This window comes from Xyrauchen texanus, chromosome 18 (assembly GCF_025860055.1).
Source record: "Xyrauchen texanus isolate HMW12.3.18 chromosome 18, RBS_HiC_50CHRs, whole genome shotgun sequence".
Lineage (NCBI taxonomy): Eukaryota > Metazoa > Chordata > Actinopteri > Cypriniformes > Catostomidae > Xyrauchen > Xyrauchen texanus.
The window spans coordinates 38,082,652-38,154,740 of record NC_068293.1 but is presented as its reverse complement, the minus strand read 5'-3'; the positions used below and the strand labels follow the sequence as shown (position 1 = coordinate 38,154,740).

General features: G+C 37.7%; 1 protein-coding gene across 2 annotated transcripts; it reads right to left on the bottom strand.

The window, feature by feature from the left end:
• Nucleotides 1–24,813: 24,813 nt before the first annotated feature.
• LOC127658884 (ubiquitin-conjugating enzyme E2 E3) lies at nucleotides 24,814–64,239 on the bottom strand. Of its 2 annotated transcripts, none has more exons than XM_052148424.1 (6): nucleotides 64,096–64,239; nucleotides 62,857–63,067; nucleotides 61,178–61,228; nucleotides 34,470–34,602; nucleotides 28,786–28,933; nucleotides 24,814–25,595 (listed from the first exon to the last, which is right to left on the bottom strand). In XM_052148424.1, exons 2-6 carry the CDS (start codon nucleotides 63,054–63,056, stop codon nucleotides 25,498–25,500), a joined length of 630 nt encoding a protein of 209 aa, XP_052004384.1. In that variant the 5' UTR covers nucleotides 63,057–63,067; nucleotides 64,096–64,239; the 3' UTR covers nucleotides 24,814–25,497. The 2 variants fall into 2 exon arrangements, with proteins under 2 accessions (XP_052004384.1, XP_052004386.1); XM_052148426.1 differs by having other exon boundaries at nucleotides 62,857–63,063; nucleotides 64,096–64,218.
• Nucleotides 64,240–72,089: the final 7,850 nt, after the last annotated feature.

The following is a 72,089-nucleotide window of genomic DNA, read 5'->3' as shown; positions in this document are numbered from 1 at the left end:
CTGAAAATGGCTGTCCACCGATGGTCCCCATCCAACCTGAACTTCTGAGTTGATCTGCAGAGAAGATTGGCAGAAAATCCCCAAATCAGTTCTGCAATGCTTGTTTCATCATCCTCAAAATGGTGCTTTACTAAGTACCGAGTTAAAGGTCTGAATACTTGTCAATGTGATTTTTCAGTTTTTTTTTTTAAATTTGTAAATTATTCCACCAGAGTCTGGCAGCCAAAAGTTTGGAATAATGTACAGATTTTGCTCTTATGGAAAGACATTTGTATGTTTATTCACCAAAGTGGCATTCAACTGATCACAATGTATAGTCTGGACATTAATAGTGTGACAAATTACTATTACAATTTGAAAAAAAAGAAACAAAATGACTTCAACTACTTAAAACTACTTAAAACTAAAATGTTTCTCATAAAAAAATCCTCCATGTGCAGCAATGACAGCTTTTGCATTTGATACTCAGGAGACATTTCACCCCATGCTAGCACTTGCCATAGATGTGGCTGTCTTGTCGGGCACTTCTCACGCACCTTACAGTCTAGCTGATCCCACAAAAGCTCAATGGGTTTAAGATCCATAACACTCTTTTCCAGTTATCTGTTGTCCAATGTCTGTGTATCTTTGCTCACTTATCAAAAAACTTGATTTCTGTTTCAAAAGTGGCTTTTTCTTATCAATTCTTCCCATAAGGCTGCATCCCTGAGTCTTCTCTTTACTGTTGTACATGAAACTGGTGTTGAGTGGGTACAATTCACTGAAGCTGTCAGCTGAGGACATGTGAAGCATAGTTGTACATGTGGCCTTCCACATCTGTCCTTTCTGTCCTTGTTAGAGCCAGTTGTGCTTTATCTTTGAAGACTGTATGCACACCTTTGTATGAAATCTTCAGTTTTTTGGCAATTTCAAGCATTGTATAGCCTTCATTCCTAAAAACAATGATTGACTGATTAGTTTATAGAGAAAGCTGTTTTTTTTTTTTTTTTTGCCATTTCTGACCCAATATTGAGCTTAAGACATGCTAGTCTATTGAATACTATCAAAAACAAACACAAAGACAATGTTAAGCTTCATTTAACAAAACAAATAGCTTTCAGTTGTGTTTTATATAAATTAGCAAAATCTGTAAATTATTCCTAACTATTGGACAATAGTGTGTATATATACACTGTATACAGTTTTGTGCAAAAGTTTTAGGCACATTGTGAGGATGTCTTCCTAAAATAATGTCATAAATAGTTGTCTTTGATCAATTTACATCATACAAAGTCCAGTAAATATAAAACAAGCTAATTAAATTAATATTTGGTGTGACCACCTTTGCCTATAAAACAGCACCAATTCTCAAATGTACACTGTAATGCTCTCCCTGGAGAAATTAGTATTTTAATGCATTGGTTAACTTAATGAAGCACAGTGTAGAACCGCAAATGCTGATAATCCACACATTTAATGGCTAATTTACGACTGCACACACACCTAAAACTGTACATGAGAGAGAGAGAGAAGAGCAAAACAATTCACTCTGAGCGTTCTAAAATAAAGTAAAGAAATAAAGAAAGGGTGGATACATATTGTTGGCAGATAGGATGTCACAAGCTTCTTGGAGTTCTTCTAACTATTTAAGCCTGATTTATGGAAGAAGCCAAACCCTAGGTAAATCCTAAGCAAGCCAGTACAAACCATTAAAAGGACCTTAAAATAAATCCTGTATTTAACAGGTAACCAATGCAAATCAGCTAAAACTGGTGTAATGTGGTCTCTCCTCCTGGATCTTGTAAGCACTCTGGCTGCATCATTCTGTGCCAGTTGCAGTCCATCTATGCAACTCTTAGGTAAGCCAGTATACTGTAGAGTGCATTACAATAGTCAATGCGAGAAAAAATAAAAGCATGAATAAATCTTTTCACATCATCAAGTGAAACAAAGGGTTGAATGTGTGTGACATTCCTTAAATGATAAAAACGGGTCTTAGTAACAATTTATGAGACTTAAAATTCAGATCACAATATAGAATGACACAAATGTTCTTCACCACTGTCTTTGACTGCAAAGCCAGAGTACCCGGTGCAGTTTAAAAAAAAATATATCGGTCATGTTTTGAGGGAACAATAAGTATCTCGGTTTTATGTTCATTTAAATGCAAAAAGTCTGTGTTCATCCATAATAGGATGTTAGACAAACATTCAGACAATCTCTTTAATGCTTGTTTGTTATTTTGCTCTACAGAGATATATAATTAAGTGGCATTAACATAAAATTGGTAGTTTACCTCATGTTCATGAATTATATTACCCAATGACTGCATTTACAATGAAAATAAAAGTGGTCCAAGAACTGACCCTTCTGGAACACCATATAGTATGTCATGTTTCGTAGAGGTACAGTCACCTAATTTTACAAATAATTTTTCTGACACATTGTTTTAAACCTGTGAAATTTTGTTTGTTGTTTGGCAGAATGTGAAGCTAAGTCACCATTCACTTTCATTTTATGTAGAAAAAGAAAAAAGATGTAATAAAAAGTGATTGATGGCAGAGGCTGTCAGTCTCTATCATTCTGCCTAATACTCAAAATGAGGGTGTGAAAAATGGGAATAATGACAGAATCTTTTTTTTTTTGGTGAACTATCCCTTTTAATGATGTAACCTTCACTTCCAGGGTATTATGAAAACTCCACGCCCCTTTCTCTCATGTCCCCTAGACACATTACTCCATTTGTATTTGTACTTTATTTAAAAGCCTACTTTTATCTACTCTGTTTAAAAGCCTTTCTGAGGGGTGTCAGCCCGATCCCATGGAGTCTGTTTTCCCTTCTGTTCATGCTATTGTGTGTAAAATGCCTGTGGAAACAGGGCCACCCGGGCATTATTTATGTGGCTGTTGAAATATTCAATACCTCAGAGGATGCGGTCTGTACAAACATAAAGAAATCAAATAATGTCTTTACATCTGTGGAACAGCAAAACCAAATCAATCATATTGTTTGTAACTACATTCATACGGTACAAAGAAATCAATAGGTATAATGATCATGTCATATTTTATTTTTTACTTGGCCAATGGTTCCTCTCAACTCATTGGCCTGAATTTGCATACACAGACCAAAAAAGGAATATGGACACCATGCAAGCCAAACATCTTTCCCACTGCAAACAATCATTATCTTAATAATTTTGTTTTTTGTCTTGTTGTCAAGTAAAAAAATGTAAAGATCCTGCAGTATGTAAAATATGCCATCTGTTGCAACATGATTGATTGTATTCTTCAATCACCATATATTTGCTTACATGATTCAGTTCAGCATGAAAGTGAATAGAAGTGAAAATAAAAGATTAAAACTTAATAAAAGTCCAAACTATAATGAACACATCCTTATAACTGATCAAAGTTAATTTCAGTTCCTACTATTTTAGAAAAGCATGCACTATCGTTACATAGTCAGAGGAATATTTGACTGGCAACTTAACTGCTAATCAGATGACAGATGTTAGAATGATTGTTGAGACAGGTGTCACCGTGCAGCAGGACTGATCGGAAGAGGGGGCACATGGATCGAGGACAAGTGGAATAATGACAGATTCATGACAACATGTCTAGCCCCTCAATTCCACCCACCCACACCCAAAAAGGTGCCAAGGTTTGCACCTCATCTCTTCTCTTCAAAGTACATTGGCACTTCTTCGCCACAGCCTCTGATAGCAGATAGCTTGCTGTTATCATCACTTTATTCTCACGGGAAGGTGTCAAGGTTTCCACCCACACTTTGACAGGCTGTGCCATTAGACGGGAGTGTGATTGGGGCGAGATCCAGTCGGAGGTGGTAATTAATGTACCAGTGCAGTTATTTATACCGTAATGTGCGGAGCAGCCCCATCAGTCATTTGCTGGCTCCAGACGAATACAATAGGGAAGAAACAGCACGCTTCATCTCTGGAAATGGATTCTGATGGCTGAGAGAGTGTTTTCTTGTTAATTACTCAAGTAATGTATTAAGCTAGCTGGTATACATAAACTTTGACAGCAGTGAGCTTTCTTTCACTCAATGTGAAGTTTCTTCCTCATTAAGAAAAGTTCTAAGAGACTAACTCTGAACAACAAAAGCAATGAGATCTCATACCAGGAGAAATGTATTGGTTAGCATTCCTTTACATCTCAATGGTTGTTGAATTAGCATGCAATGGTGTGCGCGGCGTCCCTGCCAGGCTTCTTAACAAGATTACCCATAGTACATTTTGTGGTTAAGGTACTTGTAGTAAAACTATTACCACAAAATGTACCATGGTTTTACAACAGTCACCATATTTTAACCATGATATTCATGAGAAAACCTTAACAATAACACAGGAAAACTAAAACAAACTATGTCATATGGGTTACTGTGGTAAATCCATGATAAAATTTGTGGTTATGGTTTTACAACAAATGCCATAGTTCAGCTATGTTTACTGTAGAAAAATCATGGTAAATTTATATAAGGCATGCATAATGATTTTGAGAGGGAAACCAAAATAAATGCAAAGGAATGCAAAACTGTCGCAAAGGAATATTAAACTTATTGTGAGGGAACGCAAAACTATTGCAAGGAATGCAACACTATTTCAGGGGGCCCCATACCAATTCATATGTTGCTTGCAACAACAACAAAAACGGTATACTCGGCTACTTTTGAATGGCCATGGAGATTGCTGCTATCTGCCCCCAGAATGGTCTAGTTCAAGTATCTACAAGCAGGGGCTAACTGACCGATGCTAACAATTCACACCATGATTGATTGAACAAAACAGACAGTAAGTTGTCAGGCCCTTCGCCAAGGCCTCACCATTGAAATTCATCCAAACTAAGCACTGAAGATTGACGAGAGAGCAGTCTCTTGGAATGTGAATGCGTAGATTAAAACTTCTTTGGAATCTCACCTCGTTGGGTCTGTTGAGTGTCTACATGACTTATCTGATATCTCAGTGCATGCTTTGGGGCTGGACAATACACAGCAATTGTTCCTTGTCACATTGAATTACAGGGCCCAAAAAAAAAGCTGTTGTAGAGCAGACTTATGGGGCCTTGCCCTTTTAAGCATGCCAAGATTAAACTGTGTCATATTACCCCAACACTAACCTTTGGTTTAACCTTAAACAACATCAATAATCCACAGAGTAAATTAAGACAACATCAAACAGAACATCGGTGGAACGGCTTTAATTTATTTATAATGCACCCAACCAAAGCATTCCACCATTTTAGTGATTTTCTTAGGCCAGAGACATAATCTACGCAAGTATATAAAACCCAGATACAAATGCCCGGCCAACTCATTGTGTTTTGTTCTGTTACTTAACGTACACTTTACATACCTGATGTGCATTCTTAAGTTAGTGGTAACAAACTGCAATACTCAAGGGTGTGATAGATTTTCCTTCAAATGTCTGTGCCAGTTAACCAGATCTGATACTATTTAAAAAAATTTAAATTCTGTCATCATTTACTCACCCTTATGATATCCCAGGTGTGTATGACTTCTGTATAATCCTGTACCTGAACACATTTGAAGAAAAATAGATAAAAATATCTGAGCTCCTTACAAAGTCCTTACAATACAAGTTAATGGTGAAGTGGAAAGGACAGACAGTCAGCATAAACGTCATCCATTAATGTCTTCTAAAGCAACATGATCACTTTTGGTGCAAAAAAGATACATTAAGTACTTTTTAACTCTTAATCATCGCTTCAGGTCAGCAGCAGTATGAGTGTTACGTAAGTACTGATGCACGTGAGTCACACCCGAAGAGCAATGATGTTTACAACCGAGTAGGAGGAATGCTGTACAGAAGCTTCTTTGGTTTTGGTTTAGAGCAGTATTTATTTGTTTCTTTATTCACAATGATGTGTTTGTGTGCTTATCCTGGATGCCTCAGTGCAGAGGAAAATGTGAGATTATGTCCGTAACATACCAACACGAACGTCACATGAAAGACCGTGTGAACTCCACCCTCTCATGACACTTACCGAAAGTGATGGTTTATAGTTAAAAAGTAATTAAATATTGATCTTTTTCACACCAAAAGTGATGGTATTGCTTTAGAAGACATTAATTTAACAGCTGGAGTAGTAAGGATGAGGTTTATGCTGACCTTCTGTTCTTTTTGGAGCTTCAAAAGTCTGATCACCATCCACTTGCATTTTAATGACCCACTGAGCTGAGATATTTTTCTATTTTTCTTCAAATGTGTTCTGGTGAAGAAAGAAAGCCATAAACATCTGGAACATCATGATCATGAGGGTGAGTAAATGATGAGATCATTTTCAGTTTTGGGTAAACTATCCCTTTAAGTTAGCTACAGTAGCTATAAACATGATGAGAGCTTATCTAACTTTAACTGACTTGGTCAGCATGATTTTTTTTCAAACTGTTGCCCCGCCATGACAGTTGTTAATCTGAAAGAGAAAGCTCACCGTAGAAGACTTCATTCAAATGGCTCGGCACAATGATGAGAATGCTGTATATGAATTGCATCCTCACACATTTTGGAATGCAACAACCACCATTGTATCTTGAGAATTTGTTACAATACAACAAGGTGGCGAATTCATACCAAAAACATACAGCTTATACTTCAACCACGTACATACGCCTCACGGAACCCGGAAGAACTTTCTTCTCTAGTTCACATTAGGCCTTTAAAATCATGGTTTTGTGTATGCTCTGGGTAGGGTAAGGTGTTACACTTTATAGTTAGGATTAGGGAAGGGGTTACATTTACATAAACACAGTTTTGGATTAACATGGAATAAACGCCACATCGGGAACTACGAGAACACATAAGGAAGCATTTCTCATTGGTGGGTGTATAACTTGTACAATTTTGTACAAATTAACTCGAATTTGCCACCTCATACTATTGTTGCAACAACACATCAAGTCAAGCTTGCATTGTTACAAGCGTTTGCACTCACATACTGATGCAAAGTTACAAAAATTATCTTAAATAATCTTGACACCAGTCTAGGTGGAAATCAGGTCTTGAGAGGTCTTGAGAATGTTTTTATCTCTTTGCAGGGAACTACCAGTAACCAATAGCACAAAACTAAAATCCATGGAGTAGTCATTAATCATTACTATCACCCTGCAATAAAAGCAAAAAGCATCCTCCCTAACATGCCCACCACAGCCTTAAGTGTGATGTCATGTTATAACAGTAAACTTAGGCAAGTCTGAAGTGAGTTTGTGACAGAGGGCCATACATTCACCTTAGAACAGGTTCAAAAATTGGGCAAAAAATGCCCAAGATATTTCAAATTTAAAATACACTCATAAAAGGCAAAATGCTCATGAGAATCAATTCTAGGGGGCAAATACCACCTAATAAAAAGTTCAATTCTGACACCGCTTCAGAAAGTTTATACTGTTTGTGCATTAATTCTATTACAACATAAAGTTCTTAGGAAATACATTCTTCTTTCCATCGTAATATGCTGTTGTTTAATAAACAGGCTCTGCTTTGCTTTATCTCCCCAGTGAGTTGCATTTGCTTTAAGTTTCATACCCTCTGCTGCCTGCCTGCCTGCCTGCCATTGATGCCGTTTATCGCAAGAGTGGCTAGCATAGAAAGACTGGCAATCTGCGAGGAAGAAACTCCAGGCTCCACACCTCCTGACAAGCGTCCTCCTCTTTCAAAGTCATCAGCGCTGTTGGATTCAAAGAGCTGCTGAGATACAAAGTGAATAGTTTCTGCTAGAGATCAGACTGTATTTTCCCAGAGAGTTTTAATGCGTTCTCTCTGAAAATGAGCTTAATTTTTAATTGCTTCTAAAATAATTTGGGGCCTGGCAGTTAGGCTAAATCAATCTATCAATCTAGTGTGTAGAAGTGTATATACACTTAGAAGTGTAAGTGTATATGATTAATCTATTGTGTTGACTGCGTTGCCTACAAGCTCCAAGCTGTTCTGTGAAATGTAACTTTTGTCAACTTTACGGACTACAATATTAGGCAAAATGGACTCAGATTTAACAGAATTTGACTAGAAGTCACGAAACTCCAATTTTGCTTTCATTGTGTTTTAAAAATGTGGTCATAAATGAACTGAGACTGATTGCAACTGTACAGCTGGTTTTGCTGATGGATTCTTTTTAAGACTGAGTTAGTCCCTTAAATCCTGTTCTCTGTAATTAACAGTATAGTAAGCTTCTATCAAAGCTGAGTTGTGGGTTTATTTATCTCCATGTGATTATTTATATTATCCTATGCTATTCTGGGAAGAGTAGCTCATCCTATGTTAAGCACAGTGTGAGTCACCCGAGAGAGGGGGGCATTAATTTAAAACATATAATTTATGTATATATTTGTGAATAACATTTTTGGATGTACCGATCCTGTGCAGGTGTTGTTGCACATCTGCCACTGCGAGGATGATCAGCTGTCCTCCCTGTCTCCCGGTAATCTCCCTGATTTTTACCAAATTAACTATAAAATACTATGTCCTGAAAAAGGGACATTTCTTTTTTGGTGAGTTTATACACACACACACTTACAATAGACATGCAACTCTAAACTATACCTTTCTCTCCACAGACCCACTCCGAGAGCCCCCCAAAACATCAAATATATATACCCCATTTCCCATTAAAAGAATTCCATATCCCCAGCCTTCTACATGTTACCTCTTTGAAGGCTGCCGCCCTTCCCATCTCTTCGCACCACTTCCGAATTGAAGGTGCTCCACCGACTTCCAACCCCTTAAAACAATCTCCCTGCCTATCATCGTACTGGTGAGGACCCAATCTTTTATGTATTTGTCGCCTACATTGATGACCGCCCCATCACCCAAGACACAGCGTCTGGGGCAAAACGAAATCCGAATGCCCAACACGTCACACACGAAACCAAACTACCTGAATCTCAGCACACCACCAAAAAACATGTGCCATGTCTCCATCCTCTGATTGGCAATGCCAGCAGGTGGCTGTGTCTTTAAGATCAAGCCTATACAGCCTAGAGGGGGTCCAATAGAATTTATGTAGAATCTTGAATTTTCACCCTTGCATCTCTAGATACAGACTTGATGTTTTTTAGAATCCAGCCCACACTCAATCCACCAATACCAAATTAATATCTTTCTCCCATAATCTCTTGATAGAGGTTAAAGCTCTGTCCCCAAGACACTGAACTAGCAGGATGTAATACACTGATGCCTCATGACCTTTTCCAAAAGCAGTAAAACTCTCCCAAAGTATCTGACGCTTAAGGGGGGGTGTATGCTACTCCCAAAAAATAGTACGCACAGCTGTAAATACCTAAAGAACTGAGATCTGGGAATCACAAAATGTTGAGACAAATTACCAAAGGATCTCAACTAGGGCTGCACGATTTGGGGAAAATGTCATATTGCGATTATTGAGGCTAATATTGCGATATGCGATTGCGATATAATAAACAAATGGTTTATGAGTCAACTTGCTTGGTTATCATGGAAAATGCACAAATAGATTACTGATCATGCTGAAATGTGTATTTCTCAACTCAAACATACAAACTAGCAACAACAACAACTATAAATGCACAGTGTTTTCAAATTAAAATAATATTTTTACTAAATTAATTAATAACATCTTTGCATTACTGCAAACTTGTTATTTTCTCAATATTACACCTAAATAAAATAGAACAATAAATAAGAACATACAAATTTTCATGAAAATAAGATTGTCCATACAAATAGGGACATTTAATCAGGATGTAACATGTACTTTCTTTAAACTCTTTTGACAAGGAAACTGGATATAAAAGTGTGGTTCACTCAAACCACTAAAACTGTTGTTGCTGTTGTGTCCTTTTTAAATGACCAACTGGTATTTCCAAAACCTCTTTCTAAAAAGTTCTACTTATCGCTGGTACCTCTTGTCCAGTGTGTGGATCATTTTCTGAAATCCAACTTTGCTGACGGTGCATCATGTCTCTTTATATCTCTGTGAAGACTTGTCATATGGCGTGACACTCGCAAACACATCTGTAATTGTGCTTTGTTTGGCTTGGCTTACTGGGCTTTTTAATGTAGTTTTAGTCAATGAAAACTGTTGACATTTTAGTCATATTTTAGTAACATTTAGTCATATTGATAATTTAGCCACTGAACACTGTAAACATTTTAGCCATAAGAGTATTATTGATAAGTATTTGTCAATCTTGTCTATCCAAAACCTAATATATATATATATATATATATATATATATATTATATCACACACACATATACACACACACACACACACACACACATTTTATTGTTGTTGTCATTTTAGTTTTATTTTTCACATAAGATTGATCTTATCTTATGATGATCTCATCAATGATGCTACACGTTGCAAGCTGCAGACAAAGGGGTTGAGAGACAAGCGTCTCCGTGTTAGAGTGCGCATCACCTGGCAGAACTTTATTTCTCTCCCGGTCTCGATTCCCGCTCAGATTGTGTCTCTTTCGCAACTGGTTGAAGCAGCTCTGACTGCACTGAGAATGACAGTGTTGGAGTTTGTGTTTATTTACATGGCACGCTCCCGTATTATATGAACTTTAATTAAGGATGAAATAAAGATATATCGCCAAGCTGTGATCTGTGTTATTTTTTCTGGCCACCAGTTCAGTGTCGGTCTGCTCAGCATCATTTTCACCTGATTTCCACGCTGCACACCAGAAACTCACATGACATGACCACACGTGCCACTCCCTAAACTAAGACTGACTGGTCATCTTTTTATTAGTTTTATTTTGTAGAAAATGGGCAAACAGCTCTCAGAGAGAATGGGCTGTCACGTCCACACATGCACTTATTTATTTAATATAATCACAGCATTTTGCCGTCATATAATCGCACAGGCTGACATCTCGATTGCGATATGATTAATCGTGCAGCACTAATGTCAACACTATGTAGTCTGGGATGTTTACTATTCCAAATGAAGGACTTAGATATGTTATCAAATTGCATGAAATAAGAGAGGGGAACATCTATAGGGAGTGATTGTAGCAGGTAGATGAATTTTTTGAATACAATTCATTTTAATCAAATTAACCTTCCCAATCATCGATAAATGTAATGAAGCCCACCTGTCCACATCACTCTAAAATCTTTTTATTAAAGGGTCAAAATTAACTAACTAAATCAGACATATTTGCTGGGAATAAAATACCCAAATACTTAATGCCCTGTTTGGGCCACTGGAAGGCATCCAGTTGGAATTCCGCTACTGGACAGTATGCTGTCAGAACCAAAGCTTCGGATTTAGCCCAAATGACTTTGTATCCTGAGAACTTGGAAAAGGAATGAATAATTCTGTGGTGGCAAGGCATAGATCTAGTAGGGTCAGAGACGAATAATAAAATATAATCTGTGTAAAGCAGAAGCTAAAGCGCCATACCTCCCACAATCACCCCTGGAAAATCTTCCTCACTTATCGTGGCTGATAATGGTTCCAGGGGAAGACAGAACAATAATGGGCAAAGTGCGCAAACCTGCCGAGCACACCTATTCAGAGTAAAATAATCTGAAATTAGTCAATTTGTTTGTACTGCTGCTACAGGGTGTCTATAAAGTAACTTAATTCAACCAAATCGCTTGATTTCCAGCTTATGGCCCATTATGTCAAGCAGACTCATTAAGAGCTTGTCCAGGAATTTCACCATATCTCTACCTTCTTCATGCTCAGGAATTGCAACAATCTGTAGGTTGTGCCTTCGGCTCGTATTTTCAAGATCTTCCAGTTTTTCCAAAATGCCTTCCAGATCTATTTTGGTCACGAAATATATATATATTTTATAATTGTTTGAAAAATCAAAGTGGCTGGTAAAATTATGGTTGGTGGGCAAAATAGTAAAACTAGCTAGTTTTCAAAATTGTCCAATCATTTAAATCCTACAACAAATATATAATAAAAAAATTAAATTCAATTTAATTTTCTAGTGTATAAAGAAAAAGATGGAAAGCAAAACATATAATTTTTTGGCCATTTATTATACCAGATTCATCCAATGTGCTCCATATTTTAGTTGAAGCCTTACACAACCTTTCCCCCAAAAAAGTGCCAAGGGGTCTCTGTGAGGCCTTATGATGGAAAAACATCTGTTTTGCTTGGTTTGATAGGTCACAGTGGTTTAGAGTGCTAATAGTGCTGACTTATTTGGCAATAAGCTTTTATAGAAGGGAAACTCCATCCATAAGAACAAAAGCAGGCAGGGCACAGCCAGGCGGATACGTTTCTGACCTTATTTGGACATGCAAGCCATTGCTCTTCCTGTTGGCCCCTGTCTTAATCTGAGATTCCTGTGTGATTTCTGTTTAGCTCACACGCTCCAAGCTCTGGGTTAAGAGAAGCATCATTAAAAACATATAGTCTATGAAGAAGTGTAATGTAATCTCTCTCATGGTGGTTGTCTATGGGAAGTGGGGGTCCCTGAAGCTTACTTGCAGGACCATTCATGAGGGCCAACACTGGAATGTATGCAATGCATGTCAGAGGAACCACACTGGTTAAGTCATCAGTTGGCTGTCTCTCTTCCCTTCTCCCTCATTTTAATTTGAAGTTCTCCAATAATAATAATAATGACCCAAGTAATTACTTTTTCCAAGTGTGACACTGTTTGGCTAAGCAAAGCTACAGTGATTGCATTATATCTGTTTTTTTTTTTGTTTGTTTTTTACATTTGATGTTTATCTAGCCACTCTTTTCCAAACAATGAAAGTGAATGTGGACTGGGCTGTCAAGAAGCAAAGCACCATAATGGCATCATTAAAGTGGTCCTTAATTAAAAGTCATTATGTAGAAGTAAAACATCAAATACATCTGTTGAAAGGATCAAGAGTGAGCTCATATCTTATGGCCAAACTAACCCCGCTTTACACTGCAGTTAGTAAATTACTGTATTTCCACTTTATGATGAATGGCATAAAGAGTAAACAAGCTTGGGAACTTAAACCATATAGTGTACAAAGAAGGAGAGAGTGAGAGACAGTGTTGTTGCCTTGTTTTGAATGCCAATTAGGGGCTAAAATAATTAGGAGAATGGGAGACTGTCTGCCGACTGGTTCCTCACCACCAATCTGCCCGTTTGAAGCCCAGATGAGCTGTTTTACAAGCTCTCACAAAAGATCCATTGTTAGGAACATTTTGGACAAATCTGCCCTGACTAATTTGAAACATACTCTTTTAGCGAGAGGATGCATAGGCTTTGGGCTTGCAACAGTAGAATTTGAACACAAGAAATCAGGATCCCTGCTGGGTTTGTGTCAGAGATTATATTTTTCTTCACCACACATTCAGATACTGGAACATTCATTTTGAGGTTCTAAATTTCTCAAATCTTGAATATCATAGAAGGATTGGTTTGAGTGAGCAGGGAAGTGAGAGGTGCTCACTCAGACCAATCCTTCTATGATTTTATATCAAAAATGTGCTCACTTTCAGAATATTGCAGAGAGGGTAACATTACTATATAACAAGGTAGCCCTTATGAAGCAGTGGGCACGTTTCTTATAAGATGACAATTGTTTTTTAAACAAGCAAAAATCTGAATCTGCATTTGGGTGAATCTCACAAAATCTGTCAAGAATGTCCAGGTTAAATTTCACCCAAAAAAATCTGAAGATACATGTGAGAATTTTTATTTCTTAAACAAAATTAGGATTAAGAAATGTTAAATGTTTCAGTGACCTTATTTTCATTAATTATGTCAGCATTTATTCTTTCAAATACTGATTAACATAATCTAAAAAGGATCATTAGCATTACTGTAAAGTGATTTATTTTTATGACAAATTATTTAAATAAAAGTGTTTTTTATGAGCAAACATTGTGTAACTACATTTAAGCAAACACAGTGTACATAACTTTACAGATAACTATTTACATAATGGTAGTACATAAGTAAACAAAGTATGTGTGTGTGTGTGTGTATATATATATGAAAAATATATAGATGTAAGTTTTGACATCATGGTTGCATTTTGTGTACCACCTTTAGTGAGTTTCATGTAGTAAAAAATACTTTAATACAGTAATGCAAATCCCAATTGACATTCAGGACATGCTTTATCTTCCTGAAAATAATGTAACAATTCAGAAATGTTACTGGTTATAAAAAATGGCTTCATTTTTATGCTAAATGTCCATCTAATTTGTTTAAATGTTTCTTTCTTTCTACAGTAAATGTTAAGAACACTAGTGGTTTCTTGACAGGGTTTTATGAGATTTGCATCCCCCTTGATAGAAGAATAAAAATGGCAAAAATAGACTCATCTTGTTCTTTGCAACAACATTTTCAAGGTCTTAACATCTCTTTGGAGTGTCTGATTTTGGCAAGAGGCTGAAACAGCAATTCTGATTATTTTTTGTTTAACTGGCACCTTTCCTGCACGATTGAGATCAGGGGATTGCCGACACATCTTAAATTTGACAGGTTAACGGTGCAGTAATTCCAGAAGCAGCTGTGTTCTGTGGAAGCATCTAGTGTTGGTGTGTGCTAAAACTGCCATTACAATAGCCTCCCCGAGGAGCTACTTAACGAGCTATCCCAGCATCATCATGAAGACAAAGACTCTCCAATTTGTGGGCCAGAAGCCCCACGCATGTGGAATCGGCGCCATCTGTTGGCTATGATAGCCACACACTCAAAGCTCACCATATCAGATCTCAACCAAAAGAGTTCCGTCTTTGAGATCCACACAGCCAACTAAATGTTAGGGACTTTTTTTAGGGATTAAAGGATTTTTTTTTTAATGAGTCTAAATACAAAATATATATACCCAAAAAATAATGTTATGGCATTTTTAGAATGAAAAAAGAAAAAGTACATTAGGCTACATTAAGCCTTTTGTAGATGCTTTAATCCAAAGTGATTTACAGTCAATTGAAGGTACATATTTTAACAGATTATTACTATGGTATTACCTGGGAATCAAACTCATTACCTAGATGAGCTATAGGAACTATAAAAAATGTTTTATTTATTTAACTACAAAATTGCTTTTGTTAGATATAGATAATTTCAGCAATTTAGTCTTTAAAGTATGGTTAGGTTGGAAATACAAGCACAAATGCTATTTAGTCAGCTTTCTTAAAACACATGGCTGATCTAAATATTATGATCCTGGAACATACTGTTTTGAGTGGGAGAGTTTCACACCTCTCAGTGCCTAAAATCAGCACACTTGTTAATGAAAGAATGTGGTGACTCTTAATTGGGGTCTATAGGGATCCAGGGACTATACTTCATCTGAAATTGCTCTTGTATAAAAATAGAGTGTGGAATATTACGGAGAGATTTATTTCTATTTAATGAGTTTATAAAATCTAGAATGTAAATTAAAGTGTGCAACCAAATGTATTACAGTTTAAGCGCATAGCTAGCAATCCCATCTGACTATCATAAAATTTCCAGTGAGGTAAAAAAACAACAACTCTGAAATCATAATAAAAATCAAAGTGGTTTTAGGGTTTTGACAAAAAATAAAAGTTGTCGCAAAGCTAATAAGAATTATTTCTCAATCAACTGTAAGCTCATTTGTGACACTGACAATGTTAACTTCATACAAAAGGTCCGATTTATTTGCTTGCATTGAAGCACACAAAACGCTCTTTAGATCGTTCATAAATTGTGCTGAAAAACACAGATTGTCAGATTTTGCACAAACTTTTGGAGTCCATGCAAGCTCGGGTGCATGCTGTCATTAAAGCATAAAGGGAGACATATCAAATAACTATATCTAAAGAAATTATTAAATTCAGGTACATTTTTATGCAACTTTTTACTCAAATAATTATGCTGTTTGAGTTAACAATAAAATAAAATAAAAATGAGAAATATTCAAAAAAAGAAGCATTTTCATACTCATTAGTGGGCTCAGATTTTGGGACACATGCTCACTATGATAGTCAGTTTTGTATATGGTATTTGTGAATATCCTCACAAAATAGAATTTTAATATCCTTGGAAACTTTCAAAGAGTTCTCTTCTTCTTTTTTTTTCTTTGTACAAAAAAGCAAGCAAACAAACAAACAAACCATGTCTATATACTCATTTGCATAATTCAACCACTGTTTCAACACATCAAAAAAGAATAGGCTACTGGGCAAAAGCTGTGTGTTCTTGTGTGGTTTTTTTTTGGTCCTTGAAAAAAAAAAAAAGGGGGAGGCTGGATAGTCCCAGCCAACTGGCCCCTGTCAGAGGGCCTCTATTGTCAGTCAGGATGAGGGCATTAACCAGCTCCCATACTAATCCACGGCTCACTTCATTTCAATTAAGTCTTTGTGCACTGCACTTGTACTGGCTCTAAAACCATAGAGAAGTGTCTCGAGAAGTGGTCTGCAACGCCCCTATCAATGCTGTTCGCTCGGTCGCGCACACACACACACACACACACACACACACACACACACACACACACAGACTGAAAACCAATACACCCCTTTCTTTTGTCTCCTGATCTAATAAGGTTAACTAACATGGGCAAAGAGGGGTTAGTAACCAGAACAATGCTTATGAGAATTCAATGAAAATTTCAGAAAATCAGGTTAAAGGGAGTTAACCCTTGTATTCAAGGCCATTGTAAAATGCAGATGAATGCACACCTGTGACCACACGTTCTATATTACCCATAATTTACTCACTATCATTCCGTTCCAGATGTGTGACTCATTTATTTCTTCTGCACAACACAAATTGAGATTTTTTTGAAGAATATCTCCGCTCAGTAGGTCTATACCAGAGATGCCCAAACCCGTGGCTAACTTTGACCTTTGATTTGGCCTGCCTTAAAGAGTGAAAAAAAAAATGCTATTAATGCAGCTTTTCATTGCATTAATTTAGCTGATTGCAGAGTAATGTTTTTTGTTTTTTTGTATAATTAAATTATAAAAGGAGGAGAACGAGATTATGTTTATAATCAACAAAGCTGTTAACCTTGAAAGCGAGTGACGGGCGTACAAAGTCCATACAATTCAAGTGAATGGTGGCCAGAAATCCGAAGGTCCAAATATCACATAACGGCATCATAAAAGTACTTCATACGACTCCAGTGGTTTAATCAATGTCTTCTGATGCGATCCAATCGGTTTTGGGTGATAACAAACCAAAATATAACTCCTTTTACACTATAAATCTTGACAGCAATCTACTAGGCGATCATGATTTTCACAGTTGATTACGCTTCGTATAGCACCATCTAGTGTTCTGCACATGCGCCAAGCACTAGGACGTGTAATCAACCTTGAAATTATGATCGTGCCTAAAGACAGCAGTAGCAAAATGTAAAATACATTTTTTTTTATATTTTGGTTTATTCTCACCCAAAACCAATTGGATCACTTCAGTAGGCATGGATTAAACCACTGGAATCATATGGATTACTTTTATGATGCTTTTATGTTATATTTGGAGCTTTAAAGTTCTGGCCACCATTCCTTTGCATTGTGAGGACCTAGATATTCTTCTAAAAATCTTTATTTGTGTTCTGCAGGAGAAAATATTAGGGATGCCATGAGGGTGAGTATATGATGAGAACTATGCCTTTAATGCACTATGTTGTTTAGCTACCCTAAAGTCTAATGTCTGGTTTTGAATTCTTTAGCTAAAAAAGCTAGACGCAGCACAACAAATAGATTACTGGCATGGAATCTAAAAAACAACACTCTTGGTGCAAGATGTTGAATAATTACAGTGACACACAATGGTCAAAACCAGTGTTTTTTGAAGGAATGTGAACAAAATAGCATGAATAGATGGAAGAAATGTGTCCTGTAAACCATAGATATACATATGTAGATGCCTCATTTGGCTGGTTCGGATACGTCAACCATGGCGCAATCTAGAAATGGTCAACAAGGAGAGCTGTTTGAATGCAAGTGTATGGAGAAAAAGCCTCTGAACGCTACATAAACTGTTTTGTGTGAAAAAAGTTCATCATGTAATGAATTGTCAGACTGGTTGATAATTTTGAGTATGTTTGCTTAGATATTCATTTGTAGAGGACTTTATTTGCAGTTTGCTATGGGAAAATAAAACCTGTTTTAGAAGTGAATTCAGACATTTTTATATCATATAAATATTGCCCAATATTTATGAAAAATCAGATAATCTAAAAGTTCGCTGGAAATAATTCCAGACTGTCAATTTAAGGTCAGGTGTTGACAGACGGCTCTTGACCTTTTCAACATGGCGAATGCGAACAGCTGCTAATCTATGTATATGTACAGTATCTATGGTGTAAATTACTTATTTTATGTAACAGAAAACAGATTTATTCACAAACCTTTTCCCATACTGAAACACCAAATAAAAAGTTTGTAACAACATCCTTATTAATAACACTTAAAGGCCAATTCAAAGAGGCTGACACAAATTTGTAAATTAATATTGATTCAACCTATTAAACATTGTAATAAGTTGAATCATTCATAGATAGATAGATAGATATGCTCATTTTGATTAATCTCTCCCTGGTGTTGTATCTTAAAAACACATTATTATCCGTCTCAAATTGTCAATAGCCTAGTAAACAAATGGAACAAATTTCAATTGTTCAGTGCAATCTACAGACTATGACCAGCAAAAACAAACATTTTGAATGGAGTGCCCCATTCTATCTAACATCTACTCACCAGTAAGTAAAATAAACTCCATCCGTCAATAATTTGGGTTTCCTCAGTATATACAATTTTAAAGTCTCTCTTCACCTGTTGTGTTGACCACAATCGGGCTTGATGACACAATAATATGTTACTAAAAGCTAATTGGCTTTAAAGGGTACCTCTGTTAATGATTGGGTTTTTTGTTGTTGTTGTTGGTTTTTTGCACAGGAGAAGGCAAATTTAATATTGCTTGGAGGCGGATTTCCGGCAGGGAACGAGTAATTTCTACTCATGAGGAAAGGCAATTGATTGGAATACGTATATCAGGAAAGCACTAACTCATTGGTTAGAAAAACTGATACCCGACCAATAAGCTAGCGCTCTCCTCATAAAAATGAATAAATCTGCCCTTGAATGGAAGCAGCAGATGGAAGCTAATTACGCCACGTCATTTGAATATACATTCTGATTGGTCCATTTACAAACATGAGGAGTTTATAAGTTGTCAGCCTCCTCTGGCGTTCGTTCGCACATTGAATAATAGGTCACTAGAATGCCAGTGTCCTGCCGATTTCTACCTCTCGAGGATGTTATGGTTAGAGGTGGATGTAGGGGAGGACTTTAGGGATGAGGACCAATCAGAGAGCGGCCGTCAGAATCTGGCGGGGAGTCCGACACCACCACCACCACACAAGAGGCCGTTCACACAGAGCAAGTTTGTGCATAGTTTTATGTTCATTCTTGTAAACTCACTCATACAATGATTTAAATATGCATAGGCTGCCCAGCATGAAAGAAAAATAATAATAATAATAATACAAAATAAAAGAAATCTCTGATTGGGCCGGCTTCCTCATTAGCGCCTCCAGCTGGTGACAGCTAGGTGACCGCCTGGTTCACCTATGCCTAGAGATAGGCCTGAAAACAACACAAGTTATATTAGTAACTAGTATATTAGAGTTAGTGGTAACTCTCCTCTCAGCCCTGATCATACAGTAGCGGAGCATCCCCTCTCATTATTCACTGAATTTCGAGGCTCTTTACAACACCGTGCTGCTTTTTAAGTAGGAGTGTAGGTGCTTAATTATTATTCCACCGCTCTAATCATCCTGGACATAAGACTAATCTTTTCCATGATGTATCATACCTGCTTGGGGTCATTTCTATGAGACCCAAACTGGAAACACAAAACACATAAAAAGCACTTCACGTATAAGCAAAAAGATATAAAGATCAGAGAATCGTTTGTGAGAGGATGGAACGTTATGTTTTGTCTCCCTCATGTGGCCATATACGTTGAAGGCCCAGTTTTGTCACTTGTACTGAACTTCGTCTAACAGGACTTTCATTAACAAAAACGTGAAAAAATATAAAAGTCTACTTTGTCAGTAGAATTGCATTGCCAGTGAATTAAGAGAAAGTACAGCTATATTTATGCTTATCTTGAAGTCTTCACAAAAATCTACCACTCATCATAGCACAGTCGAGTAACTGACAGTTGACAACCAATAAAATAATAAATCACTACATGACGCTGGATCGATCTTCATCGCCCTCCCAGTTAAATATGATGAAGAAATTATCCACCAGGGGGCTGCAGACATTCAAATGGGGTCAAATAGCAGATCATGTTCCATTGCCCTAATGGGTGTAAATTTGACACTATCAACATACAGTAGGTCAGAAATAATCTCACTTCACTCACAGTCAAGCTGCATGACGAATACTTCTTTTGAATATATTCGACATTCAAAAGAATTCTTGAATGTTTATGACTGACCCAGGAAAAATATCACCTCATTCTGGCTATAGAAGCATCAAAAAGGCCGAGCCAATATGTGAGATGCACACATGAGACAAAGTGACCACTCACGCATGCCAAAAATGACATAAAGTGCTTATGAATGTCATACCCATGTTTTGTGGAGATAGTGAATCCACAAGTCAGTGCTATGGGCCAATATGACCCTGAATTTAGGGGAAGAAACAGGGGTCATGCAGTTATTATGATATTAATTTATATAACAGATCAGTCACATGGAAAAAGTAAGTACAACCCTCCATTTATCACACTTTCAAATCCATAAAATTAGAATCAGGTGTTCAAGATTGGGTGCCATTGATTAGAACCTCCTTAGGGAGTGCAGGTGGAACCGTCTTAATTAAACCTCTCAAATATAGTGTGTTGTGTCACCATGTTGATTTGAAATCAATCATTCCACTGTAAGTAAAATCATCTGCAAGATTTCAAACGACTGCCAATTTGTCCAGGAATGGCTGTCCCATAAAATTCAGCCCAAGAGCAGACTGTTTGATGAAAAAATATGTCTCCAAGTACCCCAAAATTTCATCACAGCATCTGCAGGTAAATCTTGCACCTGTTGCATGCATCTACAATCAAAACGAGATTGCACAAATTTGACCTGCTTTGGTGCAGACCAAAGACAGCTTTTCAGGAGAAGATCCTCATACCAGTTGTGAAGCATGGTGATGGAAATGTTATGGTTTGCTTTGCTGCCTCAGGAACTGGGCAGCTTGCAGTCATTGATTCAACTATGAATTCTCCATCATATCAAAGAGTGCTTGAAGATGATATGAGGCCATCTGTCCAAAAGTTGAAGTTGAAGCTTTCAAAATGATAATGATCCTAAACACACTTGCAAATCCACCAAGGAATGGCTCAAAAAGAAGAAATGGAGGGTTATGGAATGGCCTTGTCGAAGCCCAGATTTGAATCCCATTGAAATGTTGTGAGCTATTTTAAATGGGAGGTACATGCAAGAAAACTTTCAAACATCTTGCAACTGAAAACATTCTCCAAGGAAGAGTGGCAAAAAACACCTACAAAAAGTTAATCCTGCTAAATGGGGCAATACTAGCTTCTGAGGCCTATTGTGTACTTAATTGTTCCACAGAAGAATATCACATCTATTGATATTATTGATTAAATGATTGAAAAAGCAAATTTTTTAAAGTATATCAACTTTATTAATAGGCACTGTTTCAAAGAATATCAAATGTTTGCTTGTCCAAATATGTCAAAAAAGCCAACAATTTCCATTGTGTACTTATTTTTTCATATGATTGTATAGCAATGGGACTACAAAGTGCAACAGTGCATGCCCTCTTTTCCAGCTGTCTTGCTTTTTTTTTATTTATTTTTTATATATATAAGCATTTTAAGCCATTACAAACCAGCTCTGAGGTGAATCACAAGATTACAAGCTTTGATGTGAAGGAAAAAAAATTCAGATAAAAGATTTTAAAAAAATATTATAATATATTTTTACATCAAATAAAATATTATAATATATAAAACTATTTTAAGTTAATTATAAGTATAGCAACTATATATAAACTCAGCAAAAAAAAAAAGAAACATCCCTTTTTCAGGACAAAATCCAAATAACTTTACAGATCTTTATTGATATTATTGATTTGGCTTTTTTATGTTTACTGGGCTTTGTTTGACATTAATTGATCAATTAAAACTATGTCATTATTTTTGAAGACATCACAATGCAACATTTTTCACAAGTGCTTAAAACTTTTGCAAAGTACTGTATGTGTAATATATATATATATATGTATGTATATGTAATTTGATTTATAAGGGTATGCCCACTTTTCCAGCGGTCTTGCTTCCAGAACTATTTTTTCCCATAAATTTTTCCATAGGAATGTCATAACATTTTTAATAAAAGCGTTCTAAGCCATTAATCAAACAAACCAGCTCTGAGGTGAATCACAAGATTAAAGCTTTGATGTGCCTTTTTTTCTAGCCAAATAAATAAAAGGTGTCATCCTTTTATGTAAATTACAGAAATGTTATCAATCGATTAACAAATTCTCAATATGAATAACTAGATTGAGAATCTATTGCCTCTTATGCATAAATTAAATCAACAACTTTTTACACTTTATACAATACTATGTATAATTAGGTCAGCAGTAAATGCAGGAATTTAATATGGGGATGTTTTAAATATATATTTTTAAAAGTTTGTATATCTGCATAATTTGATCACACATTCAGGCACACATACAGTTGAAGTCAGAAGTTTAAATACACCTTAGCCAAATACATTTAAACTCCTGACATTTAATCTAAGAAAACATTCCCTGTCAGTTAGGATCACTACTTTATTTTAAGAATGTGAAATATCAGAATAATTGTGGAGAGAATTATTTCTTTAACCGTATTTATTTCATCACATTCTCAGTGTGTGAGAAGTTTACATACACATTGTTGGGATTTGGTAGCATTGCCTTTTAAATGGCTTAAATTGGATCAAACATTTTGTGTAGCCTTCCACAAACTTTTCACAATAATTTGCTTGAATTTTGGCCCATTCCTCCAGACAGAACTGGTGTAACTGAGTCAGGTTTGTAGGCCAATGTGGCAGGGCGGGGCCGGCGTACATACAGCAGGACAGTCCGTAAATCTCTCTCTTGTCGCACTGCTGTCTTCGGTCAGCCTTTATCCATCTCAAGGGCTAATTAGCCTGATTAGGGGCCGGATGTGCGAAATCACGACCCGGCCCCGCCTTCCAACCTGCCACAGCCCGCCACCCTGCCACAGCCTCTTTGCTTGCACACGCTTTTTCAGTTCTGCCCACAAATTTTTAATCGGACTGAGGTTAGGGCTTTGTGATGGCTAATCCAATACCTTGACTTTGTTGTCCTTAAGCCATATTGCCACAACTTTGGAGGTATGCTTGGGGTCATTGTCCATTTGGAAGACCCATTTGCGGCCGAGCTTTAACTTCCTGGTTGATGTTTTGAGATGTTGCTTCAATATATCCACATCATTTTCCTTCCTTAGGATGCCATCTATTTTGTGAAGTGCACCAGTCCCTCCTGCAGCAAAGCAACCCCACAACATGATGCTGCCAACCCCATGCTTCACGATTGGGATGGTGTTCTTCGGCTTGCAAGCCTCACCCTTTTTCCTCCAAACATAATGATGGTCATTATGCCCAAACAGTTTAAAAAACATTTCATCAGACCAGAGGACATTTCTCCAAAAAGTAATATCTTAGTCCTGATGTGTACTTGCAAACTGTAGTCTGGCTTATTTTTTGGAGCAGTGTCTTCTTCCTTGCTGAGCAGCCTTTCAGGTTATGTCGATATAGGACTTGATTTACTGTGGATATAGATACTTGTCTATTTGTATCCTCCAGCATCTTCACAAGGTAATTTGCTGTTGTTTTGGGATTGATTTGCACTTTTTGCACCAAACTACGTTCATCTCTAGGAGACAGAATGTGTCTCCTTCCTGAGTGTTATGATGGCTGTGTGGTCCTATGGTGTTTATACTTGCGTACTATTGTTTGTACAGATGAACGTGGTAATTTCTGGTGTTTGGAAATTGCTCCCAAAATGAACCAAACTTGAGGAGTAAGTTTGTAAAGCAAAGAGGCACTGAATTTAAAGGTATGCCTTAAAATACATCCACAGGTACACTTTCAATTCAGTACACCTCCTATCAGAAGCTAATTGTCTAATGGCATGTCATAATTTTCTGGAATTTTCAAAGCTACTTAAAGGCACAGTTAACTTAGTGCATGTAAACATATGGCCCACTGGAATTGTGATATAGTCAATTCAAAATGAAACAAACTGTCTGCAAACAATTGCTGGAAATATTACTTGTGTCATTCACAAAGTAGATGTCCCAAATTACTTGCCAAAACTATAGTGTGCTAATATTAAATCTGTGGAGTGGTTAAAAAATAAGTTTTAATGATTTCCACCTATGTGTATGTAAACTTCTGACTTCAACTGTATATATATATATTTATATATGGTGTATATACTGTGTGTGTCACACACACACACACACACACACACACACTATATATGTCACAATATTCAGATATACAAACATGTTTACAAAATGTTTTAAGAATAAAGTTGAAAACGCAGATTGATGGCTTCATCAGGACCATATACCATCGATTAACAACCTCAAAAATTACAGTAGTTCTGCCTTTAAAGGCTTATTGTTCATAATAAATTTGTCTATGGTGAAATGTTTTTATTTTTACATTTGAAACCCAATGGTTGTGCTCTATTGGGCTGAAAAAGTCTGAGGATGTCTGATCTTAATGAACAGTACAGCAAGTATCCTCAAAAGCGCAGCTGCCTATATCAGTAATACTTGAGTGAAAACAGCACACACACACCTCACCCCGGGTAACAGTTTTTTTTATTTATTGTGTTTGAGGGGATGTTACAGTGGTGGCTCATTTCAGCTGAGCTACAAAACGTTCAATGAGATCTCTTGATTACAAACTGACAAAGGTAAAACAGATTCACAACAGCATGTACCACATAACTGGAAATGAGTGTGGGTCTCATATAAATGACATCTTTTCTAATAATCTACAGCTCAATTTTTATTTTTGTTTTTTCATATCTTTCTTTGACTTCAAACAGATAATGGATTAGGTTAAAATGCACCATAATATTTGGTTGACTTTAGGAACATTTTCCTTATTACATCACAAAATACATTTTTAATATCCCAAAGAAGCAAGACTTGCAAGTAGGCTTTAAACCGAACTAAATCTACAGCTACAAAATTCTACTCCGGCAGGCTTTACCTTGGCGGGTTCTGTCTGCGCTCCCAGTCCGTATTGGGTAAAATCACAGGGTAGAATCAGTATGACATATACACAGAAGTCTGTATTGTAAAGGCTATAAAGATTTGTTGCACATTGTAAAGTTGCCTCTCCTGGATCTTTACACTCTTGCAGGTGGCGGGAGCTGGGGTGTTGGTTCGAGGAAGAGTGGAGGAAAAGGGGACAAATGAAAGCTGGGTTGGGGGTTGGGTTGAAGGGAGTGGGAGAGTGGGGTCTTGATGTCAGCTGCCGCTGTCTATGTAGCATATCTCTTGGTCCACTGTCGAGCTATCCTGTCATGCTCCGCTCTGTTGGTCAGGTACTGAGTAGCTATGCTTCCCACCAGAGGATCCGCTGGGAGATGGGAAAAAGAAAGGAAAGGAAAAAAGTGAGACATTAGCTCAGTTCTAAAACCTTGAGGGCTGCCTCAGAGGTAGCATATTTTAAGATATCATAGGCATGGTGCATAGGGTGGTCCAAAAGATAGGACACATCATTAGTCTGCCTCCGATGGGGTCATTCAGACAGAACACGTTTTTGATTACGTCCGCACTGTTTTTAATCGTTTTCCTATGTAAACATGAGCTAGACAAATGTGATAGCATTTGTGGCATAATGTTGATTACCACAAAAATACATTTCGACTCATCCCTTGTCCTAATTCTTCTGTTAAAAATGATGTATTATTTGAGCTGTTTAGTTGTTAGAATAGACCTTTTTCATACTCTGGGTTTTGGAACTTGGAAGTAAACGTTTGCAGGGTGAACTTCGAAAGCTGTGAATGAGCAGCTAATGGGAGACCACAGCAAATATTATTTTCACTTACCCATTTGTTTCAAGAAAACAAATGGGAAAAAATCCACTATTGGAATAATCCACTATTACATTTGAATGACTTTCCAGAAGAGGAAAAAATTGAGAGTGGTGGATTAATCAAGTCAGATGGGAGAAGATGCCAAATTTACTGTCACTCTCTCAGCAGCTTTAGTATACGTTTTTTTAAACTAATTCTAGGGTAATATAACACAAAACATAATGTTACAAATCTACACTCAATATTTAAAAATGTATATTATAAAATAATTGCAAGATTTACGCTGATAAATAAGGTGGAAACACGTCTTCAGTCAGTGAAAAAAGGTCTATTATCATTTTAGGGTTTGTGACATTACATCATCATGGCAACAAAGTTGTAAAATTGGATAAAACTTTACACAGAAAAGGTTAGTAAGTGATTTGATCACACTAAAATCATGTTTACACACATATTGTTTACGTCTTGTGGCTATAGTTTTAAAATAGTGATTACATAAACTGAAAAAAATTGGCCCCCATTCACCATTGTAAGTGCCTCACTGTAACCCTGATTTTTGCTTTCTTAAAAGAAAAGGAGAGACGAGTCGAAATTAATTCTTGTGGTAATTAACATTATGCCACAAATGCTGTCGATTGATCTTAACTTGTATTGAACCTGGAACACTCCTTTAATGCACATTGCAACGAATATGCACCCTATGGGGACTAGTTCTTTTAATTAGTCAACCTCCCACTTACACTTTGTTTTAGCCTCGTCCCAGGCTCAAACTTTCAATATAAAACTCTGAAAATCCATTTAAATTACAAAATTATTACATTTTTAAACTATGATAATCTAAAGAAAGACTGAAAATACAAACCATTTAAATATTTATTGTGAAAATTATTTTAATTTTTTATTTTTATTGTGGCTGTCCCAGATTTGTGCTGTCATTTCCACACACAAAAGTTTTTGTGTCTGATAAAGATTTTTCAATGGCAAGTGTACTTGTAAACCAAGTCAAAAAAAGGTGTCAGTGAAGAGCATGCTTGAGATGAAACATGAGACAAGTGATGTTGAAAACAATGAAAAATTAAGGTAAATATCACTTGTGAGTAGTGTTTACTCTGCACAAAATTTTCAATCAAGCTGTGATTTTGCTAAATTATGCAAAGAGTGTAAAAACTGTATTTAATTGTCTGTATTTAGAATACATAAATGCTATCACTGAATACTAAAAGCACCTCCTGAGCTAAGATGTCTGAGGTCATTTGTAGTACTCATAGACGATACTGTTCTTGCAAAAAAAATAAAATTCAGAAGACAGAAACAAAGAAAGAATGAGAACCGTTTACACGTGCGTGTTCCACGAGACTGCGCACTTCCAAACAAACAGCGTGTCATAAATGCGCATAGACGTCTTTTCTGTCATCTATTCTTATTAATATAATTAATAAAAAAGTGTTTTTCTTCAAGCGTGTGTCTATGTGCCGCGGGGCAAATTATTTGTAATATTAATTTGATAATAATAATAGCCTAATAATAATAATAATTTAATACATGGGAAAACAAGCCAAATATCGTCTTGACATCATCAAAGGCATCAGCTATTGGCGATCACTCTGACCATCGTCGATCCCCGAGATCATCGTCTGTCGGCACAACCCTAATGTGCATTTCTCTCTATAAATTAGCAAAATGTATGCTGGTTTTTCCGACATCATTACCACTTTTGCCAGTGTCAATGCGGCTCGCTTTGTGCATGTATATTTTAAAGGCTCATTATTACGTTTAGTATTTCTCTGTAATGTAGAACAGTGTTACCAATGTTACTTATGACATCCTTTCTCAGCCCAGGAACTCAAACCATTTTCTGATGCCCCAATAAAAAATATATATTTAAGTAATTAAATGAATATCATAAACGTGCGACAACTAGTCAACTAATTGCTTAAACTAAAGACTACTAGTCCACTAGGAAAATCTTTGGTTGGGGACAGCCCTAGAAATTAGCCTTAGGCAGACAAAGTTGTCTGCCAGTTTATCTAAAAAAATGTACAAATGAAACTTTTAGAAGAAATGTCAAAAACTACATGAATCTCCTGAGATGCATGTAAATACACTGTTGGACATTATAAGTATGCAATAAATAAAATAAATGAATAGTGAGTGGGGAAAAAATGTTTTATCGAGACTGCTTTTCTCCACAGTGCTAGGTGTCTGAAGTTTATGCTTGTTAAAGTATTGCATCATATTGCGGAGTAGCTGCCTATGTAAAGTGTTCCAAATCAGTCACATGTGAGGTTACATGTTGGTTAGGATCCTGCCTTCGAAGACATCTGCCTATGTAGTCACTGGGTTTTGGAATGGATTCTCTACGAGAGTGAATGAAAGCTGCGTGGGATTCAACAGAGTGTTCTGTCATCTGCTGACTCAGCTGACAACAATGGCAGAGATGTTTTTAAAACAAACATCATGATGGCTTTATAAAGGATTTGAAACTGGAGGCCAAACAGACCCCATTTGTGTTTAGAAAGGTCTTTATCTTTGTCTGTTTGCACTTACTCATGACAAAACCTTCAAAAAAATTCAAGCAGCACATCAATGAAGACCTAAAATTTGCATGACTAAAAAATGATATAATGAACAATCAACTTCAACATTGGACCCTAAAGTAACAGGTTAGTTAATGATGACTGAATTTTCATTTTTGCATGAACTATCCTTTAGTGGCTGTAGGTTACTCACCTGGATTGCAGTCTGTCAGCAGGGAACAGATGGAGAGCAGGACCTTAGAGATGGTCAGAGCTGGACTCCAGTTATCCTTCAAGATGTCCAAACAGATCACACCCTGACTGTTGATGTTGCAGTGATAGATCCTTGTACGGAATGTGACCTGCACAGAGGAGAAAACCCCAGAAATTGGAACAAAGTCTAAAAAAAAATCAAACCAGTCCAGAACCTCAATTTGGTACAATGGACAGGCCTTTCACTATAGAAGGGACTTTTGAGAGCTGGATCGCAGCTTTCTCAGAAACCAAGGCTGAATCCTAAAAGCTACCGATCCGATGAGTGCGAGAAAGCCAAGCAAGCTTAACTTAACCCATCTTCAGAGCTGTGTTTAAGTAGAACAGTATTGATGACTTAAAGCCTAGGTTAACTAGGGTTGACTACTTGAAAGGGCTGCGACTAACGATTATTTTGTTAATCGATTAATCTAACAGTTATTAGAATGATTATTCGACTAGTCGGCGATTTTTTGCAATGATTAATCCGTAGCTCTTAACTGATTAGTCAGCTTGTGCCCGACTAAATAGGTTGTATTAAACATGTTTAATAACAATAAAGAGGACAAAATCATCTTTTAAAAATTCCTCTAAATGATATTCACTGAATTAAAGAGAAAAAAACATTTTATTAAGTTTAATTCAGTAAAGAAATTCACTGCAAAAAAACCTATTGTTATCAAGTGTTTATGTCTTGTTTTCCATTTAAAATTGTCTAAAAAGCCTTAAAACAAGATAAATTTACTTGAGAAGCAACATATAAGATATTTAGACTTGCTTTAGGAGCATGTATCTTAAATTTAAGTGTATTTTGTATATACGTGTATTTTTTCACTTGGTTATACTTCTGCGAGTGCAGTAAAGACTAAATATACTTATACTCAAGATCTATTCTCTAAAAGCAAGTCTAAATACCTTATATGCTTCTTCTCAGGTGAATGAATCTTTTTAAGGATTTTTAATATTATATTCAATATTCTCAGATAACAATTTTTCTTCTGCAGTATAGTTCCAAAAGTAAATGTACATAGTTTTAAATTAGTTTTAGATATTTATATTGGGAAAAAAGCCAAAACAAAAACAAATCATAAACATATTTTGTTGCAGTATATAACGGGGCGAAGACTATCCTCTCTCACCTTTCTGTTCACTTCAATCCATCTATGTCTCACAAAAACAAACTCTCTCGTATTACTAAAGCTGCGTATTGCCAATTTTCTTCACAATAAGAAATGCACAATGACACATATATTATGATTCGATAAGTCATGAGCCATCACGTTATAATCTAGCTGCATTAAGCAAGCATGCTCGAGTGACGAGAGTCCCCATGACAGATTGTTCATAAGCTGGGTGCAGTTTCAATCTCTCCCCCGGAGGACAATCACGCAACTTATAGAAGAGGCGCTGACCGTACAGAGAAATGCCAGTTTCAGAGTGTTACATGACCTGCTTATTATTTAACTTTAATAAAGCTATAACGCATAAAAACTGCATTTAAGATGTAACACCGGGGTGTTTCCTTTAAAGAGCTCTGACTCCACGTATTCCACAACGAGAGTGCTTCTGTATTTAATTTTTTAATTCCCTCATACTTTGCAATCTACAACACAAGAAGCTGTTTGGAAAGTTTAGAGTGCATCTGGACTGTGATCAGTCAGGCGTGAACTGCAGTGCTGCTCTCACGCATCATAATTAGAGTTTAATGTGATCTCATGTTATGTTAAATGAGATCAAACGACTATTCGACAATGACAATTTTTTTATTGTCGATGTTGTCGATTCGACTAATCGTTTCAGCCCTACTACTCGACTAGTCGTACAACTAGATATGTGCAAAACTCATATTAGTAATGTCAAAAGTACTAGTACTTCGGTACCAAGTCTATACTAAAATAAAAAAGGATGTATGATACCAGTGTTTCTTTAGTGCCAATAGTACCGAGCACCAGCTCAATTTGGCAGACGGTCTGACTGATAGACGGTTGCTTTCAAATGCTCACCCACTTATGAGCACTTGCCATGCTGTTAATCCTTTTCCACATAAATAGACTGTTAATCAAATTAAAATAGTGAAATGTCCTAGTGTGATTGTTAAACCATAAATACAGTTTGCATGTGCTGCGCTTCATGTTCATGAAACAAGTGAATGGGTGAAGCAGCTTATAAGATTAAAACACAGACTAATCAAAACATCACAATGTGCGCTCTCTTCAGTTATCTTCTAAAACAAGAACAGCGTGTGATGCTGTGAAGCGTACAGTGCCTGCTGACTATATATTTATAGAATTAAACTGCAGCATTTTGCATTTTAATTATCACTCTAGGTCATATAACCAACGTCTTAACCAGAGGTGTGATGCTACCTTCAAAACACACATCCTTCGCATCAAAATAAAAGTTTGGCTCAACATAAAAGCTTGACGGGAAAATTAAAGAAATCGCAATGGAAATATATTACCACTGAGCAGTACACTGTAGTATTTACTGTAATAATAAAACAATAATAATAGTTATTATTACTCTAAGGAAACATGCAATTGTTTCATTTATTTTTATGGGGCATTCAGACAAGATGTGTTCTTGAGTTGAATAGCTAGATGAACAGGCAGTAGCAGTTGTGCTTTAATTAGTGTGCTGACAGTGTGCTATGCCATACTCCTCTAGTGGTTTATTTCATGTCTTTTGAAGCAATATGATAGTTTTGGCTGAGAAACAAAACAAAAAAATCTGTCCTTATACACCAAAATTCTTGAGGCCATATTACAGAACCAGAAGGATTCCCCCAGACAACAGTATCATTGGAGGCTGAGTTTGGCGGATTAGGGTCAAAAAGGCTGAGGACCAGGATGTGCACTAGGCCACTCCCTCGGCATATAAAGAGCTCTTCTTGTTGACTGAAATCTCTCACTTTGCCCCCTGCAGCAGCTACTGAGACGTCAGTCACATGATTCAGCATAAACAAAGCGACCAAAATAGCCCTGCCTGCCTGGCACAATGCTGGCATTGAATTAAAATTGTGGTCTCAGAGTCCAACTCAACCATAAACACAGCCAGCACGACACAAGCAGCTTATGTGAGGCCTCACTGCACAAGACTGTGAAACAAAACAAGAGAGACCCCTACAGCTCCAACACAGAGAAAGCCCAAAACAAGTAAGAAAGAGAGTAGGCAGTGTAAATCTTGATGTCTGTTGCATGTTCATGAGCGCTATCTCTTCACACAACTCATTTTGTGTTCAGCATAAAAAGTATGATAATTAAATAAGTTGTGAAAAATGTTTCATTATTGGTTGAACTATACTTTTAGGGATCATAGCTGTGGAAAGAAAGAAAGAAAGAAAGAAAGAAAGAAAGAAAGAAAGAAAGAAAGAAAGAAAGAAAATGAAAGAAAATAAGGAAGGAGGGATGGACTGAAGGAAGGTAGGAAAGAAAGAACAACTGATGGAAGGAGAAAAAGAAAGAAAAATAAAGGATGAAAGAACAACTGATGGAAGGAGAAAAAAGAAAGAAAGAACAAAGGAAGGAAGGAATGGAGAACAACTGATGGAAGAAATGAAGGAGAAAAAGCAAGAAATGAAGAAATAAAAAGAAAGGAAATAAGGCAGGAGGGATAGATGAAAGGAAGGTGGGAAAAAAAGAAAAAAGAAAAAAGAAAGAAAGAAAAAAGGAAGAACAACTGGTGGAAGGAGAAAAAGATAGAAAGGAAAATAAGGCAGGAGGGATGGATGGATGGATGGATGGATGGATGGAAGGAAAGTAGGAAAGAAAGACACAAAGAAAACTAAAGGATGAAAGAACAACTGATGGAATAAAGAAAAGAAAAAACAAAGGAAGGAATGAAGAAAAACTGATGGAAGAAATGAAGGAGAAAAGGTAAGGTAAGAAAGAAAGAAAGAGAAGAACAAAGGGAGAACTGAAGGAAAGAAAGAAAGAACAACTGATGGAAGGAGAAAAAGAAAGAAAGAAAGAAAAAGTTAGAAAGACAAAGAAAGGAAATAAGGCAGGAGGGATGGAAGGAAGGAAGGTAGGAAAGAAAGAAACAAGAAAGAACAACCGATGGAAGGAGAAAAATAAATCAAGAAAAGAAAGAAAGAAAAAAGAAAGAAAGAACAAATGGAGAACAACTGAAGGAAGGAGAAAAATAAAATTAAGAAAGAGAGTAAAAAGAAAGAAAGAACAAAGGGAGAACAACTGAAGGAAGGAGAAAAAGAAAGAAAGAATAACAAAATATAAAAGAATGGCCAAACCAAACTGCCCTGTAAACATACCAGTGCAATAAAGCCTTTTACACCTCAAGTTAACAATACTCTTATTTCTGGATAGAGATTTAGAATGAGGCCTTTCTTTGTCTTTTCCTCCCTTCTCCAAGCACAGCCAGACTCTTCACACAAGCACAGATTAGTGGACCACAAACCAAGCCACACTGCTCAGAGCAAAAGATGAACGGTAGGCGGGACTGGCCCCCAAGATGCCCCCCGTTTCATTTAGTGACAAAAGAATGAAGGGGTGCAGGCCGCTACCTTTGCCTGGCATCCACTACAGATGATGAATCCTGTTTATAATTACTGTATTACTGAGTTTTTGCTGTGGCTTGATCTGAACAAAGAGCCCCTCCAGCTCATGAACTTTGTATAAACATTTGTATACAGAAGCCACTGATGGTAGATATAAGGGCCAGACAGAGGCAGAGGGCCACTCAAAGGTGAAAAGTCTGAAGGGGCATTCACAACGACAGCGATCTGAAGAGAACAGAAGTCGTTCAATGAGAGTTGCTGATTTTTGGCAACTGCATTGTGGTAAACCAGCACTCATTAACCACATTGCTGCCTGTCAAGGTCTTGCTAATTACTTTATGCTGGAAATATCTGACTGGAGGAGTACCTAAGAGTGTGTTCAGACATCTATTGCACAAAATACAAAGCAAACACAATTGTCCTGCATCACATTATCCTTGAAGTATTTTAATGGAGGTCAAAATCGGTTTTGGAATGATGTGTTACAGAAGTGTCCTTGGTAGACCTAATACATCTTAATTAAAGGCTGCTGCTCTTTTGTGGCACTCACTTTGACTGACTACAGACTAACAGCAGTAAAATACACATTTACAAAAGAATTTATAGTCTGCTAGTGAAAATACATATATTTTAAAATGTTCTCATTTAAACCTTTTAATTAGAAATTATCAGCATAAAAGATCTGTTAAAAGTTGAATTGAAAAATTTACATAAACGTCAGATCTTCTTAGTATTTTGCTTGAATGACGATCACAGTCATAAAGAGTTACACATTTCTTAATCAGAAACAGAATGAATGAATTAATAGTGCAAAATCGTACAAATTTCTTATTCATTTTAAACATTTCCAGATTCAAATTAGATTCTGAACCCAAGATTTTAAAAGTGGACTTTTGAACACTCATCTACTACTATGTTCTGTACATTGTTCTCAAAAGTTCCAACTCTTCTCTAACACTCTTGTAAGTTATTTTAAAATCAACTCAAAGACCTTGAATAGCTATAATATAAGAATTTTGTTACAAGGAAAACAAATTGGGGAGGTAGGCTGAGAATTGAAGATTTTATGAGGACCCCCAGTTTATATACCTCAAAAATAGAGAATGAAGATGGATGAGATGTCTCCATACCTTTGGTGGCTTGAAGGGGTAATCAGAAGAGAAGGTGATATCCAGAAAGAACACACCCCCCTCATACACTGAACCCGGAGGTCCCAAGATGGTGGATCTCCACTCATAGATGTTGTCACCCTTTGGCCCCGCACTGAAAAACACACAAAAACAAAAGCATAGGTCGAGATGAGTGAAAGATCCCATAACTGATTGCCACTCATGCGCCATGAATATGAGGTCTACTTGTTGATTTCAATTGAGTTGAATTATACTGTATTCGCAGGCAATAAAACTTCGTTAGCAGTAAGTTAGAATAGCACTCTGGTGATATAGCTAAAAAATATTTTTCAGTCTTTTTAAAATATTGATTTACAGTATGTATTTGCCCTGAAATGGCATTTCATACTTAAACGACTTTATATACACGCTCTGTCAGAAACTTAATGGCCAAATAAAAAGCACATTAAATCATTGTGATATTCACAGTAATGCTTCATTTTATAACGCCAGCAAAAGTGTGAATACATTGTAAATATACTCTATAAATTGTCTAGTCAAAAATAGTATAAAACACACACAACAACATGTCTGCTACACAGGTTGTGGAGAACAAAAATCAGAGGGCAGTTTGAGATCTAGTGTGCAACTGCACAGACATGGCTAATGGAAGAACATAAGAGCAACTCTCATAAAACTAAAGGCCCTCTCAGAGTGCTCCTGTGGTGGTTTAGAAGCGAGTGAGACTAGCCTCTCATGGAGGAGACAGGTGAAGCAGGCACTTATCCTCTGCATCTATTGCTCAATTAGCATGTGATGAAAAGCTTTTCTCTGCCAGCAAGTCACAAGCCTACACACTGGATATCTATTCACTCATGCTTTAGGGCGAGAGAGGACAGCTAAATGATGTGGGACTATTGGACTATCTCTCGCACTGCTGTGAGGGTGAAAAAACACTCTGTATACAGCACTGAGCAATAAATGACAGATTTAGGAAGAGCAGCCTGCTACATAGATCATTTAACAGAAAAACAACATGCAGGGTTGTCTCTGACCATCGCTTATCGCCATAAAATCAACACGACATTTGCAGAGGATCTAGCTCATGTCAAAGTGAATTATACAATTGTAGCTTAGCAGAGGAAAAAATAAGAGAAAAACGCCTTTGAACATTAATCTGACAAGCGTTCAGTAGGGTGGCTCCAAGGTGAGCTTTACGCTAGTGTAACCATACACGTCCACCAGCGTAGAGTGCAAGGGGCATGAGGGGGTGTTTCAAATGCATCCTCAATAAGAGCTGAGCGGCAGGGCATGCGTGAGGGGATTGTGGAATTGACAGAGGTGCAGAGCAAATAGTGAGTGTGTCAAAACGTTTTTGCAAATTAACTTTATGCAAACGAGAGGCAAATAACAAGTGAAGTGATGGTAAGCCAGTGTTGTGATCTCATTAGCATTCAAACATTCTATTGCCAGTTCTGGGGTTTCTGGTGGATTCAATCCTCCAGCACTACATGTGTCACCAAACAGATTTGCAAAGATAAAGGCCTCTATTTTCGTAAGAGTGAAAAGCACAGCGCTACATGCAAAGAATGTGCGCAACTTCTTATCCAATTTTTGTGAGACCGCTAATTCTTAGAGCAATTTCATGGCAACATAAAACGCAAGTGGCTGTGGGTGGAAGTGTTTGCACTATCTATGGGTGTTTGCACGCACACTGTGGGTGTATTGTATGGTAATGAAGTGGCGCAAAGCGCAATTGGTTATTTTATTGATAAATATGTAGGTCATTATGTGAAGACGTTTCAAAAGTGAAGAATTTTCAGCACAAAGTCTAAATTCAATTCCTACATTTGTAGTTTGGAGATTCCACCACCAGGTGGTAATAAAGTTCATGTCCAGACTCGAAATCAAAATGTGAATGTATTCGTTTTGTGTTAAATACTATCTGTAGGTCATGGTTTAGTTATTATTATTATTATTGTTCTTTACATTTATAATTATTTAATGATCTAATTTGTATTCATATTTGTCTACCTGTTGTCGTAGAGTGATTTTTAAGTCACTTCAAAAGTGACACGCTGAAGTTAGAAAGACTAAAATGCTTGGATTATTTGGATGAATGACGTTTGTATGAATTACATTTTTTTTATTAAAATCGATACAATCACTGTTAATACTAGCCATGATTTGTGTCAGTAGATGAAAATTATTTATACTTACATTCTCTATAATTTAATGGTCTGCATCCAAATCCTGAACTACATTTTCCATGCGTATGAAAGAAGCATGTCACTGTCATACAAAGAGGCCTGACATTCAACAAGGATGCTGTGAATGCGCAAAAGAATGCAAGTAAATTTTTCTTTACTTCTAATTTATTGCATACAGTCCATTTACACTACCAGCTTCTTATGATATGCTGTCTGTCTTTATATCGCTGGCGCTTGAGGGAATGGACTACATAATAGGACGCTGATGCTGCACCGGGGAAGAACCTCTGAATTTATTTGGATTTAACCCAGCCCATTAGTGCTTTGCTCATATGTTTTAGACTTGGAACATTCTTGGAACATTCATTTAAATGAAATTAAAAAAAGATGAACTGTTGTTTTAGTCTAACTGAAATTAAACTTTTAAAGTGCATGCTGGTCAGTAAAGATGTGTTGTAATTACGTCAAAGTTGAAGTGCCAATCCTAACAGATTTAGCAAATCCTTAACAGGAACATACCAGTTGCAAACCATTGCAAGAAGCCACAAACAAGTCCTCTTGACTCATGCTGAGACACACTTCTCGGAAAAACACAATCAACTGCACATGGTTTACAACAAATGCAGGAGACTTATTCCCCTTATGCGCCAGAAAAACTAGTGTGCAGCCATCTTGAAAATTGTGTCCGCTATAACGGATTTCTATGGTGTTGATGTCAAAGTGTAATTAGCTAGCGAAGTGGATTTACAGGATATAGAGCTGTCATAAGCTATCATGTGTAACTGATAACTGTGGAAGTATTGATGTGTCTCTGTGCTCATTAAACTCCAAGAGACAACAAAAATATCTCTGTATGACACCTCTGACCATCTTATATAGCGTCTGCACTTATATAGCGCCTTTTTAAAGGGGTCATGACATGGTTTTTTTTATTGTATTATTATGTTCCCTTAGGTGCAATTATAGTATTAATATATATTTTTTTTAAGAAAAACTTTTAAAATCTAGTGATTTATGACCTTTTCCCACCCTGTTTCTCATCCTCTGATTCAAACAGTCTGTTTTGGGGGCGTTTTCCATTTAAGACTTCAGTGTTAACGCCCACTGTTATGATTGGCTAACGTCAGTGCCTATGTATCAATTATTGACGCCCCAGCCAGAACAATATGCAAGTAAACTAAGTAAAAACACTGTGATTATTCATAATGAATGAAATTGCGCTTTAAAAAGTAGTTTAAAGTTTAAAATAGATTACTTACAGTTTGCGTCGTCGTTGTTCCCAGAATAGTCGGCACGGACTTATCTTTGAGCAACAGTTTTCTGGCAAAGCCAGCATCATATTGAGATTTGTTCTCAAAACAGTCATCCTTAAAATGTACAGAACAAACGCTTAAGTTAACACTGCCGTGACTGGGACGTCCGCAAAAAATAAACTGCATCCATTTTTCCCTGACGTCTGGATCTTTCGGCAGCTTATTCAGAGGTTTTGTTTGACCACAGCCAGGAACAGCACATCTGTGTGGCATCGTAATTTTCCTGTGCACAAGTAGTCTCTGTCAGAGCTCGCTGTCCATCGACTGAACACTTGTGAGGCGACGGCGATACTGAAATGAGCGTAGTTGTCTTGCGCTTAAAGCGTAGTTATCTTGTGCTGGAGGCGGTCATATGCAAACGCTGTTACGTCACTTCTAACCGACACGTCACTTCTAACCATGAATCCAGAACGAGCTGTATTTTGAGCTTGATTAAATAAATGATTCGTTTAGAATGGGGAGGACGTCTTAAATTATTAAACTTGCAGGACGTTTTAATGATACAAAGACCTCTTATATACCAAAAGATCAAGGCAAATTTGGTTTCTCATGTCATGACCCCTTTAACCTTAGCGGTATTCAAAGCACTTTACACTGCGTCTCATTCACCCATTCATACACACATTCACACACCAATGACGGCAGAGCTGCCATGCAAGGTGCTAGCCTGCCATTGGGAGCAACTTGGGGTTCAGTGTTTTGCCCAAGGACACTTCGGCACACGGAGTCGTGTGGGCCAGGAATCGAACCACCAACCCTGCAATTAGTGAACAAACCGCTCTACAACCTGAGCCACAGCATTAAGCATTAAACTGGGACATGGAGGGGTGATACTATATTTATATACACTCATACACATGTGAAAGTGCAGGTTTTATTTTATGTTTCATTTACAACTATTTTAATCACATTGTAGGGTGAAAAATGCATTTTTAAATGTACAATTGTAATTTTCTTAATTTTGAGCTTGCATGTCTAAAAATACGAGCTGTCACTGTTGGAAATTTCATAACTACACATTTTAACATGTTGAAACCTAAAAATGAAGGAGAATTACACATAAAAATGAAACGCTTGTATTGTGAAAAAGTTCCGCGTGAATGTGATCTGCCAGGTCCAGTTTACCTCTGCTTGTGTGGGGAAAAAAAACACCTCACAAGCATTTTCATGTAGTAATGGGGTGCTGTAGAAAATTACTTTCTGTGCTCCCACACGTAATCCATTTTGATCGACTCTTCTATACAAACAGGAAGTTAGATGACAAAATTGGAGTGGAGCGTGAAAAGGGGCAAGGCTGAATAAGGTGAATAAGAAGGTATTAGAAATATAGTTGTGGAAAATGAATTAATGGGCTACTGTGGCAGGGCGGAGGGCGGGGCCGGGTCGTGATCCTACGCACCCGGTCCCGTATTAGGCCATCGTCCTCTTCAGGCGGCTGGGCTCCTCGTCCCCCGTCAGATGGCCACGGCTGCTCCGTTGGGGTGGACGGTAGTGGCGAGAACTCTATTACGGCGTATCCCCTCCTCCTTCCCGGGTTTCGGCACCAGTGTAAAAGGATCAATGGAAAGGAGGAGGCAAGAACCGGCTTTTCAATATAAATAATATTTTAATGAGAAACTTAAAAGACAACATAAACACACACATGACGGACATGTCCGCTAACGCTCTCTCTCTCCCACACGACACCCTGCAGTCGACCTTTATACTTCGGAGGCTTGATTAGCCTAATACAGGACCGGGTACGTAGGATCACGACCCGGCCCCACCCTCCGCCCTGCCACAGCTACGTTCACACACAGTCCTGACCCCCTTAAAGGAATAGTTCACCCAAAAATACAAATTCTGTCATAATTTACTGTACTGTATACCTGTATGATTTTCTTTCTTCCATGGAACACAAAAGTGATCTTAGAAAGTATATTAGTCTCAGTCACCATTCACTTTGATAGCATAATTTTTCCATACAGTGAAAGTGAATGACAGACTGAGACTGTCATTCCACCTAACATCTTTTTTGTCATTCGGAAAGAAAGTCATACAGGTTTGGAATGACATGAGGGTGAGGAAATGATGACAGAATTTTCATTTTAGGATATGCTATGTGAATGTAGCCATTGGCTACATCAGATGAATTTGATAAATTTCCCTTCTCAACAGGTTATCATCCTGCTGGGTTTTCTAGGTGTTTAAACATCCTTTAGGTGTTTTAGGTATCCTAAATAAATGTCAGCAGTAAACTTCAAGCAGTAATACTGCTGAAAAACAGGGGCAACCTGAATAATCCAGAGGCCCTTTGGTAGGCGTCTGTGCCATGGCTGCGAGCGGCTCTGACCTCGGGTATTGTGTAATCCAGCACTCCCTCGAGGCACACATACACCATAATTACCTCAAATGTGTTTGCAGTTCGCCCACTTCCTGTAAAACACACACATATCTCTGTAGAGACTGTTTTAATGACTGAGCAAGTCTTGTTATTCTTTAACGTTTGAGAGGAAGCTCCTACCATAAAAAAAAGCTTCCATTTAGATTCTTACAAGAAGCAAGCCTTTATGATATTAAGCTACTGCTGTGGGGAATCAGGGCCTGTTTGCTTTCCTATCTGTCTTTTTGTCAGTGTAAAGCTCAGTGTTTAGCAGATTACACTGAAAAGAGCCCCGAGAAACTAATTAAGTTAACATAGGGCTGTCACAATCTAGAAACTGTGGCTGTTGATTAAATGACAAACAAATAATTGTGATTAATGATTTGTCTGCCTGTTTTGATGATTGGAATCATATAACAAATGTTAAAAGCCTTAAAGGAATAGTTAATCCAAAAATGAAAATTCTGTCAATTTACTCACCTGCATGTTGTTCCAAACCCATATCAGTTTAGTTCTTCCATTTAACACAAAAGGAGATGTTACGCAGTATGTACACAGATCAGCCACAACATTAAAACCACCTGCCTAATATTGTGTTGGCTGTATTCCCGTAGACTTTGTCAGTTCGAACGAGTCTGGCCACTCTCTGTTGACCTCTCTCATCAACTCTTTTGGAGTTGACTCCCCATCACTAGTGCTGCCTCTCTCTGCTCAGCATGAAAAGCCAATAGGGCAAAAATAAGCACTGAGTCAATACGGCCTGTGTGTATAAATATACGTGTGCTGAGACATCAGTACAGCAAGCGGCTGCAGCAGCACGCCGTATCTGCCTGTGATGACGACGATGATTTAGAGCAGACTGATGAGCTCAGATAAGCAATGCAGTGGCCAGGTCGGCCTCCACATTATAGAAAAACAAAGTGGGATGAGCCAAGCCATGCCCATGCACTCAATATACAGAAAACAGAGTTGGCAATTTTTTTAAGCCCACTTTTAAAACACTTGTATATAAAAGGACAAAAACAATTTTTATTTTCATTTTAAGGAATTACTAATATTTGCTTAAGAATGAAGATGAGTTCATTGTCTTCATCATCAGTCTGCAATGACCATCAAATTCAATTACTAATACATCAAAACTGTTCTGTGTACATGAAAACAAAATTTGTGGTGGTATTTGGTTTTGGGCTGCCCTATCCTTCTCAGCGCAAAACTTATGTAAAAATATAAATCCATAATAAGCGCCTGAGCCCTCCAAGCAAAAGAAATTTAACAAGGTGTGTCATCTCTATTATGATGCATTTGCAACAGGAAGTATTTTTCTACTCCATGCAATATTTACAGCAGTTGATAGAGCAACTTAACCAAGTGTTAACCGCATACAGTCCCTGTCAGAGTCAAGTACAGAGAGCTCTGCCACAGAGCTGTGAAAAATGAGAATACTGCAAATGGCCCTAACACATTGGCACTTATTGTAAAGTGATCTGTTAGGATAATCTAATAATGGAGTGGATGGAATAACCAAAATCGTACACAAGTCATTTTATATTACAGTAGTGGTATCCATTACAATATAGTTATGGTTGCTGGAAAATCAGCACACACAGAAAAAAAAATCTCTTTTTATTTGGAACTTAATGGACAGAAAACAAGATTACGATAAAGAATTAATGAATGAATAAGTCTGACATCAGTGCAAAAACAGCTTCACATTATGTAACACTTGAGTTAACAATGAAACACTCAAAACAGTAATGTTATAATAAGTAATGTTATAAAGCAGATAGCTCTGACTCGGAACTCTGATTGGATGAGGCACATTCAAAGCCATTGAAAAATAGCCGACATTTGCATAGCCCACCTTTTACTGCACATCAGTTGAATTCTACATTAATGTGCCAAGTTGCAACGCTGCACAGCAATTGTAAACAACTTTGCTTCGCATATGCGCCTTACAACACCCCTTAATAACAAGTTCTTCTTCATCTTGGCTAGTGTGGGGGACGTGTCCTGCTCTGTATTTTCACATTACTCCATTATGTCACTCTTGTGTATATATATATACACCGTAAAGCAGTCGTGCTCACTGATAGCCATGCAAATATATCTAAACATTTCTACCATCACACACAGTATTACAAGTATCTCATAACATGCAATACATCCACAATGCTCCGTGAGAGAGAACTTAATCCCATCTGCAGTAAGAAACTTTAGCAGGTTATGACACGGCATGACCTATCTGTGGTGTGTAGAGCTTACTGGACACGACGTGCTCCTCCAGCAGTGCGTTCAAAGCCAGCTTCACCTTCTGAACATGTCAAGGCTACTGATAGCCTAACATCTCACAATCATGAGATCAGCAGAGCACAGCAAGCAGACTAAATCAAGCACACTTCTGTACTTAGAGAAGAGGGATAGGAGAGAGAGGCTGAATTAATGGCAAAACTTGTTGCTATGTGATCTGTCTAGATTTTTGATATTGGATTACGAGAACTCTGACACCGTTATAAGCAGCTGAATTGACTCTGATATAAAAAGGCACTTGTGGAACAGTGATTATTTAAGGAGCCTTTCTTAACATGAAGAAAGATTGAATTAAGCTAATTTAGGCTTCAGGAAACATCAGCTTTAATGTCAAAGATGAGAGATCTGGGCAGCACTTTTAGTGTTTAACTGTGGAGTCGTGTGCAGTCAGACTTACAACTACCCACATTAAGTTTTGTTCACATTGCAGCTTATTTTGGTTGAGAACCGCCCACTTAGTCCACAGGAAATATTTTAACAATGACCCCATTCTCAAGACTAGTTACAATTTTTAACTTTATAAAAGGCTTATTGAGATAAGCTGGCTAACAGATCTTGAAATCCTTCTTAAAGGAATAGTTCACACAAGAATTTATAATTACTGGAGCTGAAACAAAAGGGCAAGTTGATGATGACAGAATAATTATTCTTTCTTAAATGAAACATTAAATGAGTGTGTTAGGGATAGAGGGGATAGTGAATTTGACTGCCAAGCTCCAACAACATGATTAACCAGGAGGTCGGCATGCTGTTTCTGTTACACTAGGATCGGCGACATTATGCCGACTCACAGACCGCCGTCATCTATCTGATATGTTTGCATCAGCCCAAGTTCGATTGTTTACCCCTGTGGCACACCTAGAAGCGCATCACGTCCGGAAGCACGTCAGCAGTGGGGGAGGGCAGGGCTCGGAACCCGTTAAGACCACGGAGTAACCGCAATTATCGGACGCTACATATTCACCTTCAATTTGACTTCACTAATGGTTAGGCATAGGTTTGGGTTGGGTTGGGTGGTAGATGGGCACCCAACACAAAACAGGCATTTTTCTTCACTGTATTAATGCCTGTACAGCTGAAAACAACTCACTTCCCATCTTGCTTTTGGTACACATACGTGGACATTACTCCCGGAAAATGGAGTTCACATGCGCCCATACACCCAACAACAATTACCGCTTTGGCCACAGGGGACAGCGTTATCAAGTTCAGTAAGTATACAACAATTTTAGCTAAAGAAAAGTTGAATTATTCTTTCCAATCTCACTATGAGATTAGTCTGGCTCCAAAATGCACCATTAAAGTATTGTGTTGTCCAGATGTGTGAGGAACGAACCCAAATTGAAGTAGCTATTTACTACTAATCGCCCTCTGACACTGTAGGTTGCTTAAACTAAAACTTGCTGAGTCATAGTTGGTCATGTGACATGCGATAACCAATGTCGTTTGACATCAATGACATGGTGCGACGCATCTAAATGCATTGTGTTTTAATTGAACACAAGCGTGAATGAGATGATCAGGAAATAACAGCATTAATATTTGGTCTGTTCCTCTCACAAAGCTATTGTGTGTCTTAATACTTGGAATATTGCGCACGTCATATAAACTAATTTGTGTTCTTTTTTGGGGCTTTAAGTTAAGTAAAAGTACAAATCACATTTTTTGCTTCAAGAAAGGTCAGAATCACATGAGCGCAGGTAAACAGAGACAATACAATTTTTTTGGGTGAGCTACTCCTTTTAGAAATACCTCATCTTTGAAATTCTTGAGGCCAAATGAATTGGCCGCATAAACGTTTTAAGAGTCTGAGAAAAGCTGTGACTTTGGTGTAAATTAGATATCTGTTCTAAGTATTTGGCAAAATATTTACCGCCTTTACATTAGGAAGAGTTGGCACACTTGCAGCGAATGTCTGAAATAGTTCATACTAAAGCTCAGACTGCTTTATATCACAAGACAGCATTAGAAACACACTTTAAAAACGTCAAGATTTGTTTCTCGAGTGTGAGCGGGGAAACCCAGACTCCACAGGAAGATGAAAGTACACTAATTTGAGAAACAGGAACAAGATTTTTGTTTTTTTTTGGCATAGGAAATTTAAACTACAAGTTACAGTAAAATGAATTAATGTTAATGACTTACCAGTCATTTAAAAATATTTTTATTGAGATTGCACACACAAAGAACAATTTCTAGCAGATGAGATATTTTAGAGCTGAGTATATCTAGAAAAATACACATTCACTGTAGAAATTTCCATAATTTTGACACAACTATTCTTATTTATTAATTTGTTACAAGCGTAGACACCACAATATTACAATTCCTTGGGAAATCCAGATTTTACATACAACAGAATGTATGTAGAAATCACTCTTATTTCTTTCTTATTTCTTGTGTTATTGTTTATTGTTCAGCAGACTTCATCCTTGAAACACAAGCCATTATAGAAAATGAATAATATAAAATAAATGCAGATATTAAGAATGAAAAAATCATTAGTATTTATAGCCTATACACAAGACAATTGCAAAGTCAGTTAAATAGGAGCTAATTTCATATCACCAGAGAGTACATAACCCAGAAGCAAGCAGGCATCGTAATATGCGGCGTCTGAGAGCCCAAGCATCATGGGGGCTATAGTGCAGCAGTAATGGCCTAACAAGGTTACGTCTCCATGGCTAACACACACACGCACACACACACACACACACACACACACACACACACACACACACACACACACACACACAGAGTGACTAAAACTGAACCAAAGGAAGAAGTGTGATCAAAGGTCTTCAGTGTGAATAACTAAAAGTAAAAAAATAAAAAATAAATATAACGAACATCAATGGGGAAGCAAAACTCACTTTCTCAGGCTCATATTTATTCATCATCAGCCCATACACCCAAATAGTGGCACAAAACACTCATGGTCAAAAGGACAATATACCCCCCCACCCACACAGAGACCCAGCCATGAGTCCAAAGCGTTATGAGATTTTTCCAATTGAATGTGTTCAAAAATGCATATGCCCATTTTTGCCTTTATGCAGATGCTTTTATCCAAAGCGACTTACAGTGCATTTCAACATTTTATCTGTTTGAGTGTTCCCAGGTAATTGAAGCCATGCCCATGGCGTTGCTAGTGCCACGCTCAAACAATTGAGCTGCTTTTATCCAAAGTGACAAACAGTACACACAAGGTAAACATTTTATCTGTTTTTGTGTTTCTAGGTAATCGAACCCATGCCCTTGGTGTTGCTAGTGCCATGCTCTACCAATTCAGCTACAGGAACAGGTATAACTGAAAGAAACAGTGTGCCGTTTTTTATGCTCTCTTTTTCTTAATTTACTTTTCTGCGCTTTATTGTTTTGCAGTATACACTGACATAATTACTTGAAATCTGAACACAAATAAATGCACATTACTTTATCACCCAAAATGTTCAACCTGATCTCACAGTGAAAACATTTTTTTTTGCAAAACTTGTTATACGTGTCTCCAGGTACAGTTCCCTGCAGTTTCCAGGTGAAATTAATACTAGAGGCGCGACAACAACTGTGTGTTTTATACACATTCACTCAAATAATGACTTTAATGGCTGAAAATGACTTTATAAATACCTTTTTTCTCTCTATTATTACTCAGACCCTGCTATTTTATGATATCAACACACTTTTACTCAATGCTTTTATTACAGACCCACCACCTACATATATACACTTATTGCGACATGAGTAGCTTGCACAGTAGCTCACCTGATAGTCGGAGGACCAAAATTCCAGCTATGATCTCAAGCTGATGTGGGACACAAAAAAAGTCATAGAAACAGCACAAAATGAGGTGGTTGCTTCAGAAAATGTGCTTTTTCATTTCGCTTCTGCATTTTAAAACACTAATGGTTACGTTTACGCATTGCTATGGTAAGGATGTTTTTTTTTACATCTCATTTACATTTAAAACAGTAATGGTTAGGTTCAGGCAAATTATATTAAAATTCACCTTAAAACCCCATCTGAATACAACACCATTTTACTTGCTTTTGGAGCCCCCAGCTGGACATTACACTGAAAACCGGCAGCCAAACATGTTATATACATTTTGAATCGCAAAAATTGTGTCATGTTCATTTCAATTTCATGAGACCAGGCTGAAAAAGGTTCTTAATACCAGGCTTAAACTGGGGCACAGTTAAGGCAACACATTTTACACAAACAAATCTAACCATACTAAAACAAGAGTAGGGTAGAATAATCAATGTAAAGAAGCCACAGAAGAAGGCTAGTGTGTGTGTGTGTGTGTCTGGTTATCACAGTCCCAAAAGGGCTCTGGTTATCACAGTCACAGTGTGAGTTGCAATCGGGTGGTTATCTAAAGACCATGCCAAACGGTCGAGGCCTGACATGACTCCCCTGTCTTATCAGCTACGGGTGATGGAGCGATGGCCATGAGCGGTGAGTGGGTGGAGGAACGATGATGCACCATTAATAGGCAGAGAGAACTCTAGTATATGTAAACAAACATTTGAATATCTTACATTACAGTGGTGTTACATTTGCATTTCCAGAGACTATTGAAACAAAAATATACTGATATTTATTTTACAAGGAATGGATACCTCTGGCTGTAAAATCTTATTGGATGTGAGGTCACCTATGAGGTTACGTTAGAAGCAGCTGTAAATTATACACACCAGTGGCAGCATATCAAATGAATAATATGCTGTTGACTGATCAATTTGACCCATTACTTTTCCAATCATTTGTGATTACTGGAAAACCATTTAATAGCAGTTGCAACTCAAGAAGAGCAATGTCTAGCCAATTAAATATTTTATTAAATCATATTGACAATTAAAAATGACTATTCCCATTATTTTTTCCAAGACTGTACTAATTTTCATGACTTTCCAGGCCTTGAGATCACAATTTTAAAATTCCCTGATACTTTCAGGTTTTCCAACATACAGTACTCTCACAGTCCATAGTGAAACATCCATGCTTTTTAATATACCAGCTGTTTTCTTCAGTTTCCTTAAAGGGTGAGCTATCCCTTTAAGTAAACTACCATAAACCACAGCCTTCATGCACTCTGATTAGTGATAATCACAGTTCTAAGCAAAACTGTTTCAACAAAGACCAGTCAAAGCACCAATACCATGCCGCAAAAATAAACAAACCATGACAGGTCAGCTTCCTCAGGCTGTCTCTCTCTGAGACAGGGCACGGAGAATAGATGACTATCTTGAAATGAGAGTCTTTATTACCTTAATAAAATGACAAAAGGCCAACAAAATAAAGAAAGAGAGTCATATGTATCAATTCTTTGAAAATTACTACTACTTTGCCACCTGTGTAGTGTGTCTGTTCTGTTTTGAGTGAAAGACGTCTGTCTTGTGATAGGTGTGCATCTGTCTGCAGGACACTTTGTGACACAACACCAATAAAAAAAATTGTGACAGCTGGACCAGAGCCTGGGCAAGATAAATGCTGTCACTGTCACAAGCCTGTAATAAATGTGTGCTTCACCGAGGGAAAGAGAGAAAAGAAAGAAAAGAGAGGAGAAAGATTTAAAAGGGGGAGGATACCCCCTGAGGAAAAAATGCATTGCTAAAGGGCTACCTTTCAATTTTCGACAAAGGCTTGCAGAGCACTGAATACATTTGCAGGTCTTTTAATGTACATATAGGGCTGGGCGATATATTGAATATTCAAAATAGATTCACAATGATATAGCAATAAAATAAAGTGACATTGTAATTGTTGTGATGGTGTAATGTGCTTTATATTTAGCCATTAAGATTCCTGAATCTCAATCGACAGCATTTATGGCATAATGTTGATTACCACAAAAATGAATTTTGACTCGTCCCTCCTTTTCTGTAAAAAAGCAAAAATTGAGGTTACAGTGAGGCACTTACAATGGAAGTGATTGGGGACAATTTTTGGAGGGTTTCAAAAGGCAGAAATGTGAATCTTCTAATTTTATAAAAGCACTTACATTAATTATTTAGTTAAAACTCATGTATTATTTTAGTTGTAAAGTTGTTTAATTGTAATTTGTACAGTCGTTTTAGGATTTTATTGTTTGTTGATCATCATCATGCAACAAGTGGTAAAACTGGCTATAAATTTTCACAGAAAAGGTTAGTAAGTGATTTTATCACTTTAAAATCATGTTTACACGCATATTCTTTAAGTGTTGTGTCTATACTTTTGAAACAGTAAGTATTTTCCCAATGTAAGTACCTCACTGAAACACAGATTTTAGCTTTTTTTTTTTTTTTTTAAGATAAGGAGGGGCAAGTCAAAATTAATTTTTGTGGTTATAAATATTATGCCACTAATTCTGTGGAATGAGCTTAACTTGTATACAACCTGGAATATTCCTTGACAATGGGTGTGGTCATGTTTACTGTGGTAAAGTCGGTTTAAACGGTTTAAAGGTGCACTCAGCGATTCATGAGAAATACTGTTGATATTCGAACTCAACTGCCAAAACAAACACACCCTCCCTTCTGTGCTCCTTTGGAAGCTCCGACCCCCAAATTCATACACGTGAGATTGTTTTACACACACCAGTTCCAGACACTCACAACTCTCCTAATGTTAAATCTAACATCACAACAACAGCATACATGGGTTCTGGGAAACATAGCAAAATTTATGTTACCCACCGATCGAGAAGAAAAAGAGCAACTTCTGCATTCGTCTTCAAGTCTTTTACCTCTCAGGTAAAATTAGACGTTACGTTGAGTGATAGAGACTGTTTGAGCAATCATGGGCACTTTTAGCTTTACTCCCTTTAACAGGAGCGCTCTCTGTGTCAAAGACGTGCACTCTTCAAGTGCTCTTCAATATCTCATCATCAGTCACTCATCCCAATCAGATTAATCAGACTCCCAATCTGATTAATGTTGGTCACAATACCACTAATAATAAATATAACTGTTTAACCTTCAATAATGACACAGTGTCTTCATGCATTTGCTTAATAATTAGTGATCTGTGTTACAGCAAAACTCAAAGGCAATAAACAGACTATAAATATTAATGATTTCTCACTAGAGCAGTTTTAGAGCTTGATCTGAATATATCTTTCTTAGTTTTGAATGCATCTCTGTGGCGTGTGATGCTTTCATAGTTTTTACTGGTTGTCAGTATGTCACAATGGCATTCTGATATTGACAACAGAACTATTAATAACGGTTTCATTTATTGTTGAACTTGGTCCTGTTCAAGTGTAACTGTTCACGCCAAATACAAGTATCGGATTGGGACTCGGTATCGGCAGATATTACATTTTTAAATATTGGATCGCGAGCCAAAATAGCTGGCAATGGAACATCCCTAGAGGAAACAGATTCACAGGATGTCTTCAACGGACGATGGACAGCTGATTGATTATCTTTTCCAATGCAAGGCAAGAGGAGAGATCTAATTGATTTAACTATATCATCCAGGTCTACTGAACACTGAATACATTTGCAAGATTTTAAGTGTACAAACTGCCAGTGATGAAGAGCCTGACCCGTGTGTAAAAGCACTGAGAGAACCATCAGCACAGGCTAAAAGAGATCCCAGGCCATAATTGCTGTCCGTGATTCATGAGTATGCATCAGATCTCAATTACACAATCCAAAAGTCCTCTTTAAATATTTACTCCGAGTGTCTCAGCACGCAGGCTGCGCGCTTGAGTCGCACACCACTTCCCTTCATTGTTATTGCGCGTCTTTAAGGGGAGTTTCTGCAGCAGTCTGATATAATGATGACAATGATATGGTACATCGCAGAGGCATTTGAAATGACTCTCTTCATATGTCTAAAGGGCAACTGCAGGACTCGTATATTTTAATAGTGTATGTGATGCATAATATACAAGCAGATAGTCTTGCATTGCAAGAGATTTGACAGCATAAATTGTGACCATCTGATTGACATGTAAAGCAGCCAACCACAGTTTGTTTAGCTTTTAAGGGCATTTAGGGGTGGGTTTACACACACACAAAATACAAAACAACAACAACAACAAAAAAAACAAGACCACCATGAAAATAATAATAATAATAATAATAATAATAATAATAATAATGGTGTGGCATTCTCTACAAATGGTTGCACAAAAAACACCAGAAAATATGTGTTGACTTCTTAGGCTGAGAGACTAACAGATATAAAAATAAAGATTATGGCTTGCTGTTCAACTCTGCCATCTTGTTTTTACGGTTTAGTGCTGAAATGGGATCTTATTGTTTCATTATCCGCAGAGCAAGACAAAAAGGCAGAGTGTGAAATCTACAGCCGTGGCCAGATTTAACAATCAATAAAGCAAGCAAGCCAAACAACTCCTCCAGGTTAAAAGATGAATTTATCTAATGTGTGCCGCTCGGTTCACATGGCGGCTGTTTCATATTGTTGCATCAGTGCCCTGCTAAACATATTCATCCACAGCTTCTGACATGTTCAACAAGTCAAACACTGTCATGGGGGTCATGAATACACAACATCTAAACTAAGAGAGGTGAAAAAAGCACAAGAGAATCTATGAAAGCTCAAATCTCAAATGAAAGAGCTCTTTGATAATGAGGGCCAATATGGCAACTCTGTCATCAAGATCAGCGCACTCCCAGAAAATTCCAGCCCTTTTAACACTTCTGAGATGATGAGAGCGCACACTCTCTCTCTCTCTCACACTCTCTCACACTCTCTCTCTCTCACACTCTCTCACTCTCTCTCTCTCTCTCACACACACACACACACTTAAAGCTATATTAGAAAGTGCCTCTCATAGACGCAATGATTTTCATACTAAGACAACCTAGATAACCTAGATAGTAGCTTATCAAAATATTTGCCATTTTAATATATTTTAGCAATTGAATTTGTTCGGTGCAGAAATAACACACTTCATTCAGCTTTAATGATTTGTTTGCATCATCGATCTAAAATGTTCAGGGAAATCCCTGCATAGAAATAGTGGATTTTGCCGATACCGATATCTAAAGTGGTGGGAAAGGCCGATAACCAATTAATCGGCCAATGGCTTTTAAAAATGGATTTATAGAATGTAAAAAAAAAAATCTTATCTTTTACATACTATGATGGGCACAGACAAAGAGTTTATTTGGTGCATGATACGAGACTTTTAATTATAAACAAGCCCAAAACACACCTGGGACTCTTATTTTGAAATGATGAAATGAAAAACTATCGACAACTATTGCCATTGAATTGGTCTAATCTTGGTCTACCTCTAGTAAATATTCCTGTTTACTTCTTTACTACTGAACATGCAGTTACTCTGAGTTCAATTTCAGAGCAAAAACATGTCTAGAGTGGACTAAAACATTTTTTGGATATAATTATTTTGCTATATTGCCCAGCCCAAACAAACTCGCACTCAAATAAACCCAGACGTAACACAACAAGCAGGTGCGTCAAAGCCTCTTTTCTTCCTCAAACCCACACACTGGTTACTAAGAGCCTTAGGGGAATTATTTACAACAATATTACAATCCTGATGTTTCCCCCGTTTACTTGGTATAAAATTTCACACCGGTGCTGTCCCTTATACCAAGTAAAACTGGTAACACTGTACACCGCGGCATCCCTAATCACAAATGCTTCCTCTTTCTGTCTGCTTAGCATGCGTGCATGGCTTCATCTAGTACCTATCATTCATCTTAAGAGGCGATTTGAGTTTTAATGTTTATTTTTATGAAGACAAATCCACAAATCTGAGCCGGGCAGCAGTTATGCCTGCCAGTCCACGGCATGAATTTTAATAGATTGCTTACAAAATCAGAGTGGTCTCCACATTGATGTTAAAATCTCCTTCTTGGGAGAAATTTGGTTGTAAATCATCGTGACAGGCTAAGTGGCTGGACAGCTACTTCACAGAAAATGCAGAAAGGTCGGGCGCCACCTGAAAACCAAAGCACTGTCAATGCCTCTCTGAGAGAAGTGAATCACCATAACCATTTCCCCTTTAGTCATGCTGGAACACATCATTTCAAACATGTTAACGTAGCTGCACCTGCCTAAACATTTATTATAAATGCAGTGTGAAAGCTGTGACAAAAGCAAAGAGATTACCCACTGTTACTGTATCAATCTCGATAGAAGCGAGCTGATAAAACAGTACTTTCTGATTTCAGGAATAGTTCACCAAACAATACAAATATTCGTATTATTTAGTCACCCTCATATTGTTCCAAACCTGCATGATTTTCTGACTTCTGTGGAACACGAAAGGAGAAATTTTGAATAATGTACTTGTCACACTTTTCTAGGCAATTACAATGACTGGGGACTGAGGATTTTTGACCTACAAAAATTATGCAAAAAGCATCATAAAATAGGTCCATTCTAATCTATTCATTTCATCATGTCCAACTTGTGAGCCTTAAATCAGAATAATTACTGAATGGTTGTTCATATGTCAATGTGTGGAACAGGAATCATTATGAGTTTTGTTGTTTTTTCCACTAATATAAATATGATGTGTTGCATTACCCACAAATCGGTAAAGATTATGTCAGCCTGCAGGTATATGGTGCTCAAGAGATATTCTGTCTCAAAAAAACTGTGAGGGAGCTAATGATGAGCGTTAAGGGATAAAGGTTGTGGTGTGCTGAACTGTGTGGCTGCTCAGATCAGACCATGAAAAGCCATGAAATCCTTGCATTGTCAATTACCATTATCAGCAGTTCTGGCTCACGGCTCCAAGCAGCTGAATTGATCTAACGGCTGGTAGGGCAAACGCAATATGCTGTGCCCTATCACATTTGCAGCATATTTTAGTGTTTCACAAGTTACTTGTTTGTCTTAGGTACCACCATAGACCCATTAAGCCTCAAAATGTCAAAATCCCCTTCACGGTACAACTCGACTCTGTTCGCTTTTTTGGGGTTTTCCACTGTGGATAGTACCTGGTACCTGATAAATTTTTTAGTACCACCTCGGCCGAGTTTCCAAGTGAGCCAAGCCGAATGTGACGTTAAAATCCTGCAGATCACTGATTGTCAGGGAGAATCGTCACTTCCAGCGTCACTGGATTTCCGACACGCGACATCAACCCGCTAGTTTTAAAGTTAGCAACAGCGATAACAGTATAATTTGTTTACGCGACTTTCAACTTGTGAAAGAAGAAACAATTGTGCGCAAAACCACGGCATGGTCAATAAACGAGGTGCAGACGGTCCACTTGTTAGTGATGAGCGAAATGCAAAGGTCTCTCAGGAATTGTATCAGCTGTTGGCAGCACTAACTTAAAAGTGACTAAAGAACCATCAAGGAAAATTGGAAGTGGTTTGACCAAATGGACGCTATCTAAACCGGCGAGCAATGGGAGGGAGGGTGCCCAGGACTGGACTTGATCCACAATGGAGGATGGTACGTTTTGTTACATTAACTCTATACTCTGCTTGAAAGCTTCACTTTATTTAGTTGACCAGATACTGGAAGCTTGCTTCTAAAACAACCAGGCCAATTTAACTGTTATAATTGTGTAAAATCACCATGCAACAACTGCTTTATGCATCACAATGAGCTAGTAGCTAACATCTAGCAGTCGTGTTATTGTTTTGGTCAGTTTGTGTCGTGTTTAAGATGAAGTCACGGCAGTAGAGGCGCCGCAACTATGACGATCAGCCTATAATCACACCCACGTTGAGGTGGCACTAAACTGCAGTGGAAATGCAAGCTCAGAAAAGTAAAGCGAGTTGAGTTGAGGTGAGTCGAACCGTAACGTGCAGTGGAAAAATGCCAAAACATACCGTCATTACTGACACTAATACAGAAATGAGTTATTTTTTGACAAATTTTAAACTGGACATCATTAGGCATTATAATTAAATTTTGATTCGCCAAAAAAAGGATGATTCTGTCATTATTTACTCACCTTCATGACTTTTTCTGTGGAACACAAAATGAATAATTTGTAGTAGCAGAATGTCCATGCAGCTCTCTTACATACAATGAAAACTAATGGAGATATCGGCTTTTCAAAGCAAGATTTTCAGTGAATAACAACTTATATTTCAGTAAGTTTCTCACTAGCTATCTGTTCCTTAAAGCTATTGATGACTTTGGAATATAGTGCATATGGACTACTTTTATGATGCTTTTGTGGTGATTTTTGTCCTTTTGGAGCTTAAAGCCCTTGGTCTCCATTTAACTTCATTTTCAGAAAAGAGCAGCATGAACATTCTTCAAAACATCTTCTTTTGTGTTACACCGAAGAAAGTCATACAGGTTTGGAACAACATGAGAGTGAGTAAATTATATTTGAGTAAACAATTCTTTGAATATAATAACAATTTTAAAGAGCACTTAAACATCTCATTCTTCTTAAAATTTCCCTCTGGGTAATGAAAAAGGAGGGTGAATACAAAGGACGTTTGTGTGTGTGTGGGGTGGGGGGGTTCTTTGAACAGCACTGGTGCATGACCTGTCAACTGAGCTCAATTCAGTTGCTGGAGGTCTTTCAGACATGACAGTGAATCCAATGAGCGTGCTGTATTCACTGCCTGGTTTTGGACATTGGACTTGCACTCGGCTTTATCTTATGTTGGGTAACTGAGACACTCTAACACTCTCCTTGACTGTGAAAATCAGAAAAAAACAACAAGTCCAAATGCATTTGTTGCACAGTGGGTACAAGATTATTTGGAGGCTTTAGATTCCATTCAAACCTTCCATAACTGCCTCAATGTATGACAAACATCATAATAATCTAAACACCACCACTACTAAATTATGAGCGCCGTTGCTGAGATTTCACATGGTTCATTAATATTCTTTATGCAATGTAACGCTTGCTAGGCCCAGTCAGCTTGAGTGTTTTACACTGCATGCTGTTGAACGGGGCTGGTATGAAGCGAACCACACACACACACACACACACACACACACACACACACACACACACACAAATACACGCACATAATCACAGTGACGTCACCGTACAGCAGCCCATCCTTAGTGTGTCCTGCAATGGAGAAGCAGGATACCTGGAGGGTCTGCATATCAACACGGGAATTGCAGGTGTTACGCACAAATCTAATCATTTCCGCATTTTCCACGTTAAGAATGCGTGGAATTACCGCACACCTTTATTCACTTTAACATGTAGCTGCGAATTGGTAAACCAATCCATACAGATGAACAAATCAATGATCTTGTGTTTGTATCAAACTGTAATTCCAGAATCTGCCCGAGTAAATCAGCTCTTCCGCATCCCTCTCTTGTGCACATCACTGAACGCTTGTTGAGTAAGTGAGTCTCTGTTAGCAAACGATGCAATAAAACTATCCTGTTTATAATCAACAAAGCAAAGCTGTCAATCTTGTAAGAGTGCAACATTGGAGCGATCTAGTTTTCCCGCCTTTCATATGGCCGTTTTCATATCACTCCCTCATTTCATATTACAGCACCTTTGACAAGAAAGACAGACACAGCAAAAATGCTTTGTGTAAACTGCTACCAGAGCTGCTCTGGGTGAAGAGAACCTATTGCAGGAAGAAGAGAAACTATTAAACACCTGCCACATCTGTCATCTCCATCTATCTGGAGCTCCATCTGACCTGTACAGGTATTTTCTGTACCCTGTGAATCAGTCAGTTTTAATTAGAATGCAAATATATGCATAAATAATAATGATATAGTAATGAAATGTCAGAATAATAGTAGAGAGAACGATATATTTCAGCTTTTATTTCTGTCATCATACGCCCAGTGAGTCAGAAGTTAACATTCACATTGTTATATTTGGTAGCATTGCCTTTAAATTGTTGAAATTAGGTCAAACATTTTGGGTAGCCTTCCACCAGCTTCTCACAATAAGTTACTGGAATTTTGTCCCATTCCTCCAGACAGAACTGGTGTAACACGCTTTTTCAGTAATGACCACAGATTTTCTATCAGATTGAGGTCAGGGCTTTGTTATGGCACTTAAATACCTTGACTTTGTTGTCCTTAAGCCATTTTGCCACAACTTTGGAGGGATGCTTGGTGTCATTGTCCATTTGTTAAACCCAGTTCCGAGCTTTAACTTCTTGGCTGATGTCTTGAGATGTTTCTTCAATATATCCACATCATTTTCCTTCCTTTTGATGCCATCTATTTTGTGAAGTGCACCAGTCCCTCCTGCAGCAAATCACCCCCACACATGATGCTGCCACCCCCATGCTTCATGGTGGGATGGTGTTCTTCGGCTTGCAAACCTCACCCTTTTTCTCCAAACATACAATTGTCACTATGGCCAAAGGTATGCACAAAGTAGATGTCCTAAATGAACCCTAACATAAAAATAAACCCTTTTCTATCCTTAATATAATGTACATATAAGCATGCATCTCTAAGGATTTCATCAGTTTACATTTTAAATGCTTTTTTTCAACATTAAACGGCCATTTTAATGTAACTGGTGAGTATTTATTTAGAGTGATAGTAATTCTGTCATCACTTGCAAACGTTTATGATTTTCTTTCAATAGTGAAACTCAAAAGAAGATGAAGGGAGAGTGAATGGGGGATAGTAACAGTGCATGGCGACTAAAACCAACATCCTTCCTAGCATCTCCTTTTGTGTTCCACAGAAGAGAGAAATTCATACAGGCTTGGGAGTGAGTAATGACAGAAATTTGAATTTTGGGTGAACTGCCCTTCAACTACCTGTTAAAGTCTTTGTTAAAGGTATTTTCCTAGAACAACAACATACAGTAAATGTAAGTCACTGCATCTCGTCTGGCTGAGAAATAAGTGACTGAAACAGAGGACCATAATTAGGCTATCTTAATAAACTAGAGGTAAGAATTGTAAACCCCCTGAGATTTAGGTAAGATTGTTGTAAATGTTCAGATGTTTTAGACATTTTTACCCCCAGAGCATTTCAAAAGTCCCCAGTAAACACAAACACATCACAAGACGAACTTGAATAGCGCATCTACAATGATACTAAGGTCGTTTTAAGCTATTCACCAGCTCTATCACCAAGAAAGCCCAGCAGCGTCTCTACTTTCTTCGAAGGCTGAGGAAAGCACATCTCCCAACCCCCATCCTCACTACATTCTATAGAGGGACTATTGAGAGCATCCTGAGCAGCTGCATCACTGCCTGGTTTGGGACTTGCACCGTTTCGGACCGCAAAGCCCTGCAGAGGATAGTGAGGACAGCTGAGAAGATCATTGGGGTCTCTCTTCCCTCCATCAAAGACATTTACAAAAACACTGTATCCATAAAGCAACCAGCATTGTGGCCGACCCCACACACCCCTCACACAAACTCTTTACCCTCCTCCCGTCTGGCAAGAGGTACCGAAGCATTCGGGCCCTCACGGCCAGACTGTGTAACAGCTTCTTCCCCCAAGCCATCAGACTTCTCAATACTCAGAGACTGGTTTGACACACACACACACACGTGTCCTGAGTTGCACTTTAATTACTGTCACTTTATAACTGTCTGCTACCTCAATAACTGCTATGTGCATAGAACATTATCTCATAGTATGTTATGTTTACATTTTTAGAAACTGTCATCTTTTTGCACTACTGAGTACTGGTCGGCGCTGCACTGTCTATTGTCCTGTTCATTGTCAGTAATTTGTTGTACTGTCCTGTACTTTTTGCACATGTTTGCACGTGCACTTTATATAGGTATATATAGGTAGTTTATATAGGTATTTTATTTCGTTGTGTTGTCTCATGTGGTCCTATGTTGGTCCTTTGTTGTTTTTATGTAGCACCATGGTCCTGGAGGAACGTTGTCTCGTTTTGCTGTGTACTGTACTAACTGTATATGGTTGAAACGACAATAAAAACCACTTGACTTGACTTGACTTGACTTCCTCCACCGATGTGCGTAAATACGGGTCCGGCGTTGCAAGCTCGTGGACGCACAAAAACAGCATCGCTGCTGAAAAACATCCTAAGGGAAACACTGTATGTATATATATATATATATATATATATATATATATATATATATATATATATATATATATATACACACACACACACACACAGTTGAATTCAGAGGTTTACATACACTTAGGTTGAAGCCATTAAAACTCATTTTTTAACCACTTCACAGATTTCATATTAGCAAACTATAGTTTTGGCAAGTCATTTAGGACATCTACTTTGTACATGACACGCATAATTTTTTCAACAATTGTTTACAGACAGATTGTTTCACTTTTAATTGACTATCACAATTCCAGTGTGTCAGAAGTTTACATTGTTAATCCCTTCAAACTCAGTGCCTCTTTGCTTGACAACATGTGGAAATCAAAAGAAATCAGACAAGACCTCAGAAAAAAATATTGTGGACTTCAACAAGTCTGGTTCATCCTTAGGAGCAATTTCCAAATGCTTGAAGGTACCACGTTCAACTGTACAAACAATAGCATGCAAGTATAAACACCATAGGACCACACATCCATCATACTACTCAGAAAGGAGACACATTCTGTATCCTGGAGATGAATGTAGTTTGGCATGAAAAGTGCAAATCAATCCCGGAACAATAGCAAACAACCTTGTGAAGATGCTGGAGGAAACAAGTTGACAAGTATCTATATCAACAGTAAAACGAGTCCTATATCGACATAACCTGAATGGCTGCTCAGCAAGGAAGAAGCCAGTGCTCCAAAACTGACATAAAAAAGCCAGACTACAGTTTGCAAAGATCTTCCTTTTGGAGAAATGTCCTCTGTGCTGATTATTATTTTTTTTTTTTAACTGTTTGGCCATAATGACCATCATTATATTTGGAGGAAAAAAGAGTGTGGCTTTCAAAATAAATAACACCATCCCAACCGTGAAGCATGAGGGTGGCAGCATCATGTTGTGGGGGGGTTTGCTCCAGGAGGGACTGGTGCACTTCACAAAATAGATGGCATCATGAGGAAGGAAAATTATGTGGATATATTAAAGCAACATCTCAAGACATCAGCCAGGAATTTAAAGCTCTGTCGCAAATGGGTCTTCCAGATGGACAATGACCCCAAGCAATCCTCCAAAGTTGTTGCAAAATGGCTTAAGGACAACAAAGTCAAGGTATTGAAGTGGCCATCACAAAGCCCTGACCTCAATCTGAAAATGTGTGGGTAGAACTGAAAAAGCATGTGCGAGCAAGGAGGCCTACAAACCTGACTCAGTTACACCAGTTCTGTCTGGAGGAATGGGACAAAATTGACTCACTGGGAATGTGATAACAGAAATAAAAGCTGAAATAAATAATTCTCTCTATTATTATTCTGACATTTCACATTCTTAAAATAAAGTAGTGATCCTAAATGACCTAAGACAGTTAATGTTTTCTTCATTAAATGTCAGGAATTGTGAAAAACTGAGTTTAAATGTATTTGGCTATGGTATATATATATATATATATATATATATATATATATATATATATATATATATATATATATATATATATATATTGGGTTTTTTTATTACAGTATTTACACAATGTGAAACATTTACACAAATGTATTGAGCTTACTCTGAAATGGCAACTTTAAAATGCTACTATCATCTCAATGACTGATGTTCTCATATTTCTTTGTGTAAGCATATGTGTTTAGGTGTGCATTTGTTTGACCGGCCGACATTAATTACATGTTAATTATGTAAATAAATCGCTTTAGACTATAAGTCACAGGCCTTTTCAGATTAAAAAAAACATGTGACTTACAGTATACAATACTTACACATTTACAAAACTATAATGAGCATAATTGTTATGAAAATAATGTCACTTTAAAAAAAACAATCCCCTTTCACATTCGTTTGCAAATGTTAATAAGAAATAATCTCGAGTTTTATGAGATTCACTTCATTACATGAAAAAACATCTATATAAGACTAAATTGAAAATTAGATTTCAAGAAGCACAATTTCTGAATGCTGTCAGCATTTAAAAAAGCCAAACCATATTCACTCTAAGACCTATAAAAATCACCATCATGAACAAAATCTTAAAAAAACTGAACCAATTCACCTTTAAAGATATCCAGCAACAATCAGAAAACGTTAGTTCTTTAAAGCAGAAAACACACAAGAGCTATAGAGGGAATTTCAAAAAGCTCCCTCATCTTGTTCTGGCATCTGTAGGTCAGCTCATTAAAACAGATGGGGGTTCAACAGTAAGTTCAGCATGAGGAGGTGAAATTGAAGCCATATGCTTAGGAGAAGCAACTGCCATATGATTAAAAACACAACACTGCACAGACCACAGCGACATTAATAACAATAATGTATCAAGAGAAGAAAAAAAGTGCTAAATCTTTAAGCCAAGGAGCAAAATGCTAGAGATGTCTACAGTATATCCATCAGTTTAATTGTTGCAGACAAGAAATACTTAAGGGATTCTAACATATCCACGATACGCCATCAAAAACCATTTTAAACAGCATTTAGCATTTTCCTTTAATAGAAACTCCAAAGGCAATCTGTTCTATATCAATCCATTTTAAAACAAGCCTATGAAGGAATAAAATCCTTTTATGCATTAAATAACATACCTGCAGTTGGGTGGTGGATCCAGAGTGATTTCTGCAAGCTCTTTCTGGATTCTGAGAGAGAGAAATAAGTGAGAGGGAGAAAAAGAGAGAGATAGAGAAAACTGTGAGAATTGCAAGCAGCCGGGGAATTACACTGCCCTCTACCTCTACTGTGTTTACTGCACGGCTGGCTCTCCCTTCAGAACAGCTAACATGGCTGCTTCCTCTTTGTTCTCGGAGGCATAACCTGAATCCCATAGCAGGAAAACTTTGCTGTGCTCGTTTTTGCCTTTGTCTCCATCGCACACTGCTGGTCTTCACCTCAGCTCAAAGCCCGCTCCCCTTGGCACCCAACCCGCCCCTCATCGGTTGCTTTAAGTCACTTTAAGCACAAAAGATTTTCTTTTAAAGCTTATATGCAAATGAGATGGAGGGAGGAGAGGGGGTGTGCTCGAGCATAATTGACATGAACTTTAAAGCAGAGCTCGGGTGCTGTTACTAATGCTCTATCAACAGCGTGTAAAGGAGCCGGGAGCAGGATTTTTGACATTTTCTAAGAATGAGTGTTACGGTGTCATTTCACCCACATTTAGAAAGTCTACATAGTTTTTAATCACCACTGATGTCATGGTGCGATTGATTTCTGTTTATTTTTTAGAAAGCAATTGTACCACGCTGCTTCTATATTTGATTTAAAGACAGAATCGCTTTGTTTCCAAAATAAACCTAACCTGATTAAAACAGGAACCACTCCACAGACATGTCTGATAAGAGAGATCTCATTTTTATTCACTTCTTTTGTTCCTCATGATAACTTGAGGTAAAAGTTCTACAGTACTTTCAAGCTTGTTTCCCAAATAATCTTTGCTGACGTTTTGCTAAATTTAAAATACCTTGAATAATGGAACAAACATTCTACACTTTCTTTGTCCACATACTGTACTAATGGAATTGACCACAAATGTCAACAATTTTGCTAATTGGCAAATTAAGGAAAGAAACACAAATGCACAAAATCACTAAAGCATTAATGAAGAAAACAGCTTCTAAAGGTGTTAGAAAATGTGTCTGGTGTTTAAGGGTAAGTTCACCCCAAAATGAAGACTTGGTAGATGTTAGGTGGAATGTTAGGGACTGACAACCTCAGTCACAATTCACTTTGATAATATGGAAACGGATTGACTGAGACTAACATTCAGCCTAACTTTTGTTATGATCCACGGAAGAAAGAAATCCATGCAGGTTTGGAACAACGCAAGTAAATGAAGACACATTTTTCATTTTTGGGTGAACTATCCCAATATCAAAGAATCTTTCAAACAAATAAACAGAATGCATTACATCATGTGTTAATACCAAACGATGTTTAGGGACAGTTCGGCCAAAAACTCAAATTCTGTCTTCATTTACTCACGTTGTTCCAAAGCTGTATTACTTTTTTTCTTCAGCGTAACATGAATGGATATGATTTGTCTCATTCACCATTCACTTTCATTGCATCTTTTTTATCTCCCCCTCTATACAATGAAAATGTATGGTGACTGAGGTTAAAATTCTGCCTAACATCTCCTTTTGTGTTCCATGCAGAAAAGAATGTCAAATGGGTTTGAAATCACATGAAAAACAAATCAGTGATGATAATGTGGTTATTTTTTTTTTTTTTAAGCAAGACAGTAGCCTACATACTGTATCAGCTTTACCTTTTTGCACTGGAAGATAATTTGGCTGTTGTTTTGCTGGACAGTTTGGTGGTTTTCTTCTGCTGTTGTGGAGGCGTGGGTTGTTTTCGCTCCTCTTGCTCCTCTGGTTCTGGCACCTGAGGATCTCTCTGATCTGCATCAGAACTACCGCTGCTGGTGCTGGGACTTTCATCATCTGACCGTTGCCTTTCACTAGACATTTTCCACCTTTCTGAAGGACAAGAATAAGTTCTAAACCAGAGCTGTCCCAGGGGTGACTATATATTGAGATCACAGGAACTGCATGCTTCATCAAACCTCCTGGGGTTTAAGCAAATCACATATTTGCTCAGGGGAAACCCTAACCCTTAAGTCCCTAAATACAAACATATCCAAATCATATTTGATGAGCATGAGGGTGAGCAAACATGCAAATGGCAAATCACTCAATGCATCTTCAGAGGAAAACTTCATTCAGACTGTTTGCACAAACAATGAACTGGATACGTTCGATCCGATCAAATTACATCACAACTGTTGTCACTATGAAGGACACACGTTTTTTGTATGTTTTGTTTTTTTAACGTTTAGCCTGGTTCGACAGCACACACACGCACACCAACTTAATCCATTAGCGCGTTGAGCAGCTAGTATTTGTAAATAGCGCAAGATTGTTGCAACCATTATGACGTTGCACATGGATCGGCGATACATTGTAGCAGTTTTCCGCGACCATAGCGTGTCCACGAGTTCTTTTTTCCTGTCCGTCTGCAGAATAGGTGCAAATGACCCACAAAAAACCGTACGGATATTCTACCAGAATTTATCGGAGAGCAAAACTACAATTCCAGAGCCGCGAAGCAAAGCTATAATCGCACCTTTTTGCAGCGAGGGGGGCTCGACCCCCCCTTCACTTTAGGAGAAGAGGGCGATATCACGAGCGGATTGCGAGGAAAAGATCGAGTCGTTTGCCGCACTTCGGAGCGAAAAGATTCGGAACGGATCTTTCCGAATCCTTTGTAAGGGCGAAGAGGGTTTGTTATGGTAGGAGGCACTCCAGTACCAGCATGGTGTACCAACTGATGCGTGAAGTCAGTTTCGAGCTCCTCTCTCTCTCTCTCTCTCTCTCTCTCTCTCTCTCTCTCTCACACTATCTCCCTCTCTCTCTCTCTTCAGCGACAGACGTGAAAAACACTAAGAAAGGACGACGTTAGGCCACCTAATCTGGACTCTTCGAGACCCCTAGAGATTCTCCTTTACCTTAGACGCGGTCCTGTCCTGATCTGGGCTGGTTAGGAGTGTTAAAAATCCAGTTGAAATGGAGCCGGGAAGACGACGGGCTCCGGCCGAGCTGTGAACATTGGAGAGTAGGAAGGAGAAGAGGCGCTGCAGTATTACTATGAACCGACAGGTGGCGCTGTACTGCGAATGGACCTCAGAGAACCAGGCAGGGATGTCCTCGACTCTCCTCTCCTCTTGTGTCTGTCCACCCACCACTTTGGATTGTCCAAGCCAGACAACACTTTAACCAAGGTGACATTTTATCACGTCATAGTATGTACAACGTCATAGTCAATTAATTCGCAGACTTTGAGAATATCATTAGTTCATGTTCATGGGAGGTCAATGTTTGTAAAGAAGACAACGAGGGACAATCGTGTTTCCTCTTGAGAATGCGCGGTTTAATAGATGTTGTGGCGTCAGGAGGAAGTTTTGACTTGTTGACTCCATGTTAAAAAAGCAATCAGCTGCTCATGGAAACTTGCGTGTGGGTGAGAAGTTTGACTGGAATTCCAGTTCAGGTGGGAGTCCCTCTGTTCCTGTACAGCAGCTCTCTATTGTTTACACTATGTACTGGCTTATGAGACATGGGCTATACTGCTAGAGTTCAAGTCAATAGTATATAGTTCTCTATAGTATATTCTGTATGATATATCTAAATTCTATAGTATTTTTTGCTCTCTGCAAAATGCAGAGGCGTAGATTCCAGGGTTATGGGGGGTAATCAAAACAAGCCAATACAACCCATACCCCACCCACCCCCCAATATGTATACCATGATCAATGGAAACAAGTTATCCCCCAATGATATCTTTAGAGTATGTACAGCTCTGTAGTAGCCTATGTACAACAATGTATTTCCCTATAGTAGGCTGTATACTCAGAATCAGAATCAGCTTTATTGCCAAGTATGCTTACACATACAAGGAATTTGTCTTGGTGACAGGAGCTTCCAGTGTACAACAATACAAACAATACCAAAACAGCAGCAAGACACAGGTAATTAAAACAAAAAACAAAAAAGAATAAAAAATAAATAATTATACATATACGTACATGCACTCACCTTCATACATACCCACATACACACACGTATTGCAAATCTATTACAATCTGTTATATAAAGAACAAAAATACAGTATATTATGTACAGAGCAATGTAAGTAATGGCAGAAGTGGGTATGTTGGATAATATAAATAGACTTAAACTGTGTATTGCACATAATTAAGGCTCAATGGGGCAATTTAATTGTTCATTAGATGGATAGCCTGAGGGAAAAAACTGTTCCTGTGTCTGACGGTTCTGGTGTTCAGAGCTCTGAAGCGCCGGCCAGAAGGCAACAGTTCAAAAAGGTTGTGGGCAGGGTGAGTGGGGTCCAGAGTGAATTTTACAGCCGTTATCTTCACTCTGGAAGTGTATAGTTCTTGAAGGGGGGGCTGGGGGCAACCAATAATCCTCTCAGCAGACCGAACTGTCCTTTGTAGTCTTCTGATGTATTGTATATTCAGCTCAACTTTTCTGTGATTTATAGTGCATAAAGCTATAGAGTATATACTGTATGACTTCTCTGGAGTCAGAATTTCTAAAGTCAACACAATTTACTACTCAATAGGATATACTACTTGACTAATCTATAGTGAAGTGGAGCCAAATGGAGCCAATTTCTTTGAGATCTGTCAAACTCATTTGTTCTTTGTTAATGGATTTAGATGTTAATCCTGTGGTCATCCCATCATTTGTATGGCTTGCATCAACTCGGTTTCAGTTTCACCTGCTTTGAAATGTTAGATTAAAGCACACTTTTGAACCAAATGGTGTCATACTTCACCAAACTATAGAGCAACACTGTTTTCCCATCTTTGACAGGGCTGTCACTCTCCACTTTCTAAGTGATCTCCAGGTGAGATGGGGGCAGGCCAGGATTAGGAGGATATATTCAGGGGAGTTTTTCAACATCTGAGCTGTGTGAGGTGTACGGGTGTCTTCCGTCTTGTGCTTATTGTGTGTGACAGTGCATTGACAGCAGGGTAAGGAAAAGAAAACAGAACAGTGTGGGTTTGTGCTTAACAATCGATGTCACAAAAATGACATACAGGAACTCCAGTAAAATGAAAAAAGCCTTGATATGAATCAAATAAAAGAAAGATGAAAAGCTATAGATTGCTTGTGAGGACTGGAATGTTGATGTTAAGATACAACAGATTAGATTTAACTCATTGTATCTAAAGAAAAATTATGACTGTAGACACCAGGATTATGTTTATTGCTGATGAGGATGTAATTTGTTTGATGTTAAAATACTTTCTCATATCCCATCTTAATATGCAAAGCACATCAACTCTGAAGTAAGCAATCTGAGCATCCTAGCGCTGCAATGTTGCAGGGAGACAGTGCAAGATTGGCTCAACTAATGTTGTGATTTTGGTCAACCAATGGAATAAGAAGCGTTCACTAAACCTGTTGATAAATGGTCATTGTTTTTGCAATAACGTTGGCAGAAATTACACACTTTAGCTTTTCACTCTTCAACTGAGACATTCATAAATGTTACGATCGTCTTTAAAGTCAACATGAAATGTTGTCTTTTGTAACCTGATCTGAAAGAGAAAAAAATTCAAGGTGGGAAGGGATTTTCATACATCAGGAATTAAGTGATTATTTAAAGCAAAAGATGGCCTAACAACGTTGCTCTGTTTGGAGAAGCTATTTCCAATAGAATACATTATGTCTGCTAAAATATGTTTGGAATGAAATATACAGGAAAGAGTGAGCATTGGGACAGACAATAACAGTGCCTGTAACAAGGGAGCTGTTATGGATATTGAGCTTGCCAAGAAAAATTCACTTTAGATTTATTTTTGTTGCCTGTAACAATGAATGATGCAGTATTTTGGAAACAGCAAATCCATGGGGAGTTTGTGGTTGACCTACAATGATCATGTGTCTTTAAATGGTTTGAATACAACAAAGCCACTGCCTCTCTAAGCTGTTTAAACCCAGCAGTAAAATCATCTACCACATATGAATTATTTTTTTCTTCCCCAGAGCATACCTAATAAACTTATAATGCTGTCTCCACTAAAATCCACACTTTGTGCCTTAAAGGTTAAATGACAGTACATTTTGGAATTGCTTAAACCCAAAATGATTGTGCTCTTGAATAGTAATGAGCTCTTAATTAGGCTGTCAGCGTACAGAGGCAGAAATGAACATCAATATTTAATATCACAGCTGGTTGCTGCTCCTATTCAAGTGAAGTTTGACTGATTCATCACTTCACGAGAGCAGTATTCTTGTTTGGAACAGTCCTTTTAAGAGGACAGTTCACAGAAAAATAAACATTTGGTTATCATTTACTCACCCTCATGTTGTCCGAAACCCATATGACTGTCCTTTCTCCATGGAACAGAAAAAGAGACGTTTTGAAGAATGTTAAAGCTGCTCTCCTCCATACAATTAAAGTGGATGGGGATTAGGGGCTGTCAAGCTCCAAAAATGTCCAAATGCACCATAAAAGCTTCATAACTATATGACTCATGCACTGTATTCCAAGTCTTCTGAAGTCATATGATAGATTTGTGTGAGGAACAGACTGAAATTAAAGCCATTAGTCACTGAAACTCTTGCTTGACAGCTGTGGTCACCATTCCCTGTAATTTTGAAAAAGAGCAGTTTAGAAATATAAATGACTCCTTTTGTGTTCCATGGGAGAAAGTCATACGGGTTCCGAAAGACATGAGGGTGCGTGAACTATTCTTTTAAAAGACAACTGTATTTTACACCACCTACATTTTGGTAGACATGCATATTCATTCTACATGATCACACGAGAAGTCAGCATGTTGAAGTGTTCCGGTGCCCTAGGATTGGCCGCATTATGCCAATTTACTGGCAAACATCATCTCCTGTCAGATATTTTTGCATCGACTCCCATGTGTGACCAGAAGCGCTTAGCATCAACAGCATGGGAGACCCCGGTTCGGATCCCACAATGCAATAATTGCATTTGCATAATCAGTGATAAGCAGGGCAGACTGGGACTAAAATGTTGCCCTGGACTTTGTGGCCCAGAGCGGCCCACTACACCTGGCCCACCACACCATAACACTCACACCGGCTCATTGATTTTATATTCCAGCTCAATTAAAAAAAAATACAAAATGGTTGAAAAAACACTTTTCTATGGACTGAAAGTGTTTGTGAAAAGGTCAATTTATTTACTATTGGATTTTGCCCTGAATTAATGGCCATTTATCTTCTATACATCTTCTTACGTTCTATTACTCAGACCATTTCATCACTTGATCGTTACCTCACTTATAATACACTCAAAAAATATTTTTGCCTATAAAACTTGCATTTTTGAAGATTTATACATTTCATTTAGTTAAAGATAAGGCAATTCAATTAGATGGAAATTTGTTATTACATTGAAATGGATACATCTTAAAAATAGGTTAAACATTTTTTTTTGAGTGTATGTTCCAGACTTTTTTTTTTCTCAACATGCAGATGTTAAGATAAGGTTAGAATTGCTAAATTACACACTAAGGTAACATGTGTAATTTAGGTGCTGTGACAAGTCAGCATTCTTTAACCATTTTTATATCTATAAATTTTTTAAGATTTTAATCATCTTTCAACTTTTCTCTTGAAGTGAAAATAAAGTGTCTCAGTTGATATGGGGTCATGGAAACATATAGTTCCGTATAATAATTACAGCTATACAAGATGTTGTTTAAAATAGTTAGATGAAGAAAGGGTGTCACAGTGCAGGACAGTGCTGACAATGCTTGAAATTTCATGTCAATTACCCAACTATGTGTAAATGTTTATTTACTACAAAACAATCAATGAAAACAGAATGTAAATCAAATTACATATTTTAAATAGCGCCTATAAACACTTAAAAAAATTCAAAATATACAGTATATAAAGTGTTAACAAACCTCTTAGAGTGCAGATCTTTGCAGATAGCATAGTTTGGTTATTTAACTGTTTAATTGCTCATATTTCCCTCTGTGTGAGTTTTTTCATGTCATTACATCGGCAGTGCCTGTTTTCCTTCCCCAGATTATTCTTGAGAAACTTGAAAATACCAATGCTTTGACAAGAGCTATTTTTGCCATCCTTTAAGCAAAGTGAGCCACAAAGTAATATTTTTCATTACTTTTTTATGCATTTCTGTCAGGACTGAGCATCATTCAGCAAGGTGTGCGACAAAGCCCTTCTGATAGGGAAGCATACAAGGTTAGCATAGATTAGCATAACATGGCCATTCCATAGACATTCTATGGCGAGGAGACAAAAGGCTGTTCTTTCTGAATGGATGTCTATGGAGGAGTGCCTAAATAAACTGCTTTTGTGAGGACACAGCTCATCATTTAATGAATTAACTGCCTGTCCACTACTGTTTTACACTAAACAATCTTTTTGTAGTGAGTTACAGTATGTGTGGATTTTACTATGATAAAATTGCTGTTTTATTAGAGAAGTTGAGGTCGATTTTACGACCTGAAGGTGTCGGTTTACTGCTCTCTCTCCATTCATTTGTATAGTCGTAAAATGCTAGTTGACCATTGCAGACGTTACACTCTCTCCAGTGATAGAACCGCAAAGGTTATTATCTCAGTGCTAGAAGATCTCTGGTGAATGATCTGTGTCTAAAAATCCTGTAATAAGAAACCACGCTCCAGTTTCCAGTAATGCTTTGTGGTATGAATAAATTGTGCAATTGTCAGTGTCTGCTCATAGCTTCAATGTTTGCAAATTTTATTTACGCTTCTATTATATTATTTGTTGTGATTATTCAGATCTTATCTTATAATTAATATGTTGTTAATAATTAGCTCCACGCATTTAACATTAATTAATCAAGTCCAATGAAAGTCTTCTTTACTGAAAGTCAATTTCTTAACAAAATTCAATGATGTTAGCAATGTTGTTATATGTTAGTTCATTATTTGTTGATTTATGGGACTCTCACTGGAATGTTGGTGCACTAGGCAGCCACCTATATCTCCTATAGGATGGGCCAGTCCTGATTATATTTCTTTATACTTGCATAGCAATGGGACGGCCTACATAGCCCAGTGGGAAAGTTCCCAGTCCTCCCTATGGCCAATCCGCCTCTGGTGACGAGCGCAATTCAGAGGTTGCATTTTCCCCTCTAACATTTCATTTTTCTTCACTGAAGGTCAGGTTTAGGTTTGGGGGTACAGTTTATAAAATATGCATCCATCTTTACTGTATTACAGCATGTACATCTGAAAGCAACTTGCTTTACAACTCGCTTTTGGCGCCCCTCTGTGGACATTTCACCTGGAAAATGGAGCTGACATGTGCCCATATGGCGAACAAAAGTTTCCGCTTTGGCCGGTAGGTGCAGTATTTTTCTTTTCGGTAAGCACAGACCGATTATAGCTGAAGAAAAGTCAACCTACTGTTTCCGGTTTCACTCTGAGATCAGTCTGAATCATTTGTGTTGGAGAAGAGCCTCTATAACTAATCCCATTAGCATTGTCTAAATACCAATTTTGCTACAACTTTTTTATGCAGATACTAAGAGAGCAGCTGTGTGCAATCTGTTCTGGGTTTTCTGACCTCACATTACTTTGTCAATGATGAGCAGCTTGTTCCATACATGCAGTGTTGTAGATGCCAGCATGATCTGGACTGTGAACTTCAGGATTTACTCAAGCATAAAATATTGGTCAGTGAGGCTTTTGACAGAGAGCCTGCTTAAATAGGGGCTTGTGTGAACTGATAAACACTTGTCTGATGTCAGAGGGTGGAACGCAACACCAGGCTCTACATTTTTGACACAATACTGATCTTATTGACACTTGCTCGGAGCCTGGGAATGTTGAGAATGGATTATTAGCTTGCACCTTACTGAATACTGTGCAAAGTATTTAATGTACACTGCCACTGCAAGCCCTAAGTAGTATGTACAACATTCTGTATCATGCAATGAGTAATGCAAGCATTTGATATGTGTCTGAAATTCTTCAATCTCAGCCAGGCACTGTATTCTCTGCTCTTTCTGTAATCTACTGGCAACAAAGAAATTGATAACTTGCAATTACTACATTGTCTTTTCATTGTTCTGTTTGTGCAAACTGTGCCTGACTTGTGTGTGTGTGTGTGTGTGTGTGTGTGTGTGTGTGTGTGTGTGTGTGTGTGTGTGTGTGTGTGTCTGTGTTTGTTTATTTGTTTGCATTGTGCATGAAATTTGCATGGATGGATGCCAGAAACTTGCAGATTAGATAAGGCCTAATTGATTGATGGGATTCCAGTGAATGCTGCCCTGTAAGCAGTGGAAAATGCACATATTTCCGCTGAAAACCACATACTAACACATCTGTACACATTTTTTTTTTTAATTACCAAATTTGTGGTTAATGAAACACAGAACTATATAGCGAAGAAACAATAGATGAGAATTTTGGTCAGCTTGTCTTCTCCAGTACTCGGGACTGTTGGTGGAACACATATGCTCTATCTTTTTTTATAAATTTACGTTCCTTCCCTAATTCTTACACATTTCAGAAAACAACAACGCGTTTCCGTTTATGTGCTTGTGTAGAGTATGTTACGAATCCAAAAAACTGAAGAGCCATTGTCCTGTCTTGATCTATTTTGATATTTGAACACACAGTAAACGTCCACCCTCTCTGTCTGGGGCAAACTGTGGCTTTGAAATGGTTCGGTTGAAGGTGTGCAGCAGTGACAGCAGGAAGTCGATACTGGTTATTTTTGTTGGCCAGTGCAGGCAAAGCCACAGACAGACTCCAGAATCTCCTATTTTTTTTTTATTGATTTTTTTTTTTTTTTTGTGGTAAATGAAACAGTACTGTATAGGGAAAAAACAATAGATGAGAATTTTGGTCAGCTTGTCTTCTCCAGTACTCGGGACTGGTGGTGGAACACATATGCTCTATTTTTTAATTGTTCAATTAAATGTAAATAC

Coding starts and splice junctions, on each gene's coding strand:
- LOC127658884 (XM_052148424.1), bottom strand. CDS start 63,056: ATGTCTAGTGAAAGGCAACGGTCAGATGATGAAAGTCCCAGCACCAGC. Junction 28,934..34,469: donor ACCCCTTCAAGCCACCAAAG/GTATGGAGACAT, acceptor TCCTCTGTGCAG/GTCACATTCCGTACAAGGAT. Junction 25,596..28,785: donor GCTGACAGACTGCAATCCAG/GTGAGTAACCTA, acceptor CCCATCTCCCAG/CGGATCCTCTGGTGGGAAGC.